Genomic DNA, 72,089 nt, shown 5'->3' with positions numbered 1-72,089 from the left:
TATCTGTTTCTTCCCTGCAGCTGCTCTGGTCTCAGAGTCTTCCCGGGGTCTTGTCTCATAAAAGGGTCTTCTTTACACTTTAGCTTCTCTGAGAGTGACTCTCAGCCATCTTGATCACTCTTGCAGGAGGGAGAGGGAGCAATCTAGTGGGTTTGGTCAGTTTCAGAGACTTCCTGAAGCTATGTGGACACGTTTATCTTCTGACTTAATGAGTTTTCTTGCAGGATGGAATGTTTCACTCACAGAGGAAACTGTCCCCACAACACAACAGACCAAAAATGTGGCAAATTAACGCACTTTCCAATACAGTGCTATGCACATTGTGGTATGAATGCTACAACAGAACAGGGCACCTTTGTTAGATTTCTCAGATGCTATCTCAAGTCATAATTGAATTGGGAGTTGGTGGAAGCTAGATAGTCTATTTATACATCCCAAGCAGTTTATCTACTAGTCATCAGTATGTTAAGTCACATACAGAGATAGTTACAAGTATGTGAAGTCACATACAAAGACAGGCAATAAACAATCAGCTAAGGGAGCTAAAGGTAACCCAAGATAATTGGCTATGGACTTACAAAATTTCACCCTCATCACAGTTATTCAAGTTCCAATCAATCAACCAACATTTGAAGAGTGTACAGTGTGAAGTGTGGCTTATTTCTGGAAGCATTTAGTCACAATATATACTGTTCATTTGAAATATGTTGTGGAAATTATATATTAAGCATTAATGCAATGACTTTTGTCATGGTATCCTAGGTGTTTGGGGAACCTGACACATCTCTGCCCTTTCCTGTGTTTTAATTATCAAATTGGGTTTTTACTTACATATTTTTTTTTGGTGGTGGTGGCGGGGGTTGAGACAGGGTTACTCTGTAGCTTTGGAGCCTGTCCTTGTACTAGCTCTTATAGACCAGGCTGATCTGAAACTCATTAAAATCTGCCTGCCTTTGTCTCCCAAGTGATGGGATTAAAGGTATGCACCAACATTGCCTGGTTTACAAAATTTTTATACAATCTATTCTTTTTCTCTCTATATCATCAGCATTATAAAATGGCCTTGTGCTCAAGTTTCCTTGTCTGGAAATAATCCTATACTACAGTGGTATTCCTAGTATAAGCATGCCAGTATAGGCTCCTTTACATTATATTTGTTGCCACCAAAATAAGTTTTATGAAGTCCTAGTGGTCTTTCAAACTGGATTATCAGTTTCGATGTAGGCCATCACTACCCATCACGTTCCAACTGCTTTTGCTTTTTTGTTTAGTGAAACATTGTGGAACCATTCTAAGCAGGTGCTTTAAGTTCCTATGCCAATATGCACTTTCTTTTATTTCTTCTTGAATAACCAGGAAAAAAAAAAAACACAAACAATATGCTTTCTTAAGGATAATCACATGACATGAGAAAACAATTTCCCATATGCTAATTTCAGCGAAGCTTCATTTCTCGCTGCCATCTTCCATCTAAAGTACTTACTCTCTGCTATAATAGTAACTTTGGCCACCAGCAGTACTAATAGTGATTTGGCTGCAAGCAGAAAATGAAAAGGGTCTTGTATCCCATGTTGCTGTAGAGCTACTGTCCTCTCTGCAAGTGGTCTGCCTTGTGTATCCTTGAGGGACAAGAGTAACAACAACAACAAATCCCTAAATTGGGTCACTACAGTGAAGTTTCTACCACCTGCATTTCTCCAACTCAAAACATGCTTCATTTCCCACTAGCCCTACTAACTCATCTTTTCGTAGCCCATTGTATTTTCAGTTATGTATTTTCATCTCTTCTTCAACTCTAAAATGTGAATTTCACAACTGACTTATACATCTTTCTTTAACTTTCATTAATATTAACTCTTTATTAATTATTAATGTTAATAGTTTATTAATATCAATTCTTTATTAATAATCATTAATAATCAATATTCTTGTTAATATTAATCTCTTTAACTTTCCTTAGTTATTAATGATAATAGATTGTTACTATTATTATTACTATTGTTATTATTATTTTGGAACCAGTCAGTATAAAACAAGTTGAGATTTTGCTAAAGATACTTTGATAGGCACCATTACGATAGCTCAGAAGGTAAGGCTTTTGCCACTCAAGCTTGTTATTTACTCTGTGCAACACACAGTGTGGAAAGAGAGAGTTGACTCCGAAAATTGTCCTCTGACCTCAACCTTCATGCCATAGTATGTACATACCCTATACAAATACATCGTATACATAATAATAATAAATAAACTAAATATTCTGCATATATATTTTAATATACGCTTGAACATAGGAGTTAAAAGAGAAAAATAAGTGCTTAGAAAGACATAGCAAGCAGAACCAAGGCTGATGTCTTTAAATTATAATTAGCTTGTTAAAAGATATGTGCAACATAAATTTTAATCATGTTGGAAAGGATGCTAAAGCACGGGTGTGGGCTTCTCTAAGAGAGTGGCGCTTCAGTTTCTTTGCATGACCCCTAGAAGCTATACACTAGCATGTGAGAAGCAGTGATAAACCTCATGGGTGGGCCAGTTTATCTTTATTTCACAGCAATTTCTATCTTACTGGTTTAGTGGCACCCCATTTCCGTAAGAGGTACCTGCTACCCAGGAACTCTCTTTCTTTCTTTCTTTCTTTCTTTCTTTCTTTCTTTCTTTCTTTCTTTCTTTCTTTCTTTCTTTCTTTGCTTCTTTCTTTGTTTCTCTCTCTCTCTATCTCTCTCTCTCTCTCTCTCTCTCTCTCTCTTTCTTTCTACCTATCTTTATCTCTTGCTTTCTTTCTTCTTCCCTCCTTCCCTTTTTCTTTCCCTCCCTCCCTCCCTCCCTCCCTCCCTCCTTCTCTCTCTCTCTCTCTCTCTTTCCATCTCTTTAGCTCTTCCTTATACTCTTAGGTGTCCTGAGCAATCACAGGAATGCAAAAAGGTATGATATTTCTCCTGGAACAAAGTTGATAATCATATATCAGTTTCTTGGGCTAGCAGGAAAAGGAAAGGGGAGGTTGCCCAGGGCCACATGTATTCCTTAGCTTGGTTCACTGTTCCTTTAACATAAAATATCTTCATATGCAAGGGATCCTATTTCTATATAGAGTTGTCTTGACAGAAATTAATTGAGCTGCAGTTGCTGCTTCTCAGCTGCTGAAAGCCGACAACAATAGGAGGGGCATCTTTTCCTTCTCAAGTCTACATAATTTTCTTTGTTCTTTTATAATGTCTCCATGGACACTAAACACTAACTCTTATTTTCTTGTAATTTTATTTTCTTTGGTTATGTTTCATACTTAACTACACTATGTATTCTCTAAAGAATAGGGAAATTCCTAAATTTATTGAAATATGAAAGAAACTCCCTGAAAGAAAAGACAAGTTTCAACTTTTAGTTTTATTTACCGTTGGTTGCCCTTGACCTTAAGCATCTCCATGTAGTTCATGCTCTGTGGACTAAATCTATGTGCAAAACTGCATTCATAACAATTGGAATGCCCTGGTAAGAATGATGGCACTATTCCTGTGATCTCCGCTAAGGGCTTTTAGCAGCAGACATGATTACTAGGGCTGAGGTTTCATGGCAGGAATCCATGTCCTTAATTACAATTAACCTAGACTGCTAGTAGACTTTCTTCTATGTGAGGACTCATCAAGAACATGACATCCAAGGCCAGAAAGTGGACCCTCACCAGACTCTATTCTTTTACAACTGTGAGAAACAGAATTGAATTTTCTACCTTTTTATTTTGGACGTTTTGTTTTTATACAGTTTTTGAGTCATGATTAGGTTCATTTTCTATGCTAATTAAGGCCGGGAAATCACAAGTCCAAAAAAATAACATCAGAGAAAGCAGAAAACTTAAAGCACTGCAGAGACAGTAGCAGGCAGATCCGGCAATTGAAGAAGCATGTTTATTGGGAGTAAAGAAACCCATGTATGTAGCAGGCAGAGAAAAAGATTGTCTGCCCAAAGGGGTAGGAATGGAGACTCAAGAATCTAAAAATACATTATCTTCTCGAGGGCTGAAATTTTTTATATCTCTGAAGAGCTTTCTTCCCCTAATTTAGGTTTTGTCAGTTTGAAGAAAGATAGAATGAGTGATTGGCCCATAACTGCTCTGTAATATGTCCTGACCTAGCCTAAACATTTTGAGCCTATACATCAGCAGGGGACCTACAAGCAGGAGCCAAACAAGGCCTTTGTTTTAAACTGCCAGTCTTTCCTCGCAAGTCAGGAGAGTGAGGAATAAGCTTAGCTACAGAAACCTGTTGCCTTCTTTTTAAACTTAAGCCTCATGGTAGCAAGCTAGAAAATAGATTGTGGAGTTGGGCACTGGACCTCATTTTCTTCCTCCCAACCTGGCTACACTAGATAAGTCTCCCTTTCCTGCTTTCCACCACAATATCTTTACTTGGCTCTTAAAAGATGGCTGACAGGACCTAGCTTGTTAGGACTGTCGGGGCTCAGGTTCAAACCCTCATAGCTCCAGATACAGCATCATTTCCTATTGGAGATCTTCTCCTGAAGTCTTTAGCAGATGATTAAAACAAAATTCACATGTTAAGTTCCTCACCCTGACTGTTGTAAGTGTCTAGGAATTTTGTTTGGAGCTAGTGAAGAGGTTAAACATGTTGACTTTTATGTCTCGTCATTTCTCCAAACCATGAAAAAATGCAAAAATAAAATGTGTTTCTTAACATATCTATTTATACTCAAATCTATTTAAATAAAGGGCTGTGCTGAGTGCGAACCTATGGAGAGTGAAATAGCTTCAGTTTAGACTCCCTGACTATCTTAAATCTTTCTAATAAAGAATCTTGTGTATTATTTAAAACTCTAATCACTCTTTCCCTCGGTCTGGGTGAATGGAACGTGTCACTATTAAAATCACAGCAGTCTTCCTAACAGAAAACCACCAAGGGAAAAATAAAGATATGAATGCAATAAGATTTTTTCACACTCTATAAAGTTTTTCCTCTTGTTAAGCTTTAAAGATTTTCTAGTGTTTGCCCAGATTAGCAATATTTCTAAAATATGTGATGGTTGTGAGACTGCCTCCAGTAAATGAAGTAGTGTCAGATACGCAGGAGGTAATCCACTAGCTATTTGAAATTCGATACTTTGGAAAGTAGAAATGAGGTCTGCATTTAAACTTAGTATTATTTGTGCTATGCAAGTTTGGAGAGAGTTCTTTCCTTGCTTTGTCTGTCAAGCACATCTACTCTCATTTCAGTAGAGATGTGTGAGACATTGCTAACATGAACCTTGTCATTGCAATTGCACCTCGTCTTCTCAGATGCCAGTTCATTACCCCTTCCTTACACTTACCAACTTCTCTGTTCTACCCTTCAAGTTATAGCCAGGATTAATCCACATAAAGTTCATGCCATTACCTACTTGATGTTTAACTCTTTATCAAAGCTTCTTCTTTTTGAAAAAAGAATGTGTGCGTGTGCACGCAAGCACATGTGTGTACATGTGTATGGTATAGTGTGCATGTTAGTGTATGAATGTGTGTGTCAGTACCCACAGAAGTCAGAAGAGGCTATAAGATCCCCTGAAGCTGTGTTATGCGCAGTTGTTGAGACAGGATAATACTGTGCAGAGGTTCCTCCATTTTGAGGTTCTCACTTAAGAAATGTTACGTCTGACTTTAATTTAATCTCCTTGATGCAGAATCCCATGGAAAATTACCAAATTCTGTTCTAGGAACCCAAGGTCAAGATGCCCCAGCTAGTTTACATTAGTTTCTGTTAAAAGGCCTGCTTGCACAGACGCCCCTCCAGCTAACTGCTCATCTTAGCTTCTGTTAAACTGTTTGCTTTTTTTAAGACCCCACCCCCACTCGAACATACTCACACTGTTGCTTCTGAGGCCAGAACTTGTTCTGAACACTTAGGGATATACCTGGACCCCTGAGTACATGCGTGTAGTCCCAGTTGGCTGCATAAAGGTTTTCAAATGAATAATGAATTCTGCCTGAGAGGTCATCTCTGGTGGGCTACTCATAATATGGTGAACCCCTTGGGTAAGGTGGTCAAAAGAGCATCAAGCATTCATAGTCCCAGAGCCATGTTTCCATCCCATCAAAATATCTTTCTAGTTTTGCAAGTCAGTGATGCACGAGAAAAATATATGAAGAGTTTCCAGAAAACAAAACAACAAAGCAAAGCAGAAGAAAATAAAACATATCTAAATAATGCCTGGATACAAATAAGATAGGAGACTTCAGATTTGTTTTCTAGCCCTGACTATCCTTGGCATTACAAGGCTTGTGGTCTGTCATGTCCAGGAGGCAGGACCTTGCAATTGGGTGACATCCCCCTGCACAGATGTTCTTGATTGACTGGAACTTCTCATTAAATTACTTTGCTTTGAAGATGGAAACAAAGCATTTGTTTTTTACTTTCTTGCCTTTTTTTTTTTTTTTCTTTCGAGACAGGGTTTCTCTGTAGTTTTGGAGCCTGTCCTGGAACTAGCTCTTGTAGATCAGGCTGGTCTCGAACTCTCAGATATCCGCCTGCCTCTGCCTCCCGAGTGCTGGGATTTGTCATTTACTTTCAAATTACCAACTGTACTCACTTTAAACATCCATCCACAACACTAAGAGGAAAGCATATCCAGGAAGTATGAAAACTTAGGAAACACCGTGATCTTCTTGTTATTAAAATTTTCTAAACCAAAAATGCTGAAAAGGCCACGAGACTCCATTTCTTTCCTTGTTTTCGAGGGATAAGTGAGACATAGTAGAGAATCTCCCATGAGAAAGGATTAGAAGAGTTCTATCAAGATGTAAGGTGGCACTCCTAAAAGTGGCCTTTTGTTCAGATAAAATTGGTATTTGTAATTACTAAACATTAGTTCAGATATTCAGGAACAAATACTTGAAACCAAAAAGTTGTCTTTTTGCTTTGTTTTGTTGGTTTGTTTTGTTTTTTGTTATTGAATGACCAAAACATATATTCAAGGTCAGGTTTAGAGCAAGGAGACTTCAGCTTTGTAAGAGAGTTAAAGCCACTCTCTATACAAACATGCTAATGGTTCTCAATTGGAGATAACCTTCAGCTAGTGATGCTGGCATTTGATCTCTTCCCTTAGCTCTAGGATGCCATCTTGTGCAGACCTCAGCAGGCCCTGTGCATGCTACCTCAGTCTCTCTGAGTTTAAACTGTGTCAGTCCTGCTGTGTTAGCAGGCTTTTGTTCCTTGGTATCTTCCAAACTCCAGGGCTTATACATTCTTTCTGTCTCCTCTTCCACAGAATTCTCTGTCCCCTAATTGAACAGATTTGATGGAGACATCTAATTTTGGCTTGAGTGCTCCAAGATTTCTCTCTCTCTACATATGGTCTGCTTATGGTTCTCTATATTTATTTACATTTTCTGCATGAGGAAGAATCTCCAATGATGCCTAAACAAGGCACTAATCTATGCGTTCAGCAGAATATCCTTAGGAGTCATTTATTGTATGTTCCCTTAGCAGGACAGCAGTATTTGGTTTGTGACTAAATTCCTGGATTATCTGGTCTTAGTTTCTTGATCACCCAAATGGTGTTGGATATAGTTTCAACTAGTGGAGTGGGCCAAAATTCAAATCAGATATCAGTTGGTTACTTCAACAAGCTTTGTGCCACAATTTTATTAGTATGTCTTACAGGCAGGCTACCATTGTATACTGAAAGCTTGGTAGCCGGATTGGTGTTATCTTGCTCTTTTTGTGGAGTACAAACTACCATCTGGTACCATGGCCATCTGACTGTAGAGGTGAAGCCATTATGCAGGCACCTGCTCAACTCCTCTGTGCTCAATGTGTTGAGCAGGTGCTGTTTTTAGCCATAGGCCTTTACTGTCTGTCTGTGGAGAACATGTAAGCAATAGCCTTGGTTTTTGGGGAGTTCCCATGGGTCCCTTTGTCCAACAATTTGATTCATTATAACCCATTCTCACTCAGTAAGGAAGCTTGCTTGGTTGGCAAGAGATGTCCAGTTGGAGATACCGTTTCTTCCATTATTTGGTGATTTTATTCATTTCTCTTTCATATATGTATACATTTTATGAAGCTTCTACTTCATTAGGTTCTCATACTAGCCTTCAGATCGCCTTTTATTTTAGCTGTTCCTCTTCATAGTTGCTTCTTTGCCCCTCTCCCCTCTCCATATTTGATCCTTTATTCCAGTGCCCTCTCTACCCTGACCATCCATAATTATTTCTCCTTCCTAGGGAGATACATCACCCCAGCCCACCCCTAGTTCTTGCTCTATAACTAGGCTGCATGTCTTTAACACCTATCTTTTATAGTCTTTGTCAGTTACTAATAAGGAGAAAGCATAATTACTTTGCTTTACCAGTTTCTATTTTTTATAGTAAACATTGCTTTCTTATACTTCCTAACAATAATTTTTATTTTTTTTATTATTATTATTATTTATTATGTACACAATATTCTGTCTGTATGCCTTCAGGCCAGAAGAGAGCACCAGACCTCATTATAGATGGTTGTGAGCCACCATGTGGTTGCTGGGAATTGAACTCAGAACCTTTGGAAGAGCAGGCAATGCTCTTAACCTCTGAGCCATCTCTCCAGCCCCCTAACAATAATTTTTAGTTCATGTACTGATACTGGAAGCATGCTCATACTTTCAGTAATTTCATTGATTACAGTGATGATCATGAGGGTGTCAAGGTTGTCTCTGCCATTTAAGGATAAAAATGAGTCCTTAGTGCTAAAGAGATGGCTCAACAATAAGAAACTTTTTCAGAGTGTAGTCCTCAAAACCCATATCAGTGACTTACAACCCCTTGTGAGCCTAGCTTCATGGGATCAGACATCCTTTTCTAAAGTCTGTAGGCACCTGCACTCACAGATGCACAGATCTCTACACATGCGCACACACTGAAAAAGAAACCTTAGCTCTCTTGATATGAAGTCTTATGCTGCTCCTTGACCTTTCCCCGCATTTCTTCTCTCATATTCATATTTACTATTCTCTGATATCCACACTGCTTTTAATAAATTAAATTTTATGTTTTGCATAAGATTCCTGCTTTGTGCCTTAAACTGTAAATGTCTCCAGATTTGGGCTATTTAATGGTAGTGAGTAGAAAGGAAGTTAGAGATTGCTCTTTAAAAGCACACCTCTAATCCCAGCACTCGGGAGGCAGAGGCAGGCGGATCTCCGTGAGTTCGAGACCAGCCTGGTCTACAGAGCTAGTTCCAGGACAGGCTCCAAAGCCACAGAGAAACCCTGTCTCAAAAAACCAAAAAAAAAAAAAAAAAAAAAAAAAAAGCAGAAGTCAAATAACTGATTTTGTTGCTCAAAACTGTGTATAGCCACACTGTTACTGACTTGCCCGAGAATAAATCTGTGTAAGGAAAATTCTGAATGCTTATGAGAAAATTCTAAGAAAATAAGACAAGAGCCATTACCTCTGTTCCTCCGAAATGTGCATTTGTTCTTGGCATGTGCTTTTGTACCCCTCACAGGTGCAGTAAATAGGAGTAGATTTACTTCAGATCAACCATTATTTACTTTATGTTGTTACTCAAAAAATGTTTTCAAGCACAGCCTGTTCTTGAGTTTGTATAAAATTTGAAGCTGTGTGAACTTTGCTCATGAGACCTTCCTTAACCCTCAGAATATAGCTTGTATGATGTTGTAAATCAAGTTGGTTAGTGCATGAGAATTTAATCTCCCTCATTTTTAGACATAATTATCGCCGGTTTATACTCTCAACTAGAGTGACGACAGATATATATGTAAATACATATGTAGATAGTGACTCACCTGCATAGTTTCTAGGGAGTGATCCTTACCGAATTCCATCTTGGTTGAAATATAAAATTTTAATAAAAACTTTCTCTAATTTGGCCCAAATGGTAGAACTTGTTTTTCTTCAACAAATAGGGATTAACATTTGGGGCTCTGCAAAATCTGAAGGTAGGCTCTTCACTCTGCATCTAGGGACAACAGACCCTACTGTATCTCAACCACGTTTACAATGAAAGGCCTTGATTGGAAAAGGAATAAAAGGAAGTAGCAAGCATTTTTACATAGGGTTCAGTTTTTGGTAAGCCATACATAGAATTTTTTTTTTTATTTTTCCCCTCTGAGCCAATTTTTGGCCTCACTTCTGGATGTTGATCTTCGGGAATACTACTAGTGAATAAGGGGGATCTGACATGGTCTAAACAAACTTGTTCAGGTGACAGGGAGATGCCCCATAGCCCTCTGATTATTTCTAGTTCATTGCAGAGTTCTGCTGGAACTACCAGATTTTCTCTCCTGACCTTGGAGTCCTGAGGACCCTCCCCCCTGCCCAGAGAAGGAGAGCTAAGAGGTAAAGTTTGAAGCTTGCCTGGAAATGTTTGGAACTTTTGTGTTTAGCAGACCTAAGAACTTTTATGGTAATTCCCCAAGACTGGGGGATGGGCTCAGTGTAGATTTTATACTCAGGAAATCCAGAATGTCCCCAGTCTGGTGGGCATCTAGTATTTGGATTTTACAGGAAGGACTGGTGGACCTCTGTGGTAGAAAACTCCAATATTTAAATGTCATTGTCCCATGTTTCCTGTTCTTGTAGACTCTGTGTTTTTCTGTTGTTGCTATGGCTCTATATCTTGTCTTATGTGTCTTGTTTGTCTTTGTGTATTACAACTTTGGGCTACTAGTCAGCTTTCTTCCATGAGGAAGCCAGCAGCCATTCCCACTTGAGCACCTCTAAGTTCACAAGAATTGAATGCAAGAGCACACAAGCTCTCCTCCCCCCAAATTCCAACACTAGAGGGGGTAAGTTTTATTTTTGTTTGTTTTATGTGTTTTGAGGGATCTATACCTGTAAGTTTTGTTGCAAACATAGAGTTAAATCAATAAATGTCTGTGACAGCTGTCATAATACCGTGTGAGACAGACCTTCGTGGGAAGCAGGCAAATACACCATGCAGGCAGAGTTTAAGTGAGGAGCTTATTGAGAGAATGGTAAAGAGGAGGGAAGTGGTAAAAAGAAATGCAGAGAGGAAGAGGAAGAGAGAGGAAGATGCAAGGACCAGCCTGCCTTGTCAAAAGAGCAGCTGGAAGAGCAGAAATGGGCAAGGCTTTTCCCCTAAAGGGACATTTGCACCTGCATAGTGACAAAGTAGCCTTAGGACCCTGGGCTGTCTAAGGTGCTGCTTGGGTTCATACTGCCAGGTGACAGGAGTCAACATAATGTCTGAATCCTAATAGCCACTGATGTTTGCTTCTGACTGCTCTTGAATGTGTGCATTTATTGTGTTCTGTGTGCCTTGTTTATAGATTATTGGCTTATAAATTATCAGGTATGATCGACAATTCTGAACATCTGTAAGGAAAGTTAATTTAAGGCTTGTAACTAAGGGTTGGAGTTGTTCTGTGAAACAGCATGTGACTTGCCACCATCTTGACTAAGGGCAGCCAAATGGCTGGTTGCCATTTTGGCTATAATTGGAGACAATGGGTGTCATGTCTTCCCCACAATCTTGACTGAGGACATTGACATGGTATGGACCAAGCAAGGAGGCAAGAGGTCTCCAATGATACTTTCAAAATGGCGTAAGATTTTTATATAAGGATTTTCTGTCCTTTATTGTGTGATATTTTGATTGTGTTCTGACGAATAATGTTTTCTTAGAGTTAAAGGACAGAGCTAGTCACTAGCTGACCGTGGAGGTTTGGAGGACTGTAGACGTAGAGGAGACTGATAATAGTAAGGCAGGGCTGGGAGGAGGTCTCTGCCCCAAATGGAGGAAGTAGGATGCAATAGGGACTATTTCATGCTCTCTTATCTTTCAGGATCTTACCCCAGTATTTGACTCCTGATTTTTTTATTAATAAAAATTAATTAGATTAATGCTTCATACCTGTCTTATAAACTAAACTTATAAAAGATAGGTTTTAAAACAATGTTTGTTTAATTATGTATTAAAGCTCCACCTCCATGCATTTATATTCAAGACTATATCTTGCTGGCAACCACATTTTCTAACATAAGAGTTATGCACTTGACTTTGATTTTACAGACACTTGTTTATACTGTAAAAACTTGGTTTGGCCTTCTACAAGTTCTGGTTGTGCTCTACATCTTCATTCTTGAAATATAAAAGGTACTTAATTGTGATATCACAAAAATGTATAGTTAAAAGATTTTAACTTCTTTAAAAGGGAATTTTAGAGTTTTACAGAAAAAATTTAAAAAACTGGATATTTTTAATAAATAGCTTTAAACATTTTTAGTTTGCATAAACAAGGCTAGGGAATATTTTAAAATGTATATGATGTTTTATTAAAATGTCTTTGTTAATATGAATAAAGAAACTGCTTTGGACCTATAGCAGGGCAGAATTCAGGTAAGCAGGGAAGATGGAGATGAATGCTGGGAGAAAGAAGGGCAGAGTCAGAGAAAAGCCAAGGAGCAACCAGAGATAGATGCTGGGAACTTTACCCAGTAAGCCATAGCCACATAGCAATATACAGATTAATAGGAATGGGTTAAATTAATATAAGAGTTAGCCAATAAGAAGCTAGAGCTAATGGGCCAAGAATTTATTTAATTAATACAGTTTCTGTGTGATCAGTTCGGGTCTAAGCTAGCCGGGTGGCTGGGAACCAACAAGCGGGCTTTCTTCAATATTATTCCTTCTCAAAATTCCCATCACATTAACAACTAAACGAACTATAGCATTGCCAGTTAGATAAAAACAGGCAATTAACTCAAAATATGATTTAAGATACATAAATACCATGAATGGAGTTCCCATAGCCTAGTAGAGACTGACTACTTACTATTTAGTCGCAGGCTCCAGATTTTGAATTTCCTTTGGCTATCTTCTAAATACAGACTTAAAGATGCTTTTCAACAAGCTAAAAACATCTATCTGTAATGTGTATGCCTGGCTCTCTGGACAGAGCAATAAAAATGTTCATACTTTTTAACCCAAAGTCATAGCTTTTGCTATGGCTCCAAAATGTCAATCTTTTCCATTTGTTTTTATAGCACCTGTTGGCTGCTTTGTTCTACAATATAAATTTCAATGCAATGTTAAAACTTATATATTTAGAACCTTTATCTCCTTTGGTAAACTAAAATTCCCATAAACTTCAGGGAATCAAAAAAGATCATAAGTGGATATAGTTGTCACAGGTCAAATAAGACAATTCCAAATGTAAGGTTTGTCTTTAAGTTTCTGATTTTTTTAATTTTATTTTATTCTTGTTTTTGAGACAAAGTTTCTCTGTGTAACAGTGCTGGCTGTCCTGGATGTAGCTTTTGTAAACTAGGCTGGTCTTGAACTCACAGAGATGTGCCTGTATCTGCCTACCAAGTACTGGGATTAAAGGAGTGTAGCACCACTGCCCGACAAGTTCTTGACTTTTAACTTCTGCCCTTAGTCTCTACTTGCCTCAGCAGATTTCCACTTGGCTGACAGACACAATTCAAGTAGCACCTGCAAACTTTAGCCTGCTGTGCCCTTGACTTGTTGAAGACTGATATGGACCAGTCCAGTTGACATCATTGTGCCCTGTACGTACACCTGGATCAGCTAATCAGATTCTTCTGATAAATGCCCCATTGGCCAGCTTTTGACTAACCTGTCGGTCTTCTAGGGCCCTGTCCCTGACAACTGAAGCACAAGTTTCAGCTGGAACTAAAGAAGAGAGTTCATTGCCCCTGCTCCCCTTAAGAGGCTGAAATGTTAAGAAAAAAGGAAACTACTGAAGTAGGGGACAAGGTGGCTGCCTATAATACCAATTGATATGCCAGAAAAATGGGTTCAGATTTATTGATTAAAACAGCGGTACAATATGATAGAACACGTGGCTTGCTCTATGCAGAACAAAAAGATATCCATCACAGGGCCTTTGACCCTTCCAATTTCTGTTAAATACACTGTCTCTTACATTATCAATAGAAGACTAAATAATAATTCCTATCTGGATATGATTAAATTGATGGTTATTAGATCCAAAGACAAACCCATACCCATCATAGAGTCAAAGATTTGATGCAGAATTGCTGAAGGGGCTCCTTCCGCTCCTTCAGCCAATAGCTTTTAAGATACCAGCCTACTGGGGCGTGGTCTCTTATACTTTAAAAAGCAGTGGGAACCAGCACCCTCTCTCTTTCTTCCTGGCCCCTTTCTGGCAACTAGACTCTCTGTTACCTGTTTGCAATGAGAGGACTGTTGTTTGGGACTGGTGATCTGTAAGTTTTTCCACTCAAATAAATAACTCTTTTTATTATCCCTAATTCTTAACTGGTGTGGGATTGTTTCGCAACTTCACAGAATATAGCTAGTTAACCTTCAAACCCCACTTGCCACAAACAAGGTAAATGCCTAGAATTCTGGGAGTTATAGTTCTTCAAAATTTCAATTAAGCCTCATGCATGGAGACCTGTGGGTTTGTCTTTATAAGCCTTGATAATATATGTCTTGGGTCCACTCACTGGAGATTTTCCAGGGTGTGGTCCTAACCAAATTCCAGCTTGGTAGGTATATGAAGGTTTAATAAAAAAAATCTTGGTTTAATTTGAAAAAAGTATTTAGATGTACTTATTTATAATTATGTAAGAAATATAAATTTAAGACAAAAATATGGAGAAAGGTAGTATATATATATATATATATATATATATATATCAAAACATATCAAAAGCAAAAATGTTTTTTATTGTTGGAGAAATACTAGAGAAAATTTCATTAACTTCTCTTATTTATAATTCACAATTTTCATAACTGAGGGAAATGTGTAACGGTAACCTTTTAATAGCAATAATGTTAAAAATAATAATAATTATGATGAATGTTTTCTATAATTTTGTTTCACATAAAATTCAACTTTGGAAAGCTATAATTTAATTATTTATATATGCAAACAAATTAAATATAAAAACGAAAATTACATATTTATCTTTAAATTCACAAAGCCCACAAATCAGCTAACTCTCTCTCTCTGTGCCCCATGCCTATGGATGAGGAGGTAAGCTCTCAAAAACTGCCCCAGCATCATGCTTACCTGCCTCCTACTGTGCCCCTGCCTTGATAATGAACTCCTTGAAACTGCAAACCCAGCAAACTCATCTCTAAGTTGCCTTTATCATGGATTCTTATTGCAGTAATAGTTAATACACGTGTAAATCTTTATCAGAGAGAGGATGCTGTAGAATAAGAGCAAAATTAAAATATTTCAAAAGATTTCAATAACAGAGAATAAACATAAGGTTCTTGCACTTGAAAATTATAATTTCTCATTGAAAATATGCCATATCTAACTTTATTGTAGTAAAGAGTTGGAGAATTCTATTTTCATTTACATAGAAATACCCTAGTTTATTTACATATGTTTAAAATTGTTTTACTATTCTTATGAACCAGATTTTAAACATTTTTGTCATAGAGCCAGCTTAGATATTTTTATTTGGATAATTGAAATTGTTTACTGTTTATTTTAAATGTTCTGAAACATATATCTTCCACACTGTGTACCTAGATTAGCACATAGTTGCCATAGTTAATTACACAGATGATTGACAGAATACAGACAATTCTCCCGCAACTCTTCAAGTGAACTTTGGGAGCTCAGTCCAGTACTCTGTTGCTGGTCTCTGCTCCTGTCTCCATCAGTTGCTGAATGAAAGTTCTGTGGTGACGTGTAAGATAGTCATGAGTCTGACTACAAGGCAAGGCCAGTTCAGACATTGCCTCCAATATGCTTAGGGTCTTATCTGGGGTCATCCTGGGATTTCTCTAGTGCAGTTTTCTTGTTAACTCCATAATGGCTCGAATATGAACAAAGAAATCAAGACCAAGATGGGGATACCCACTGAAACAGCTTAAAAGAGTTAATGGGAAGTCACCAGCTCCAGCTGGACAGGGAAGGAAACAGCATAGGACCAAGCTAGACTCTCTGAATGGGGGAATTAATTATATGGCTGGGACAGATTGTGAGGTCGCTGGCAGTTGCACCAGGATTTGTCCCTACTGTTGTATTGGCTTTTTGTAACTCATTCTCTTTGTTGGATACCTTGCTCAGCCTACTTATAGTGGGGAGGACATTGGTTCTTCTTCAGAGCAATGTGTTTTGCCCTTTCTGGGGAAGGATGAGGGGTTGGGTGGAGGAGAATGGAAGGAGGGGAGGGAATGGGAACTGGGATTGGTATGTAAAATTAAGAAGTTGTTTTCTTTTTTAAAAAAAATAAAATAAAGATTTGTAACTATAAGTAAAATTTCTAAGAGAATATAAACTCCATTGAGATGAAATTATTGATCTTTCCCAAGGATGTGATTTTTTTTTCAACTTGTAGAAATGTATTTTTAAGTTTCATCACCAGTAGGGCTTAAGTTTCATAATACAAAATATAATGTCTGTCTTTTTCAACATTTTGGTCTTTGCACTTAACATAGTTCTAGTAATCCAATCCATAGCTTTTTGTATAAACACACATACACATAATATATATATAATATGTATAATATAATAAATATATAATAAACACACATATATAATAAAATTTTTATGAGTACTCAAGAAAACTAATTTTGAGTTCATTCATTAAATCTATCATGAAGATGACTGTCCTGCATGGTTCTCTGATTACTGCAGGTAGTCAAGGTCTCTACTAGATCCCAAAGTATTGCTGACCTAAGTATGTGTGAAAGTTATTGATAAATTATGCCAGGAAACCTGAATATTTTTCTATCAAATTATTAGTAGGCTCACCTATCTAAAGTCTCTTTTAGACAAAAAACATAGCATATAATTTTATTTCCCTTTTGTCCCCTTATTTATATATTCTACCCAGAAAAAATGACATAATATAATAAATATTCTTTTTAAAGGGAAACAATTTAGTAATATTCATAATTAATAACACATTTTAACTTTTAAACATTTAATTTTATATTTTCCGAGTGTATATGTTTGTGGGTGTGTGTACACACGTGCAGAGATTTATATACAAGTGTGTGTGTATGGAGGTGAGAGATCAACATTTGATGTTCTTCAGTCATGCTCTGTCTTGTTTTCTGAGACAGAACCTTTTACTAAACCAGTTCTTACTGAATCAGATAAAATGGCAATCTAGCAAACTCCATGTAGTTTCTGGTCCCTCACTACCTGCCAAGTGCTGGAAATTCAGGGAATTACCTCTATACTTGACATTTTGCATACAAGTGTTAGAGCCCAAACTCAATTCCTCACACTTATTCCCTCCCTAGCGCAACATACGCATTAAAAATAATAACCTTGAGAACTTTTGTTGTTCCGTTTATCTTTTTTAAGATAATAAGCTAGGTGTATTTTTGTTGTAATTATAGAATAGACTGATTTTGCCTTGACTGAAATGTAGTACGTGTTTGTAAAACAAACCTGCAAATATATAGTTTTGACACATTTTACATAACTTTCATATTTCCATTTTCCCCAGAAGATTCAGATTTAAATGAAAAATGGTTGCCTACCAACTAATGCAAGAACAAAACCTTAAGCATATATTTTATGTGATAATCATTTTTCTTTCACATTTAGGAACTACAGGAAAAAGTAAAAATAATGAAGCTGTTTCCTAGTACCAAGAAGAAGAGCAATCACCATGTCTGTCAGGTCTGTGAACATTTCTTCTGTCCTGGGAATTTTTGAAAAATTAAAAAAAAAAAAAAACCTGTTGGTGACAACCTGCACTGTATTCAATTTAAGGAGAGTTGCTTCATTGTTTCTTAAAAATTTCAGCCATTACCATTACCAGTTATCTGGCCAGGTCACACAGACACTGTGCTGTCTGCATTTAAGGGACTGACCTATGTAAAAAGACTGATGTGTATCCCAAGGACATTCATTCTCATTTAGCTTGGGAAGGTTATATTGACCTTGTAAATTCTTTGACACAACCCTTTCCTCTGCTATTTCATCTTCCACTGAAATTAAGAACAGTATAGAATTTCACATTTTAAAATTCCAGGTTAGATTCAATTGGTTTTTGCAAAATAGACTGCATAGAACAAAGAAATCTATCTTTATCAAAGATTATTGGAGAAAAGATACAGTTAGTCATGTCCTGGTCTATCAAGCTTATCACAGATGCTCTTATCAGAATTACTATCAAGAAGGGAGTGGAAAAGAAGAGAGAAAGAGTCCACATGATGATAACTGCATTTCTTGTATGGCTCTATTTGGAAGTTGCTATGTTTTAGGATGGATTCAAAGAAGACAGTGTGAGTATTGAAAGGGCAAATTGATTCATCAGTCTCCAGTACCATCTTCAACTGCTCAAATATCTCTCCAATACTGAGCTAAGCATAGAACAAGAGCCAAAATTTATTTACAGGACATATAAGGAATAATAGTATATCTAATTTTTTAGAGCATAGGAAAATATAAAAGGATTTCTCACTATCTGTGCTCAGAATAAGATTCTTAAGGTGCTTTTAAAAATACTAATTTTTACTTTGAGTGTTACCTATAATTTTATCTAACTGGATATATCATTTTTCTAGTTATTTTAAATAGGTAAGAAGTAGTGAGGGTTATCTGATTATTTTTATATGCCATTTGACTTTACCTGCAAACCTGTTAAGTGTAATGTAACCCAGCAAGCCTGCTGTAATATAAGGGTTATGTTTTTACACAGAATTTTTTTTTTTTAATTTGAGGCCTGTTGTTGATGGTAGCCCTTTGCCAAAGATTCCTTTTTTTTTTTTTTTTCTTTTTTCTTTTTCGGTTTTTCGAGACAGGGTTTCTCTGTGGTTTTGGAGCCTGTCCTGGAACTAGCTCTTGTAGACCAGGCTGGTCTTGAACTCAGAGAGATCCGCCTGCCTCTGCCTCCCAAGTGCTGGGATTAAAGGCGTGCGCCACCACCGCCCGGCCTAAGATTCCTTGTTCTTTGAGAGGAGCAAGTCTGATTGATTTATCTATGATTTATCTATAATCACTTTAGACATGCTGTTTCTATCATAAGTACTCATCTCTAAAAAACATATCTACCATTGCTTTATTCATGCATATAGTCAAAGAACTCCAAGTTCCGAGATTGTCTGACACAGTGTTCTGATTATTCTGGATGTATTTTCATATTTAAGTTCTTTGTTTTTAATTTATATTATTTCTAGAAATGTTCTATATATCAGAGATAGTAAAATATATTAAAAGCAAAATTTGTGTGTGAATCCTTTTCTAATGTATCTTGTTTTGCATATATTGTGTAACAGAGAAAAATAGTGACCAAAAAGCATGACTTAAACAAGAAAACACCCTTCATTATTCCCATTTCCCTTCAAATGAATAAGTCCATTTGGATTAATTTTTGATTTGCCTTTGATATATTTTAAAATTACATCTGTGAATATAAACTACATATAGAACTAGCATTTTCATTGTGTCTGAAAATAATAAAAGGAACTAGGAGCATCGATGATATTAAGGTGTAGCAACAGAGTGTTACAGAAACGGCATGGCTGGCACAGGAGTCTGAGCAATAAAGACACTCAAATGACTTGTTTAAGTAAGTGTAGAATTTATTTATCTCAGAAGTTTCCCCACTAGAAACATTGAGTAAAATCAATAAAAGTATTTGTGAAAAGAAAGGGAATACAAATGATAAGTGAGAACATTGCTCAGTGAAGCTCAATTTCTTGACACTAATGACTGAAACTAACAGCATGCTATCAGCAGGTGAAACGGAGAGTTGTGGGGGCTGGAGACTACGGCTCAGCAGTTAAGAGCTCTTGTGATTCCTGAAGAAGCCTGCCTTTGCATCTCCAGCACCCACGTAACACCACACAAGTCTCTCTAACTCAGATTCCAGCGATCTGAACACCTTCTGAGCTCTGCGTCCATCGGGTACATGTGCAGTGAATGTGCATACCTGGGAGCAAAGCACTCACGCGCTTTGGAACAATTAAAATACCAAGTTGAACTACATCTGAAACTCAGTATTAAAAGATTAACTGCAGATTATACAGCAATTTTAGAATCTACTCATCATCTTTTGTTTAACTTCCTGAAAATATGTAATGAAGATCTGGTGGAACCTCTAAGCTGAAATTGTGCTGAGCTATCTACCCACTCCCATGTATTTGTTCAGAGGCAAACATTGATCTTTCACCCATGTTTACTTTAGCTCTACAAATGTCAACTCTGATCTCACCATTTTTCAAATGTATATTTATTCTCCCATTAAATACGTATAATCCTATTACAAACGTGCTTTGCACACATCTCCTGACAACGTGGTAGTTTTAGTGATTTGTTCTATCCCAAATACCTCCATTTCCTTGATTAAATAGAAATCTGATTCGTACATAATGATAGACAACTTGGGTTTCTTCTCTCAATAGTAGATATATTTTAACTTTCAGATTATACGTTGAGCTTATATCTTTTCATAATGGTTTGTTGGTCCATCATACAGAATAAGTCTTTTTATAAAACTCCCCAAAATACAAGGAGCAATTTAAATTGCTATCTATGTGCCATGTCCACTTGAGTATGGGCCATGCAGACAACTAGCTATAGACAACCATGAGAACTTGAGATAATATTTTATTCTTGCTGAGCATTTATTTCAGGGTTGATCTACACAAAAGAAAAAATAATGGTACACAGAAGCACCTAAATTACATCATCATGGATGTTTATCTCTTCCCCATCTTTTTGGTGATACTATATATACAAAAAAAAGTCAGTCTGTATTTCTTAGCTGCATTGCTCAAATGGCATTCCATTTTTTGATGATAAATTTGTATCAAGGCAAAACACTACATGGCAGCAAGGATTAAATTATTTAACTCCAAACCCGTGGTGCTTTCCGAGGATAGTGGAAACTAACAGTGAATGTAGTTATTTTCTGTCAAGAGACAAGCAAGCTGAACTTTATCTGTTTAAATACATTCCAGTCCTCAGTGATTTCTTAGCAGACATCCTGCTCTTCTTTAGATGAACCCTTTCATCACTCTGAAATAGTTCTCTGACCCATTTTATCTTTTTGCTTTTATTCTATAAAATTTCCCAGTTTCTTTCCTATGAAAATTGAGTTAGTGTACAGCTATTCAAAAACATGAGTTCAGACACAAAGATCTTCAACTTACTACTACTATTACTATAACTTCAATGAAAACATATATTTTCTTCTATATGTTTACACAGTTGATCACTAACTTTTTATATTTTAGATAATAGTGTAGAGACTAAGAATTCAATGTGGATGAAAAATGAATTGAGTCACCCCTTCACTGATTCAGAAAGTGATGGAACAAACCTTTAGGTCTTAGGAAGAAGAATGCTAATTCAAAAATCTTTCATTTTAATGGCTCTTCCAGAGTTGTATTTGTGTATAAAATGAACTTCTATAGAATATTTTAAAAATGGAAACATTTCTGTTGTTTTGGTTATTAATTATTACTCAAAAGGTTTTGTGCTGAAGATTTGACCCATAGTGTGTATTATATCATTGAGAAATGATTGGATTATAATTAAAAAATTAATTCATGGATATTATTTGATGGCGTTATTGGAAGGTGGTACAATCTTCTACATGCAGGGCCTAAAAAGGTCAGAGGGGACATGACTTTAAAAATAAATCTTGCCAAATGACCCCTTTTCTTATATTTTATTAATATTTTGTTTTCTTCTTGCCAGGCAGAATGAAACATAGCTCGCTATCCTACTCAATTCACCATGATGCTTTGCTCACTACAGGTGCATATTAATGGAAGCAAATGAAACCTTTAAAATAGTGACCCCTATTAGATAAATATTTCATTCAGTCTTTAAAATATTTCACTCAAGTACTTGCCACAACAGTAGAGTTGACTAGTACAGAGTTAATGAAAAACTTTGTTTTTTTTAAGCCTGAGTGTAGGTATAAAACAAATAATAAGGAACTACAAGTATAAATGCATATTTCCATGGATCTACATTCAAGACTTAAATAGAATCCTATGATTAGGCGTAGCTGTGTCTATTTATTTTAAATAAATATCAAGAGAAATGCATAGACAAAGTCTTAAACATTTCACATCCAAATAATTTTAATCCGTATAAAGACAGGCATACATTTTAGAAAAGGCTTACATGTGGAAACATATATAGACACTAGTCCTTTGCAGACTAGAGCTGTGTCAGAATGGCCAGGAGTAATTTCAGTCTTCCCATGTTCATAGTAGTGGAAATTGTGCATCATCACAGGTTTCTAGTTTTTGCATTTGAAAGAAGGTGAATACATTTTTAATATCATTTTTTATTACATGAGCATCCCTTAAACTGATGAAAATGAAACTTTACAGGAAAAAAATGAAAATTTTCATATAATTTGCCACATTGAAGAGATTCAATGCCTATTTGTAAACAGACCCACTCTCCTGGGGCTTTTCTTTGCAATGCTGACTCAAATATTCTAGAAATTTCTAAAGGTTATAGCATTGAAACATAATTTATTTAGTGTAATTCTGGTGCTTCAGCCGATGTATTTAGAAAGACAGATCACATTCATTTTAAAAAGGAAGAATTGACAAGAACATGAACAGGATTCGAGTTAGTATGTGTTGTCATAGTTGTCTTCCTGATGGACTGAAATAGGCGAACACTAAAATGAACTGGGGGGGGGGGCTGGAGAGATGGCTCAGTGGTTAAGAGCACTGCCTGCTCTTCCAAAGGTCCTGAGTTCAATTCCCGGCAACCACATGGTGGCTCACAACCATCTATCTGTAATGAGGTCTGGTGCCCTCTTCTGGCCTGCAGACATACACACAGACAGAATACTGTATACATAATAAATAAATATATAAAAAAAATAAAGTGAACTAGAAAGAGATTATACAACTCACTGTAACTTAAATTATAACACAACTGCTATTGATGACAATGTAGTTTTAAATTTCCTGGCTCTTGATTTCCTAACTCTAATATTTAATGCTATAACTTACCACACATATTTTTATACAAAATATATGGTATTTTGCATTATGAATTGTAAATATTGGCTAAGAGAAATAAGAAGAATCAAGGGCAACATTAGAATGTGGCCTCTGAATACCTGGTCTCATGGAAATAGGCGAGTGATATCAGCGTTGCTCCTCCAACTTTTCCTACTGGTGCTGATGGTGGCTACACCGAAATCCTTTCCTTCTTCCACTGCATGCTATCATCAGTAAGGTAGGAAGACCTCCCCAAACTGAAACAAAATTCTGTACCTAGACTTTGCTGGTTTGAAAGAAAGTAATTTTGAAATCTAATGCAGAGGCACACAATCATTTGCAAAATTACTACAAAATTATTAGTAAAGGTAATAAATCTGCAAAGAAATAATTTTAGAAAAAAATAAGTACAATTAGAATACCTAAAACCACAGTTAGGATGATACAGATTTCAATATGAAGGGATGTAATCAACTGTCCTGCAAACAGTGTGTTGCTGTCAGCATTGAAGAACAGTATGATCGTTTATTCTTTTTTTTATTATTTTTATTGTTTTTTAATTAAAATTTCCACCTGTCCCCATTTCCCATTTCCCTCCCCCTCCTCCGAAACATTGCCCCCTCCCCCCACTCCCCTTTCCCTATCCCCACTCCTCTTCTCCTCCCCCCACTCCATTCCCCCTCCCTCTCCATACTGAAGCGCAGTACAAATTCCCTGCCCTGCGGGGTTTATTCTTATTCCTTCACATCACAAAGCTCTTTGTCACTTTCTTTAAAATAAAAGCAGCATTAGTATCAGGAAATGTGCAAAGATTCTATTTTTACCAGTAACTACTTTGTTGAATGAAACATGGCTACTCTCTAAATTTGTAGAGATGATATATGGGTTATAGATCTCTCTCTAGACTGACCTAAATCACTATCCAGAGGAATGGAAAAGGATAGCAACGAAGAAAATAATAAATCATGATAGGATGCTGTACCCATGGGAAAGTGTATGAAAAACAAGAGAGGATGTGCTTGCGTGGTTAACAACTTTGAGACCCTAAAAGGAAGAGAAGTTTGGGTAAAAATCCAATACAGCTGTGGGATAGCCACATCTCTTGAGAGTCCCGGGAAAGCTCGGTGGTAGAGACAGAGGGATAAATGTAGATAATTGTTCTAACTATTGAGAGAGTATGGCTGATTTCAAGAAAAGATAAGGTTACATGTGTATGGGGTCTGTAGAAACATGGAGAAAAAACATTCAAGAACACTAAAGACAAACACTCAGCAACAGGAATTAAAGCATTGGTGCCCTAGGAAGCAAAAGGAAAAACAATTTAAACAAAAGAGCAATTTACCTAGTGTGCCATGTACAGCATTCACAGAAAATGATAAGAAAACAATTGAAGAGCAAAGTCAAAATATTTTAGCAGAGAAATAGCAACAGAACAAACAATTTCAGAGGAATGCTAGGCTATTTGCATGAAGAGGTGACTACACGGATAACAGATACATGATCTCGTTATGTCAGGCATGGAACTCCATGCAAGGACACCAAAAAATACAGTCAAACAAGTTCTTCATTGCAATGGCAGGAAAGGCAGGCTTCCCTGTTTTCATTTCTGTCTGAGGCCTCATCAATTAGGGAGGTTTTGTGAACAAACATTAGTCATACAAACTTTGTAGTCAAATGTAAATGTTTGAAGTAAAGCTACTTAAATATATTCTAGTTCTTTTATTGGTTGCTGAATGTAATTTAAAACAGAAACTGGGTAGACTGTTATAAAAAAAGAATGCTAATTACCAGGGAAGTGACAACTGGCTATGTTTTGTTGAGAAAATATTGAAACAAAGATGTCAAGGTACAGAGCATATTTCTTGCTTGATATGAGAAATTACTAGCATCCAAAAGAATTAGCAGCTCACATGCTGATGGAATTATAACGTGATGTATAAGCATGTGAAAGCCGACCAAATCCTGTTGTAACCTCGGGGGGGAGGGGGGGACAGCCCAAAGGAAGACGGAGGCAGGCGCTTGCAGGAGTAAATAAATGCTAGACACACGAGACCATGTACTAGCCTGTCAGTCTTATTTAGATCATTTGTTTATTAGGTTTGATGTTCATCAGTTATATTTACATTACATAGAAAAGTTACAGCCATTTTTCCAGAGTTTATTTTAAAGCAAACGCCTCATTATAACTGATCCCCAATGATATTTGTCTGTTTTCTATTTTAAAAATCTCAAAACCTTGGAAAATTGGCCTGTTATTACAATTCTTCGATAGTTTTTAAACAAATTATGTTTTAGTTCTATGAAAAGTAAGATGTCGGTCCCTTCCCAGGAATATATTCTTACCCTTTTCTTGTATACTTACTGGGTTTTCAGCATTGACAATCATAATAAAAATGTCTAAAAGCTCCTTTTAAATTTTTTAGGTGCTGCTTTTTAAAGGAGCTTGCTCTTATTTTTATGATTACATCATCTTTCCTTATGTTTCTGGTAAACCTTATTTTCTTGTTGTAGCTTTTCAATATACAGTGGATTTTTCACAAGTTCTGCTTTTCTTTATTAGTGTTGATATAGGTTGTTATATTTCACATTGCTATTTTTATAGTAGCAAGGAAATAAATACATGCATTCCTAATGCTCAGCTCAGTTTCTTGACTCTTAATCCAGGGCCCCTACCAGGGTATGTTGCTGCCCACTTTCAGTCTGAGTCTTCTCACATCAATTAAGGCCATCAAGAAAATTCCCCTCAGGCAATCCCACAGGCCAGCCTAATCCAGACAATCTAGACTTGCTTGAGATTGTTCTCAGGTGATTCTAGGCTCATTCGCATTGGCAGTTAAATTGAGCATCACAGACATCACCTAAGGTAACCTAAGAAAAAGGTTCCAGGGATGCTTCATGCCCATATGTTCAAGTCCACACATGTGCTTCCGTTTGCCTGTTGCTATTCAGCACTTATATAGTAAATCTTCAATAGTTTTAAAAAACAGAATGAGAGATCATCTATTGAATGAAGCCAACTGTGGGATTCAGACACTGCAACTATTCTCCAATGTGTTTGCTTCTTTCCTCTTCAGTGAGTTCTCATCATAGCCTCAGGATTGCCTACTCATTGCAATGATTGTAATGTGAAAAATAAATTGATTCAGAATCGACACTTTTCAATTTATACCCTAGGTTTCTCACCTACAATATTTACTTTTAGTCATTAAATGAGTTTCAGCTTTGTAATATGTTATTTTAAAGATTTTCTGGGTTAATGACTAAAAAGTTACTTTGCTATTGATTTGAGAAATAACTTATTATTAGAAAACAAAGTTAGTATTTATATTAAAGAAATCATCTTAATTTTTATTCACCTTTACTTTTAAAAATACTTTGTAAAAATTATGCTAGCCACGTTGCAATATCTTGCAAAAGTTATTACTAAATGTACATTTTCTAAACTAAGACATGAAGAACAAAGGAATAAATAGATGCTGTAAATTTGACTACCTATTGGTAGTAATTGACTAATTAGTGAAGAGGAGCTTGAGAAAAGAATTTGGGAGCATATGTGGAATGTCTCCACTTGAAATTACACGTTGAGACTTGAGAGAACACATATTTATAAAACATGAACAGATGGCTGTGGGGTGCATGAAAAATAGGATTTACAAAATTGCACTGTTTGAACACATTGGCCCTTTAAGTACTCAGAATAACATAGTTAGCAAATCATTTCTGCATGATCAAAACAATTTTGAACTGAAATTTAAAAGGAGAAAATTATCAAACAAAGTGCAAACCATGCTACATCCCCAGCTCTTGTCTGTAGCTTTCATGAATCAAATGCAGTCAACTAATTGAATATAGGGATTTCTACCTTTCCCACTCTAATACTGTGCTCTATATCTAGTGTCTGTGATTCTGCGCATCATGGCTTGCTTATCATTGACTTTTAACAATGACAGTTAACATCTTCATATAAATTAATCATATAATATTTGTTCGTCTGTGTTTATGTTACCTCACTCAGAATGATTTTTCTAGTTATTTACATTTACCTGCAAATTTATTTTGTTTTAATGGCTGAGTAATATTTTTTGTATAAATGTACCACATTTTCTTTATCCATTCATCTGCTGAAGAACATCTAGGTGTTTCCAATTTATAGCTACTATGAGTAGAACATCAATGAATATAGTTAAACAAGTGTCTACGTGGTAGAATCAACTGTCCTTTGGGACCAATATTGGTATAGCTGATTCTTGAGGTAGATTGGTTTCCATCATCCTGACAAACCACCACACTAATTTCCTTAACGACATTTTCGTTGACGCATCAAAGTACAAAACTTATATGCATATGTTAATTGAATGTGACATTATACTTTGTTGTATGAATGCAGTTTATAACACGGAAGTTAGGGTAAACATTTCTCTTTTCTCAGTTTTTTTGTCTCTTAATGATAAAAACTAATAATACAAAAATCCAGATAAGATGAATTTAATGCTGAGAGGCTGGAAGAAACTATACAAACCTTCAAATATTTCATTAGTTGTTATTCAGTAAATCCATGGCACTATTCTGCTTAATGATGAAATAACCTGTTGGTATAGGTAGAAGAGGTCAGTATCAACAATTACACTCAGTTTATGGATGTTTCTCAGCAGCAGCGGCAGCAGAGAGAACATCTGGAGTGCTTGGAGCCCTATTTTCTCCTGATCAAAGAGGTCAGGTTCATACCCTGAGTAGGGTGGAGGTGGATATGGGGTGGGAGGATCTTGATCAGCTGTAGAAGGTGTTGCCTGACTTTCTGATACCATGGTCCTTCTTGTTCTTAAAAGGATTCTACAGTAGTGTTACTCTTGGAACACACGTACTGAATCACATAGGATAGAGGTTTTCCTTGTTTTATAAACATGGATTTAGTGCTGAAGGAAAACTGAATTACAGCATAGAGGAAATCTTGAGGAACTGGTGTTTAAATTATTAAACATCAGTTAAAGTTGGCATGGGTGTATAACACTGAGCCAAGATTGTTGAATTATTGTTGTTGTTTTGTTGGGCTTTTTTTTTTTCCTTTTGTAAGCTGAGCTTTTAAAGAAGGATACATGAATTAGACCAGACTCATGGTGCAGTTTTCAGTTCATATACTCTTCTCAAGAAAAGTCAGTTTGTCTAAATAAGAGTCTGTAGGGACATGAATAAGTAGCCTCTGTTAGTTAAGAAAGAAATTTGCCATCAGATGAGAGTTAGATATCTGATTTTGATTCCCTGCAGGAGAGAAAAGCTGATATCATTAGTATTAAGAACCCATCAACACCCAGCATGTTATTGAGCTCATGACTGGAAATGCTAAGTGATACTGACTCACAAATATTTTCAGGGTCATTTATTGAGAGAATGTAGTCAGAGGTAGACAGTTTTAAACTTGCTGAACAGAAAATGAATGTTAAAACCAAAACACTTTGGTTTGCAGAGATCGAGTTATATATTAATGTCACTGTTAGTTAATCAGTTTTAAAGCTACATCATTCTTCATATACAAGGAGTACAGAAAATAAATGGGGTAGGTTAGCTGTTTGCGTTTTTAAAGTATGCCCAATTGATTCCATACAAACTCTGGATAATAATGTTAGAGGAAATTTGGTCCTCCATTTTTTAATCTGCTAGAGTGACAACTAGAATATTAGGGTGAAAAGTTAAAATAACTGAGAGCCAGTGAGTTAAGCCACCTGCTGCCAAGCCTGACACCTGCATTTTAATTTCCCAAATCCACACAATAGAAGGGGAAACAAGTTCCCCCAAGTTTTCCCTCTCACATACACTAAATAAATAAATAAATGAATAAATAAATAAATAACGTTACAACATATTGCATAAGGAAAAATAAATATTGAAACAGAGATCAGAGAAACCCCAAGCTAAAATAATTTAATAAAGCAATATATTTGCTTATATGAAGCAATGTAATCTGTATTTGAAATGCAATAAAATGGGATAGTAAAAGTCACTGTATAAAGATTATAAGTTTTTAAGTTAATAATTTTAATTTTATTTTCCTCACAAATGTGATTACCTAATTCACTTGCAGATCTTTTGCATCAAGGTTTTTCAGTTAGTGTTGTGGAATGACTTTGAATGTTAGTGTGTTACTTCTCTACTTCTTTCCCTGTTATCCAGATACCAAACTGCTGTTATTGCTCTTTCTTGTCTGTCATTTGTGAAAAGAACTGACATTTTAATGGAGCACATGTATGAAACTGCCAGCTACCAGACTCACTGTTACCGTGAAATGCGTGATACTTTAACTACTTTTTTGTTAGCCTGTTATCCGCATGGTGATAAGAACAGCACGTGCTTGTCAAATAATTTAATACACTTCTGAAATTTGAAATCGAAGATTTATTATGGTTTCAGCCACAAAATACTATTCATTCTGACAATCATATACACAGCAGAAAGCGGAAGAAAATGAAGACTCAGGACATCTCAGATTTAAATCAATGTGCTTGCTTTTTCATTTTTTTGTTTGTTTATTTTTCTCAGCTTAAGCAGTAGTACTGTGGACATCATATTCTAACAGAAAACAGTACACTTTGAGAAGCCAAGAACATCATTCCCATATTCACATTTCTGTTGTTTATTTTTTTAATCAATAATGTGTATAGAGTTACCTGGGGAGTCCATTATAATGGAGATTGTTTCAGGACTTTGGGTTAGGGACTGAAGCCTGGTGTTTCTATTTAGCTCAAACATATCTTGAGGTTGTTGCGCTCAGGACAAAAGCAGAATCTAGAGTTTTCAATCTCCAGTTTTGTACTCCTCTTGACACTCTATTGCAATTGAATATTGCCTTATGAATCTTTCTAACTTGGCTAGTAACCTGGGTATTTTTACAGTAACTTTTAAAATTATTCCCTTAATTTTAAAGCACCTGTTTTGGTACTGACTACTTAAAAATGAATACCTAAGAGTAATGATGATCATAGTCTTAAAGCACAACTCTAAACACCACAATTTCAAATGCCAATGTGAGGAAATTCCAAATCTATAAATTTTAATATTTCTGAAGTCTGAAATACCTAGTAGCTATAATCTCAAAATCACCATCTTGAATGGTTAAAATTTAGACTATTGAAACATAAAACATTCAACTCTTAAACTTAATGTTTCTTGGGATGGGTGGAAAACAGATTTAGTTGGTCCATTTCTGCAGTACCAGCAGTCTTCAAGTTGAAACAAGAAGTTAATGAGTTTGTGGTCAGCCAGGTTTCAAAATGAGCCCTTGTAGATGGAGATGGGAAAGGGAATTAGAGAATAGGACCAGTGGCCACTTCTAAGGTTTTACTGCTTCTCACCCAAGCACACGTGGAGAAATGATTGTTCTTTGAAAGAATTCAAACGTTCAGTGAGATTGCACACCAGAGTTTTGCTATTGCAGTCATTCCCTCTGAATCCCAAAACACATTAAACAGTGTTTTGGGAGCTGCTTGTTGATAATGACAAGCCAATAGCACCTAACCTCAAAACAGAACCAAGCTCCTGACACAGGCCTCACTCTACTGTAGATAGCAATTCAAATCTGTCACTACTGCTTTGTTAATCATATATGCAGAATCTGTTTTCCTGCTCTATCTGAAAATATTAGAATGTCTTTATTTAATGACCAGGAAGAGGGAATTATTTATTAAATGCCTATTGAAGATGCTGTAGTCTTTAGTTGAGAAAGGGGATTGTAATGAAATTCCATGCTACGGTTGGAGATTTGGAATTAGCTAGGCACAATTGCTTCTAATTATAAAATTGAAGGTGTTCTCTAAACTTAGTTTTCTTTTGCTATTCAATGCACTAGCAGAAAATCTAGATGAGTTTCTTGACCACATGACAAAGTGAAAACAAAAAATTTCAGTTTAAAAATATGTTATTTGCTTCTAACAACATTTTTTTTCAGTTCATGAACAGTTTAGAAACTTTTAATCAACTAAGGCTCATCTTCTTAATGAAGCCAGGAAAGCAACTGACTCTTTGGAAATCAGTTATGCACATGATAGGAAAAGCCAGACAATGAGTTGGCTGGTGGATCACCAGTCCTGGATTCTGTTAAAAGTATAGTCTCTGGCCTTTAATCCCAGCACTTGGGAGGCAGAGGCAGGCGGATCTCTGTGGGTTCGAGACCAGCCTGGTCTACAAGAGCGAGTTCCAGGAGAGGCTTCAAAACCACAGAGAAACCCTGTCTCGAAAAACAAAAACAAAACAAAACAAAACAAAAAAAAACCAAACAAACAAAAAAGTATAGTCTCTGTATATGTCCATGTGTAATGGATTTCTTCACACCCACAACATCAGAGCCCAGGGTGCAAGGGATGGTTGTACCAAGTTGTAAGGTTGATGGCTGTATCAAATCAAAGTAGAATTTTTAAAAGAACAGCACAATGTAGAAATAAATGTGCATATATTCTCTATTCAAAGAAATGCCCGAAAGGAAAGAAGGATAAAATATCTGTTACTGTGAAGATAGTACTTCAACTGAAGTTCTCCTTTCTCTATTTCTATTCCTATTATATTTAGGTTTGAACTTTTTATACTGTCCCAACTTTCCTGGATGCTTTATATCAGAATTTTTCTATAATTAACATTCTCTTTAAATGTTGTATCCATTTATTCTATCCTATCTTCCATGCCTGAGATCCTCTCTTTCATCTATCATATTCTGTTGGAGAAACCTGATTCTGTAGTTTCTGTTCAAATTCCTAGATGTTTTACTTCCAGAATTCCCTCATTTTTTTGTTTTTTATTGCTTCTATTTCCATTTCAGATCTTGAATAATTTTATTTATTTCCTCAACTATTCATTTGGTTTTTCTTGGGTTTCTTTAAGGAATTTATTTACTTCCTATAATTTTTGTTTTTTCTTGGTTTGTTTGAGGTGATTTTTCATCTTTTCCAGTTGTGTTTGTGTTTCCTAGATTTCATTAGAGGATCTATTCATTTCCTCTTTAAAAACTTCCTATCATCTTCATATAGTTTCTTTTAAGGTCTTCTGCTGCTGCTTCTGTTGGAGGAAGGCTGCTTGTTTTCCAGACACCCAGCAGCTTAGACCCAAAATTAATCACATAGAAACTGTATTAATTAAATCACTGCTTGGTCTATTAGCTTTAACTTCTTATTGGCTAACTCTTACATTTTATTTTTTTATTTTTTTTTCATTTTTTTTATATTTATTTATTTATTATGTATACAATATTCTGTCTGTGTGTCTGCAGCCAGAAGAGGGCATCAGATCTCATTTCAGATGGTTGTGAGCCACCATGTGGTTGCTGGGAATTGAACTCAGGACCTTTGGAAGAGCAGGCAGTGCTCTTAACCTCTGAGCCATCTCTCCAGCCCTAACTCTTACATTTTAATTTAACCCATTTCTAGTAACCTGTGTATTGCCCCATGGCTGTGGCTTACCAGGTAAAGTTCCATCTGGCTCCAGAGGGGCTACATGGCTTCTCTCTGACTCTGCCTTTTTTTCTCCCACTATTCATTTTGTTTTCCCTGCCTAGTTCTGTTCCTCTATAGCTCTGCTATAGGCCCAAAGCAGTTTCTTTAATAACCAATGATATTCATAGCATACAGAGGGGAATGCCTGTGCTGGGATATTCACAGTCTGCTGTGATAGGATAACTATGCTCTGGTGGAGACACATTTTCCTGGATGTGATTGACACTGGCATCTTGGCCTCAGGGTTTGGAGTGATTAAAGATCTAGGTGCTAATTTCTGTATCTGCCTTTTTAAGGTAGGTGTTTTGCTCCTTAGTTGCTGTTTCCTTTCTGAATTTCCAGAGAGTGCGTTGGCTCCATGTTGCCTGTTTTACTGCCCTGCTTAGCTGGATTCTTCACCAGGAAGGTTCGAAGGTGCTGGAAACTGCTGAAAGGGGAGGCGAGAAAGAGACAGTATGCTGTAGTGCTAGGGTCTTCCCTGACAACTGCGTCTGGGGAAAAATAAAGAGTGGAAACACTCTGAGGGCAGTCTTCCGACCATCTTAGCCTGTGGTTGAGGAAGAAGTTTCTGCCCAAACTAAGAGTTGGGAAACAGTAAAAAGTAAAGGCCTTGGGGTTGGGATGGAGTGAGAATGGGGATGAGTCGGTCTTCTGGCAGGCAAGTCCTCTACATAAACAGAGAGTAAAGACCCCTTTTGGTGGCTGTGACAGAGCAATGAGGTGGGGAGGGAAGGTCCGTGGGTATGATCCATGGAATCCAGAAGAGATATGGGCAGGGGAGAGGGGAAGCTGAGGCTATTGTTCTGGTGCATCACTAGAGGTGACCCTGATAATTGAGTCTGGGATAAGAGAGAAAATGGAGATGTCTGATGACAACCTACCTGATCTTTCAGCAGGCTTGGCCTACGGTTGAGCCACTCTTGACTATCTTTTAACCTTTCCTATTTAAAACTGTTACATAAGTTATTGCAGTGTATTATGCACTGTACTGCATTTTGTGACATTTCTAATTATTTTGGACTTAAAAATTGTGTGAAGACCCTTAAAGAGACAGTGTATACCTACTCTCATGACTAATATTTGAAGAAATAATGATACTATCAAATGCTGTTGAGAGCAAAGATAATGTTAATCATTCACGGTGTGATAGATAAAATGTAAAATGTTAGAATCAAGTTTTCCAGAGTCTTTTAAAATTAAAATTAGAATTAAAATAAAATTCAAAAATTGTACTATTTTTGATTGTACTCAGCAAATGAAAATTGCAGCCATTCAGAGATTTTACATTATTACTTTACTTTATTGGTACAATAGGACCAATCTAGGAACTATCCAGATGTACTTTAAAGAGTGAATGATTTGAAAATCTGTGGTATGTCAATGCCATGGAATACTACTCAGCCATAAAACGGAATACAGTATTAACATACTCAAGAGCATGAATAAATTTAAGAGAAATTATGTTAAATGAAGAAGCCAAGTCATAAAAGACTAAATACTGTATAATTCCAATAGTTTCAAAATGATAAAGGCGATGTCGACAGATTAGTGATTGCCAGGGAGGAAGAAGGAGTGAAAGCGTGTGATTACAGAGGGGTCAAGTCTGTGAGCACTGTGCTGATATTACAGTGGAGATAATCTGTGTCTTGACTGTGATGGTGCGTCCACAAACATTTCTATGTCATGAAATTTCATTGAAATTGATAGAAATATTCAATAGAATGAATGTCTTTATATTGGTGAAATAAAAATAAACTCTGACTTATACAAACTATTAATTACCAGTTTTTTTTATTATTATTCTGTGAATCAGAAAGAGAGAAACATTGGAGGAAGAGGAGTAAATGGAAAACTACATTTTTCTCTGCAATTTCATATGAGCCTGTGGTTATCTAAAATATCTTTTAAAAGCCAAGCCTTTGTTCAATGTTTTGCATAGCTCAACGAGAATGATGCTAATTATCCATAATGGACTTGGACCTTTCAATATCTGAGCTACAGTCCAACCTCTTGCCAGATGTAAGGGTTTCCAACACTTCAATCAAGCTCCATCCTCTTGATTTCTAGCAAAATCTATGGAGGTAAGATTAGGAAGAGACTGCTGAGGTACCAAATCTCAAAAAGAGAGTACATAACTTCAGTATACCCTAGTGTACTGCTTGAAAAGTTCTACCTCATTAGAAACCGTATGTTCATTATCAGGAAAATATATTCCTCTTCTCTTTTCACATTTTCATTCCTCAGCAAATAACAGTTGTTTTTAAAATGGCGGGGCCATTGCATCTGCTTATATGATGTCTTCATGTGTATTCCATGCTTGTTTTCTGGAAGGCTTGCTGATGATCACCATTATTTTTTTCTATCTAGTTTTAACTGTTACAAATGATTGATACTAGTATATTTCTGTGACTCGGTCTGAATAATTTTATAGATATGTTGAAGTTGGTTACCTCTTTCTAATGGCAAGCACAGTGTTTTCCATCTGTCTCTTTCCCTTCTTCTGTCTGACATCTACTTAACTCAGATAATGCTCAGATTCCTTGAATATCTGGACAGTAAAAAGCTTGTCAATAAGATAATTTTTATCCTCATTTCAGATGCCTCTGGTGTACATTCTGATACTTCTTCCTACATTTTATTTATTTATTTATTTATTTATTTTTGGTTTTTCGAGACAGGGTTTCTCTGTGGTTTTGGAGCCTGTCTTGGAACTAGCTCTTGTAGACCAGGCTGGTCTCGAACTCACAGAGATTCTCCTGCCTCTGCCTCCCGAGTGCTGGGATTAAAGGCGTGCGCCACCACTGCCCGGCCTTCCTACATTTTATACATAAATTTCTTCTCAGGCTAATTGGAAGATAAGGAAGGCAATGGATTAAATTCTAGGTTTTTAGAATATACAACTATGTGTCCACTTGAAAAACAGGACTTTGGAAGCAGTGTTCTTTTTCCTTTTTGCTCAACAGGTAGTAGACTGGTAGGGTAGATTTGGAGACAGATTATATATTCTTCCTGATTTCTACAGGTCAAGCAATAAACTCTTAAATTTGAGAGCACAGGAAAAATAAATAACAGGTTTGTAAAAAACTAATGCTGCAGTTTTGTTTGAGAAATATTATATTCTAGTTGAAATAGAGTATTAGTTTAGGATATTTTTTCTAGATGAAAATTTAGTTGTCCATCATTAGTGTGACAGATTACTATATATTCAATTTAAACCCAACTTCTGGCGTCTTTGGCACAACAATGTTAAGGTTACAAACTATATCCTTTATTTTTCTGGGATAAATAAAGACAGTTTCATCTAATGAGATGGCACTGAGATTATTAAAAAATGGAATAGGCTCTCTAGAGGCCTCTACTCTGCCTTACGTCATCTTCCACAGTTCTGTCCAGTGTGAGTTTTACGAAATGGCTCAGGAGGAGAAAGACTGACTTCCAGAGGAAATCGTGTCTGCACAAACAGTTATCTGAGTCACCTGAAAGTCAAAGGTTTTATGAAACATAAATGACTCAGTTAATTCTAGGATTATTCATGTTCAGTAATCTCATTTTGTGCCATTTCTTCAGGTTAACAGTTTAGAAGTAAATCATCCCATGAATTAAGTTTCTTTCCTAATTATTCAAATGCAACATATAATACTATTTCCACAATAAACCTTTCAAATGCATGTTACCTGACTGTACTAACTGCCCACAAGCCACTCATAGGAGTTCCATATCAATAATCTACCCAAATCATAACAAGTATGTCTCCTCTAGAAACATATTTAGTAAGGAGATAAACATACATAAAAATATGTTTACCCTGGAAATCATTAAATGAAATATTAATTTTGTAGTTAAATATACAACCTCAGAGAAACATGCCTATAAGATTAAACACTGAGCTTTGAGTCTGGACTCTTCTTTGTAGTATGGAGGTCTCTTCACAACTGGACAGCATACATGATTGTGTTTCATGGTACCTCAATATTTGTATTTTTATTTCTGCTGGATCATAACTCCATACCCCAAACTAATCATGTTTTTTATGTACCTCTGATGTGTTTGCACTCCTTTGTCTAGAACACCATTTATCAGCTTCTTTGAATTGTTTCTTCCTAATGACTGTTAAAGTCTACCAAATCCTGAAAGTGACATTTAAATTACTTGTACCTGAAACATCACTAATAAATCAATTGTAGTGATTTTTATATTATCAGGCTCATTTATAGATGTGTTGCTTTATACTTATGAGAGCCTTGAAGTAAAAGGATAAGCATTATTAATAGCTTGCTCCTCCAGTGTTTTATAATATGCTCACAAATTAAATATATTGATACTATTCTCTCCAAGAGTGAGATTTCCCTCCCTTCAATGTGCCTATATATACAACTTTCTTCTAACAAATGGAATGTAACCAAAATGACAATTGTAATTTGTAAGTCTCATACATAAATAATAAATACCTTGCCACCCAGAAGTAGTTTCAGCACTAGTTTGATATGAAGAAAGTGAAAAATCTGGAAGTCACTTTGGCACTGAGCTGTAGTTATGAATTAGCTTGACAGAAAATAATAAGAAGATGTTAAAAGCCTTGAAGAAAGCCTATGTAAAATATGATAGAGGAGTTTGGGAGTAGAAAACAGACATCACAATCCTACTAGAAATGGGGTAAAAAGGTAACTTTTATGTATTATCACAAAGTTTAGCAGGAATTATAAATCAAAAAGACATTAGGGGATAGAAAATGTACTCAACAAGTTTGGATATTCAGCTCCACAGCTTTTCAAATCAAATATTGAAGAAGCCACTTGGATTCTTCTTACAATGTTACAAGAAAAAGATAAAGTACTCTTAAAGCATTCTATTGTTCTGAATTTATTAGTGTCTGCAGATGGAAACAGCATCAAGAAACAACTTCTAAAAAGAACATCAAATCAGTGCTGTAGAATCCTTTTTAAGACAAAGGAGTTCTAAAAATTTTAGGGGAACAGTTCCCACATCTCTACATCAAAGTATGGAATGACTGAGAAGTTTTTAAGAAGGAGTCCTTGGTAAACAGGTAACAAATAAAATGTTCTAAACACATCAAAGAGACATGGTGGTGGGACTTTTGGCATGATAAAGCCAATAGGCAGCCACAAAATTTTATAATAATTATACTTGCAAAAGCAATACCAGCTTTATCTGAAAGAGACAAGTGTTACTAGCAGTGGAACACATATTTTCATAACTCTCATTGGCTTTGATGAGCTACCTGTATGTTTTAAGTTCACACTGTACACCATGGAGCCCACATTTTGAGGAACAGATTTGCCTGTTAAGAGCTAGTGAGGGATTGGAGTCTCATGTTAAAACATTTGTGGTTAAAATAATTCAACTATAGCACTTTGACCAGGTATATCTGACAGTGGTGACCTATCTCCACACGCCCTCACAAGACACTCAGGTTTGAAACTCTTAGGAAGTTTTTCAATTTGTCAGATAGATTTGATAACAAAACTATTAATTGGATAATGCCACTAAGTTTTTGTTAATTTATTGCACAAGAAGAGGAAAATCACAATTGCTGTCTAGTAACCACATTATTTGGCACATTGTTTTGATTTGCTAATGCTTGTTGGAAGAAAAAATTGTGATAGTCATTTGAAGGCAAAGAATAAAAGAAGATGAAATCATAGAGATACTATTCCAACTACCTCTAAACTTTGAAATAAATTTTATTTCATACTTTAAGTGGCATTACAGGTAGCTTTGGGACACCCAACATGGGTGCTGGGAACTGAACTCTATTATTCTGGAAGAGCAGCAAGAACTCTATGCTGCTGAGCCATTTTTCCAGCACCTCTGTTATTTGTTTTTATTCTGTCTGGGCCTAAGCCTTATTGAAAAATGTCCCTCATATTCAAGACAGGTCTTCCTACCTGGTTAATCTCTCCATGAATGCTCCGACAGACACATGGCGGGTACAATTACTAATGTTATGTGTCGCAGTTCAATCAAGGAAACTTGAATGGATACAATGGTCCATAAAAGTAAGCCACTTATTCCTCTGCATTGAACATCCCTTTGTTGAGCCATTAGGTTGGGTTGAGCCACTGAGACCTGGGACTTGTCTGTGAATGCAGTTATTATTAATGCTTCTTTTAAGTTTATTCATCTGAATTTCGTATCCACTATTATCTCAATTGTTAGAATCCTTTGAAGGCCATAGACATAGTCCTCCACTTCCTTAGTATTCACCTACTGGGCCAAAGTTGCTCCTCACAGAGGCTGCTCGGTCAGAAGATGTTGGGGAAATGATATCCAGTGTCCCACTAGGATACACAAGACTTCTGCACTAGACCTCTGTCAGCCAAGTCAGCAGGGAAAACCAACCCAACCCTTACTCTGGCTTGAGCATTTCAGAAGTTACCCTGAGGTTTTGGAAACAACAGTCTGACCAGGCTTCTTCATAAAATTCCCTGCAAGTAACAGAGAAAAGGCTAAGAAGTCAGGGCCAGGTTACATCTCATGTTGGCAATAAGTCATGCAGATTCAACAATGAGAGACATGGGACAAGGATGGTAGCAGTGAATCTTGATGAGTACATGCTGACTCACTGAAGACATCAGGTTAGCACTTCACAAACACTGGAACATAGATGCCTTGTAATTATTAAATGAATTGGGTCATACACTAAAAATAGTAAGCCATTATATATTTGAGATTGACTATTTATTTACTCCTATTCCCTTTTAGCAATTTTCTTACATTTAGTCCTTTGATATAGGCCAAAAGAATGCATTTTTCTTCAATCCTATTTGTTATCAGAATTCCTGAACATATAAAGACTTTCTTTTTATGATATCTAAGTTTGTCCTGATGTCTTAGCTTTGGGACTATTGCATAAATGTACTCATTTACTCTTAAAGCACAGCCATTTCTCATTCTGGACAGCTGTCATTATTTGGTATGTATTTTTGTTCCTGGTGAGGATATTTTATAATATTTTATTTATATATTTATAATATTTTATAAATGTATTTCATAAATTTAAAAAGTATTTTTTAAGTCCCTTCCTCATGTGACTTCTAACTACATGAGTGTGACCTGGGCAGTCATAAAAACACATCTATAATATTAAAACAAGAACAGTCAGAGCTGTCCCAAGACTCTGAGAACACCCTTCATTCTTCTCCTGGATTTCTCTATGACCCCCTAGACTCACAGTTTGTACTCGAGCATTCTCATGACTACCTGGATTCACAGTTTGCACTTTCAATGTGGGAACAGTCCTGGATTCTTTTAACCCTGTTAATGTCCAATTAGACAGTTAATTTCTTTACTGCCCTAAGGACACATGCCAATGATGAGTTTAAAGTAGTTCTATTACAGGCTTAAGATTCCAGACACCTTACTACTGGTTTTAAAAATGAGTGATAATTGGTTATATCTTAGTGTTCCTATTTAAAAGCCCTGGAACATCAGAGAACTTTAGGAACTTCACCAAGGTTACCAAGAAAGTGACATTCACAACTCTTAGATTCTGAGCAAATCAAATAATTAAATAACAAAATAAGACCTAATTTATCACAATCCATGTTATTCACATACATATATATGAAGAGGAAGAGTGTGCTTATAACAAATGGAATATGCATCAAAATTAGGGATTTAATACTATGGCTTGTAGTTTTGAAGACACTTAAGTAAAAGGTTGGACTTTGTAACTATTTCGACTTGCAGTTCTTGCAATAGAGAAAGAGTGATACTATGTTGTTATCATCACTCATTTCTTGGAAATAGCATCTCTCTACTGTTTGTACATTTGACACCTCACACCCTTCACTCACACCCTGCCTCTAAGGGACCTGATCCGTTTGCAATGGCATGTAAATGACCCTGACACCGCAAGAGCTCCCCACTTCTGGGACCCCCTGAACAAATTCCCACTAGGAAAATTTTGTTTTGACTTAGGAAAAAAGTCTTGATTTTTACATTTTTTTACACTTTAAATCATTGGCTTATATAAGGATTCAATAAACAAATATAAAAGTATTTAAGCATTGACATTTTGTCAAATATATAATCTCATATTATTGGGAAACAAGAATATTAAAAGTGCATATAGCAAAACTATTAAAATATGTGCACTTTTTTTATTTGAAACACGCAGAGTCAGCTGCATTCTTATTACTGACATAAGGGAATCTCTTAAATAACAGCAGAAGGAATAAAACAGCATAAGGAATACTGCTATTTTGGTGTAAAAATCTCAAAAGCATATGTCTGATAATATGTTGTTTGAAGGAGAAAATTTTCAATGTCTCAAAGTTTAGTTCAAAACATTTCATAGTAAATACTAAAACAGTTTATCAAAAATGAAAAACAAATGGTAACTAAAAATGCATACATTCACATCCACACCCACCCATAACAATGCCCCCCCACATACATATAAATGTGTCCATTTTGAACACATATGTGGTATAAACTAAATCACACAACAGTTTATGAATTTATACATTTAAAAGTTTCTAAAACTCATATTTTGTTTCTCAGTGTTAATGATGAGGTAGCATAATACATTTTGTTTTTATTCCTGGTGATTGAGTCCAAGGTTTACCTTCTAGGCCATTGCTCCATTCCTTTCTATACACATTTTAGTTGCAGTTCAGGGTCGCACTAAATTGCTAAATCTGGCCTTTTTGCCATTCTGTAGACTCAACAAGCATACCTATGATCTTCTTGCCTCAGCTTTTTGAGCAAAGTATTACAGTCCTGTGACACAAAGATCAACAATGATGATTCCAAAGCTAATCAACAGTTACCAAAATGTTGTTATGGATTTTCACTGAATGGTCTTCACTTTGAAGTCATAGTTACAAATCACAGATATAAGATTTCCAAGATATGTATCTTAACAGTTTGGATGAGGGTACTGTGGATGGAGCTCGGTTAGTTGAATGATGGCCTACCATGCACGAAACTCTGGATTTGATCCCCAGCATTGCCTACACTGGATGTAGTGTCAATAACCTGCTATTTCAGCACTTGAATAGAGGAAAGAGGAAGGTAGGGTATTCAAGTATAGTCTGAAATAGTGAATTTGAGGCCAGTCTAGGCTACTTGACATCCTTTATGACAAAAAGTTAACCAAAAAAATCTCAACAATTTTGTTAAGGAGAAGAGTTTGGCTATTTCCCTATTTTGTTCACAAAGTATATAGAACAGGTCTAATACAACTATGATTAGCCAATGTCATTTAAACTCATTCCACATTTATATATTCCTTCAATATTGTCTCCTTTATTCCTAATGCTATCCTACAAGACAATTGCATTTCATTACAAGTCATGTGGTTGATAATTAAGCATAGTTAAGAAGTCATAACAGGGTTTCTATTTCTGTGAAGAGACACCATGACCACGACAACTTTTCTAAATAAAACATTTAATTGTGGTAGCTCACTTACAGTTCAGAAGTTTAGTTCATAATTTTCTAGGTGAGAAGCAAGGTGGCAAGTAGGTAGACATGGTGTTAGAGAATGGCCTTAAGGTTCTTACATCTTGATCCCTCAGGCAACAGGAAGTGATATGACTCACTGGGCATGGCTTGAACATATAGATACCTCAAAGCCTGCCTGCCTCCACAGTGACATACTTCCTCCACCAAGACCACATGTACTCCAACAAGATCACACCTCCTAATAGTGCCACTCCCTTTGAGTGCTTGTTTTATTTATTTTTTTCATAACACCCAGAAGAATAGTAATTAAGGCCTTAACTGTTTCTTACACATGTTAATCATGAACCAATTTTCATTTTTCCCCATGAACATGTATTATATAATAGTAAGTAGAGCTGAAACTCGGACTTAGCAGTTCCATCAAAAGTTCTGAAATTTCAAATTATTCCTCTGTTTCACAACTATATCAGGCATACATATGACTCAATGTGAATTTAACTCCTCCATTTGGTGATTTTAAATATGCCTATTAAATTTATAAGAGAAATCTATAGGAAAGAAACTTCATAACAAATGCCTTACATATTTTATCAAAAAGAGTTAATATTTGGATCAATATTTAATAGTTGGATAATATTTGGATAAATTGTTGAAACTTCCTTTGCTCAATTATTTTAGACAATATTTCCTAACATGCTGAAGTTTATTTACAGGTTTCTCAATTATTAGACAGTTGTTAAAATAGGAAATATGGCTAATTTCTTTTATATTTTTATCTTGTAAATTACTGTGTTGATGATCATACTTTTAATAGTTAATTTCTACTTTTTAAACAAACTAATATTGTCACATTTTTATGGTTGATTTTTTGACATTGTAATAGAAAATCTTCTATTTTCTATAGGTAAAAATGTCTATAATTCCTTTTGTCCAACTGGGAATCTTTGGAACTTTCCACAGTTTATCGGTTAAGATGAACATGTGAGGACCAGCATAGAGGGTGGGTACCAATGCTCATGTTTATTCATTCATATAAATATGTAAAATTCTGTTTATGATGAAGGCAACTTAAAGTGAGTACTCTGACATCGTGGAGGAACTGAACAAGTCTTTCTGTCAAGAACTACAGAGAAAGCAGGTGTGACTAAGGGTTGAATTGATATTTTAAAATAAAGAAACAGAACAGGTATGGCTTTCTTCTTCTGATTCTACTCTAGGCTGTGGATTGTTCTCTGTTTTTTTTTTTCTTTGCAATGTTGGCCCCAGTAGTCCATGACAACATAGATGTGTTTAACTCTTAACTCTTTCTACTCTGTTAAGACGTGAAGGCTTCAGAAAAATCAATGAATATGGCATTTTTGTGGTGATCATTATTGTCTAACATAACTAGTCAAAGTTAAGCATGACTTTAATCCTTATTGGAATTCTTAAAATAAAATCCATGCCTCACAGAAAGAAATTCATTATCCATAAATTTGTATGCTTATATCAAACAACTATATATCCTTTATATATTTTATTATTTGGTGCAGGCGATTTACAATGTTTTTAACCATAGAAAGGTCAATTTCAATAGTTAGTATGAGATAAAGAAAGTTTGAAGATTTAGTAATCACAAGAATTCCCCCAAGGTCATTTTCTACATACACACCTCTTTCCCTGGTATTTTTTGTAACTGACAATGTTATAACTGAATCATTCTTTGATCTCTCTATTCTCTTGAGTGTGAGTCACAGTACAACAGAACAAATGATCACATAACTTTTATTAAAGAATTGAAAATATTTCTGATAAGCCTCAACTTATCCGTATGACTCTCCTTCCCTTCTCTACTAAAGATATAATATACCAATTGGAAGGAATATTTTGTCTCCTTAGAAAGAGAGGACACACAAGGATACCAACTGTCATGTATTACCAAATATGTTTTTTTTTCCTGAAGAAGTCAATCTGTTTCCAAACTTATTCTGTTTAGTTACAACAGCATTCAGAGAAATGTCAAAATATGCCATTATTTGCACCACACTTCCTGTTAAGAAAGCAAGTACCAATGGATAAGAGTTCACTTAATACTGTGCTGCATTGACAATGACAAAAGTTAAATGTTTTGTATGTTCCACCATATTGTTGAGGTTCTAGACTAATTACTTTATCATTAATGTATACTTTAGCCCAACCTGTAAAAACAAGCCATATCTCCAGAAATCTACTAAGTTAAGGAGCTAACAAAGGTCTAAAGAAGTTAAGTTTTATACTTGACAGAGAAGAGAACATATAACTTAAATTTTAGGATTTTCTCAAAGGCAGAGGCATGGTTTATAAACTGGACTAATAGTATGTACAAAGAAAATTGACTTTTCTATTTCTAACTGCACATACAAATAGAATATGATCATAGATAAAATCTGTATTTATTCTTTATTTATAAACTCAACCTTTAAAACTTTTAAATTATTTTATAGCAAGACCTTTATTTATATAAAGGTCATGCTGCTGTTACCTGGAGTGTCGTGTAGGTGTTAGAACAAGGTCAATGATTCTCTTCTGTCTTTTCTGAGTATAGCATGAATATATACATACACTATTTAGGATAAAATGGGTACAAACATGATGATGAGATATCTTTGTTGTTCAGAGTTGAGTTTTTATCTTACAGTGAATCTAAGTTCTATTCCAAGAATAGCTGCTGGTCCATCCTGCATGGAACACTAGCTTCAGAGGAGCTCATAATTTCTTCTGATTGTGATGGATACTGTACACATATGTGCTCTCTCTCTCTCTCTCTCTCTCACACACACACACACACACACACACACACACACACACACAGAAAGAGAGAAGAGAAAGACAAAAATAGAGTTTCAAACATTTGATTACTGAACAAAAATTAATGTTTGAAATTATAACATTATAAAAATACAATCAATGGTGGTTAGACAATTTCCCATTCAATACTATTTTAGTAGTTTTAGTATATTTAATATATTAAAAAGTTGTTCTTGTTTAATTTTTGTTTACATGTTTTGTGAATACTACATTAGAATTTGTGAGTGTTTGTGTGTGTGTGTGCACTTGTGTGTATGTATGCCTGTGGAGGCCCAAAGAGGACATAAGAGCTCCTGCACGTGGAGTTATAGCTGCTTATGAATTATGGGATATGGGTGCTGAGAACAAAACAGAAGCCCCCAGAAGAGTGGGAAACAATGTTGAGATAGTCCTCCACAGTGACTGGGAATGACTGAACCACTTTTGACTTGGGGCCCCCCAAGGAGTTTCCTGATGGTATTGAGTTGCCTTGTCTGTCTTTTGTTGATCTGCATGCATTAGTCCAGTGTCAGCCGTTTCCACATTCTACATATACCTGAAGGCTGAGTCCTCCTATTCTTGCCATTCCCATAGTAGATATTATTCCAAGGAATTTCCTGTCTCCAGTCCCTTTTCGGATGTTCTATTCTACTACAATGAAAACATTTGACATTTTGATGTCTCCTCATTCACTTGGAATGCAGGATCCATTCATCCATTGGTCCTGATCTAGCCTTTAAAGGTCCAAGTATCTTTTTGTATTCCAAGTTGTTGTTTTCAAAAGCCAGAAATTCAATAAATGCTCATCTAGTATCTAGGTCTGTTACTCCTATTTGTACAGCCTTAGTAAGTCTTTGTAAAAAGTCACTAAAGGGTTCTCTCTGACCCTGTTTAACCCTGGTATATGATTCAATTCATTTTCCTAGTTCTAGAATCCTTTCCAAAGCATTTAAAGCTGCTTTGTGGCTTAGGGACAAGATTTGTTCATTATATAGAGCTTGAGCCTGTGGGTCATTATAAGTGCACTCTCCAAGAATTTGATCTTGGGAAGTCTCAAGTTCTTTTTGCTTTTCCCCATTTTTCTAAAATGTTAGCCTCTTCTCTGAAATAACGTTTAAACATCAGTTAAAGCCCATCATCCAGGACTGCTGAAACTTAACTGAAGCCAATTGTGAGATGTTGCTTTAATGCTAGAAGCCCATGTCTTTACCATCTCCCTAACAAATGCAAAATACAAGCTGTAAATTACTATTGCTTGCTTAATTCATTCCTATAGGTATCCATCTACCTTTTTTTTTTATCCTTTTGGGCCTTTACAACTTGATACTTTGTCAGAGTACATTACAGTGTAGGAAGCTAAAATCCTGGGTAGTCATCTCTGACAAATACTGACAATGTTAAATCCTGCTATTGTACCTTCTTTCTCTGTTCATTAGATCCATTAATTTCCTCAATCTTTTTAAATTTTCTTACTACTGTCTTTTGTAAAGCCTGAATCTCATGGCCTGTATATATTTCTAATGATTTTATTCAGGCATCTAGTCTCTGGTACTCATTCTGCACATGTGATTCCAGGGTCTGAAGGTTTCCTTTTAAAGATAACACCTCATTCTTGGACATTATTTGGATTGCATGCAGATCGCCTTTCTGGAAAATACTCTATCTGCTAACCTATTCTTAACAAATTTTGATTGTCAAATTCAACAGTATGAATTCTTTCAGACAATTTCTCAGTATCCTTCAACATGGATTCAATTTTGTTTGTCAAATTAATGTTATCCCTTTCAATAGTATTACTTTTCAGGTAACTTTTGGTTTTTGAGGATATTTATCCTGTCAGCTAGTTGTTTATTATTAGTCTGTAAAGACAGTATCATCTCTAAAAGTGCCCCATTCTTTGCTCTATTAACAAACATGAAGAAAAAAAACTGAGTCCCAATATTCAATAAATGGATGTATGACAATAATCATATAAGTCTTGTAGAATACAATCCATAGTATTAGCAAAGAAGTTAATAAGATTTTCCATAGTAATGTTGACTGCCATTATATAACTTTCAAGTTTATTGATTTATTAATTACCTGTTATGAGGTCTGGAAAAATTGTTTTAGGTCTAATAATTTTTATTGTCCAGCAGGTGTCGTGGTTGCAGAGTTGTGACTAGAGGCACAACTTGGTGCGATCACCAGTCCTGAGCAGCTTTGGTTTCCCTGCCTTGGTGCTGGTTAAATACTGAGAAATATGCTTTGCTTGACAAATAAAAACAATGAAATCAATTCTGCACACAGAGAAAACCCAGAACTCAGGAACAGGGAGTACAAAGCAGAAGTTGCACAAGTCACTATGGGACAGGGAACATGGTAGTGGGGGGTAGGTATGCATGAGCTTGGGAAATTTCCAAGTCATCACATGCAGTTAGCTTCACTGTGGCAGGGATTTTACAAAAATACCGCTTAGGTAAAAGCAAGCAAGGTGGGTGGGGGTGAGAGACTTTCTGGGCTGTGGACCTGTTAGGCTTTACGCCAGTCCACTTGGTAGGTGTGGAATTCAGATTCACGTGGAGTGCCAGATGAAGACAGATGCTTAAAAGAAATCCAACACTAGTTCAGAATTGGGTATACTAGAGGGTTATTTATTTAGGGTTAGACTCACAGATTACAGTCCTCTGCACAAACAGGGAACAGAAACTGAATCATACCACCAGAAGTGAGGCAAGATATATGTATCGGCATATATAGTATATGAGGCCATGCCCAAGTGGGCAGGTAACTTAGAGGCTACAGGCTGTAGGAATTCCTACAGCATGTGTGTGTGTGTCTGCACTTGTGTGTATGTGTGCCTGTGGAGGCCCAGAAAGGACACAAGAGCTTCTGGACCTGGAATTATATATAGGTGTTTATTTGTCACTGGTTATGGGTGCTAGGAACCAAACAGAAGAGTAGAAAACAAAGTTTTCTGCCAAGTCATCTAGAACCTTATTTTAATTTTTTATAATGAAATGTTTTCCTTATCTTTGCATAGAAATTGGAACTTTTATGCTCTTTTTATATCTCAGAGTGTGTATAAATATATCCATATATATAATAAGTATATGAATGTTTTTGTATAGACATAGCATATGTAAGATTCTTAGAGAATATAGAAGTGCTGTTCTGAAAGAGTAAGCACTTTAATTTTGAGAGTACAAAAATAAATTGAAGTAGAAGAACAAAAAGAACTGGAGACATCAGCCATAGAAACACACACACACACACACACACACACGAGAGAGAGACTGTGGGTTCAGTTAGGCATTCTAAACAAAGATTATTCTTGTAAATCAGAAATATTCAAAGACACCAAGATTGAAGAGGTAGTTTATGAAGTGATGATGAAGGTCTTTCAGAAGAAATCATTGACTTGCAATTGGGGTATTAATATCTTAAGCAGGAGTGTTATATTACATTTTAAATAAATATTTTATTTATTTTTTTGCAGCAGAAGGTAGGGACACCTGAGTAAAGCATGGAAAATGGGACACTGACAATAGGAGTCTCAAATGAGAGTTACTATAATGATCTGGTCCAGATATGTAAATGTGACTGAATCAATTACAGTGGATAGAGACACAGTTCTGAAATAAGAAATTTGTCAATAGTTGAATGAGCCAGTGAAATATGTTCTGTTATGAATATGGAGGATCTGAAGAAGGTAGAGTGGAAAGTGAATGAAGACACTGAACTATTACAGATTTCATGTATTAAGGTTGGATTACAAGAGGTTAAATTGTTTAGAGACATCAGATGATAACTTGCATTAGAGACCTAGGAGAGAGAAAAGAAGAGATAAAAATCTAAGGGTCACAAGCCAGTGTGTTGACAGGAACAGAGTTTTGTTTGTTAAAAATCATTTTAAAATATTTTTAGATTATAAAATAATTACAGTTCATCCTTTCCTGCCTCCAAATAGTCTACTTGTTTTCTTTCAAATTCATGGCATCTTTTCCATTAATTGTTATTCATGTATATATGTATGTGTGTATGTATACATATGTTTGCTATGCTTAAATATTCTTGAATACAGCCTATTGTGTCAATCTAATGCTCTTTATATGCATGTTTTCAGGAAAATTTGGCACTGGATAACCAATTGATGTGCTCATCCCTGAGAAAGGCATTTATCCTGTTATTAGCATTCTCTAGTTTGTTTTTGTCTCTGTAGGGTTGAACCCTCAAGAACTGTTCCTTGTCCACGTTCACATGTTACCTGTTGTCTTCATTGTTTGTTTCATGTTTAGGCAGTCAAGTTAGTGATACTTTATGGATAAAACTTCTAACATTGCTAAGAGTCAAAATATTCCAGAAAACTCTCTGATTTCTGGCTTTTCCAATCTTTCTGCCTTCTTTGCTCTAATGTTCCCTCATCCTTAGAATGGGAATGTTTTACAGATGGAGCTGGGTTTCACCACTGTGTTTTGACTGTTGTTTTCTGTAGTGAATTGTTTGTTACAAAGACAAATTTTCTGATTAGGGTTAAATGTACAGTTATCTGAGGGTAAAAGAACAATTGCCTTTGTTGTTAGCAATAATGTTGGTTTAGTGAAGAAGTGGTTATAGGTTCTTATCTAATATCTGGGATTTCCCTAGCAGCAATTAGGCAGGTTTAGCATCATCCACTCTTGGAACACAGCTTCCATGAGCTACCTCAGGGACGTGCTCTCCCAGTATCTCAATGAAGCACTGCAGTTTTTATTGAAGTATTTTCTGTTATAGGATATTTAATAACTAGGAGATCGACTAATAACTGTGATTTCCAGGAGTTTGTGAAGGAGTTTTGACAACTTAGAATGTCCCAAATTTAATCATATTCATTTGTACTACACCTAATTTTGAAGGTGGTGTAGGAGGTTTCCTTGAGCCCACAAATATCACGGGACCTTGAACTGTCTATTGAGACAGAGCTCCCAAATATAAAATGTTTGAAAAATTCAATATGGAAAATTGTGATTACAATAATTAAACCAATTGTGATTGAAAGTACACCGTCTCAGCTGCCAAACCTGAAATCATTATAATTTAATAAATCATTTTAGAAAAATAGAATAAAAAACTATTGTATAGTAAAAAATATAACCTCAGATTGTTTTCGTTTAAAATATAACTTATGAAGATGTGACTAACAACATTAATGGTTTACAAACTAACTAGTGTGCAAAAACTGGAAGAGACCATCAAAGTTATAAAGAAAATCAGCTGAAAGTTTTCTTTAGGAAAAAGGCGATAATTGTTTCTAGCAGTCTGTAAATAAAGTGTCACCTCCATAGAAATATCATAAAAGCAATCTTCTCAACGCACTCAGTCCTTTTGTATTTCTTTGAGGTCCATGTGTTTCTTCTTGTGATATGAAAATGAGGTGACTTGAGTTTCTTATCTTATATCAGTTTTGGCATTAAAGGGTAGTCAGAGAATAATATCTCTCTTAGAACACATAGCACCACAGAGAAAACTAGAAAGGCTTAGGAAATATGCACTCTAGTCCCAACGCTGTTAAAAATTAGAATGGTGTATGATTCATTTAAAGTTTTTAGTACTTAGATGTTATTTTTACATGAAAAATCTAGGATAAAATAATATAGAAGGATCTCTCCAACTCTACTCTTTAATAAGTTACACAAGCTAAGCCAGGAGTTGTTTGACAAAGGATGGTGTTGGACTATGTTGCTTAGTAAGTGTCGGAGTTTTGTGGAGTGTTAAAGATAAAAGAAGTGTTAAATTTTCAAAACACAATGTTGTGAGTTTGGGAAAATGTAATCATCACCTGATCAAGAAAACAAAATATTCCCAACAATTCAATGATTTATTTATCCCTTTTGATAGTTAGAAACTCTGAGTTACTTCTGGTTATCCCATCAAAGACAATGTTCTGTATACATAAAATTATCTAAAAGTTAAAAGCTGAGAAATAGATCTAAGGTCATGAAGTCCCTCTTCAGTGCATGAGAAAGAATTTCAAATTTTCTCACAGTACTTGTTCTCTGATGACCTTTGCATGTCTCTTGATCTCAATGAATTACCATCTACTTCATGGATATAGCTTTATAGTTTGACTTTGTTTTATTGCCTGGCATGTTTGCATATTTCTCCATATGCAGGTTGCAGGTGTATGTGCATAGATATACATGCATATGTGTGCATGTGTTTGTGGTTGCCAGATGAATGTGTCTGGTGCCATTCCTCATAAGTTATTAAGGTATCTAGCTTGCTGTTTTTGTTTGTTTGTTCATCGACTTTTCGAGACAGGGTTTCTTTGTGGCTCCGGAGCCTGTCCTGGAACTAGCTCTTTTAGACCAGGCTGGCCTCGAACTTACAGAGATCCGCCTGCCTCTGCCTCCAGACTGCTGAGATTAAAGGCATGTGCCACCACTGCCCGACTTTAGCTTGCCATTTGAGATAGCCTAAGTTTTCAGCCTGAGAATCTCACTTTGGTCATATAGCTTGGTCCACAGCCATGATTTTTCAGACTTTTTCAAAAGGATTTCTAGTATAGATAAAGTCCTGTACATAAAAATGCCTAGAATCACAGTCTTCTTATTTATAAATGGATCAAAAATTACTTTTAAATTCAACTAAATAAGCTACCTTGCATGCAAGATATTATTCTTTCAGTGATTATCTGTGGGATCAAAATTTGATAGATGATAAATCAAGAATATTTAGAATTTAACTGTGCAATCCTAAAATTGAGCCTAAACTGTAAAATATGTAAGAGATAATAAAATTAATATTTTATAAACATTTCACAATCTTCTCAAATGCATGGATTTATTTTGCAATAGTAATAATGTTTCAAGAAGTTATAATAATATTAAGAAAGTTAAAGGGAAGCACCCCCTATTCAACAAAATTTCTATGAAGTTCTATGACAGCGCTGGCAGAAACTGCATTTTCATATGACTCATCGCACCAGCACAAAAGAAGTTCCATAAACAAAAAGTACCTTTCTTGTTCTTCTGGGAGGAATTAGTAGAGATTTGTAGGAAAATTATTAGTTTGCTCTGACAGTCTAAATACATATTTCTCTGGGAAAAAATTGGCTTAACCAGTGATTTTCTTAAATAAATTTATTTCAATTAAAATTACTTGGGATCATTAAATTTTTGTTTCAAAGTTACAAGATCAAAAGTACAACAAAAACTCTCCTCAGATTAAAAAAATTTCAAATCCTTGCAAAGTATAAAGGGTAAAGGTTTCTTATCTCCCTGGATTTCTTTTTTTTTTTTTTTTGTGGTGATTATTTATTTATTTATTTATTAAAGATTTCTGCCTTCTCCCCCCCACCACCTCCCATTTCCCTCCCCCTCCCCCATCAAGTTCTCCTCCCTCATCATCCCTAAGAGTAATCTGGGTTCCCTGCCCTGTGGGAAGTCCAAGGACCACCCACCTCCATCCAGGTCTAGTAAGGTGAGCATCCAAACTGCCTAGGCTCCCACAAAGCCAGTACGTGCAATAGGATCAAAAACCCATTGCCATTGTTCTTGAGTTCTCAGTAGTCCTCATTGTCCATTATGTTCAGCAAGTCCAGTTTTATCCCATGCTTTTTCAGACCCAGGCCAGCTGGCCTTGGTGAGTTCCTGATAGAACATCCCCATTGTCTCAGTGTGTGGGTGCACCCCTGGCGGTCCTGAGTTCCTTGCTCGTGCTCTGTCTCCTGCTCTTGATTTGGACCTTGAGATTTCAGTCCGGTGCTCCAATGTGGGTCTTTGTCTCTGTCTCCTTTCATCGACTAATTGTTTTTTTTGGGTTCACAATTGTCGATTATCCATTCTGAGCCAGCAGTATCAGCCATGCTGATCACACCTCTTTATGTAATCTTTTTATGTATTATAGGTTTAGCTATTTAGAGAATATAATGCTGCAGTTAAAACCTTCCTTTTTAGTTAGACAAAAGGGGGAGGTTATGTGGGATTCTTCTCTGTATACTGTGAATATGTTTTCTTATAATTGGTTAATGAAGCCACTGTGGCCTGTGGCAGGGAAGAATAGAACTAGTCAGAAAAAATTAAACTGAATGCTGGGAGAAAGAAGGCAGAGTCAGAGAGACAAACAGAGCTGCTGAAGGATACAGATACTGTAATTTTATCCAGTAAGGCACAGCCTTGTAGTGATATACAGAATAATAGAAATGGATTAATTTAAGATGTAAGAGCTAGTTAATAAGAATCCTACACTAATAGGCTAATCAGTGTTTTAATTAATATAGTTTCTGTGTGATTATTTCAGGTCTGGGAAGCTAGAAAATGAACAAGCAGCCTCTGTCTACACAGCTGAGACTTGAAGGATGCATAGTCTTAGTTTTTTCAATATCTTCCTTCATATAATTAGTTTATTTTTTTAAGATCCTTTATCTTATAGACCAACCAGCTAGCCTTGTTTTTAAAAAGAATATTCTGGAAGTCCCCTTCTAAAATTAATTTCACCTCTTCAGTTTTCTTTAATTTATATATCTATTTATTGAATTCCCCAAATTTCCCATTTCAGTTGTAAATGAGTTTTAAATATCTCTTAGGTCATCTTTTGAAATAATGATTTTGCTATAAAAAAATCTTGACGTGGTTTAAAAAAAGTCACATCACATAGTGTTCTAAGAATTATTTTTTATTTGAATTTCCACTGTCTAGAACATTTTAGTTAGTAACTTCAGCCACATGCTTTTCTTCCTGTGTTTGTGTGATTAATACACACAATTCTTACTCATTTTCCAACTTTATCCTTCTATATAATCAATACATAGTGGAACTCATGTTTTTTTCTTTCTCATATTTTATATAAATCTGTCATCTCAAGATGAACACATTTTCTAGCTTTAGTTTCTTTTATTTGTAGATATAACATGTAGCTGCAGTTTCAGGAATAAAATATATTGAGTTTCAAATATCCAATCTTACCTGTTTACCTTAGGGACATTTATTTCTGTAGGACATTTATTCCTGTAGTTATCAATCCGCTTATATTTAGCCACCAACATTTTGCCTTACCTAATTTATAGGAGTCCAGAACTGTCATTTCATCTTTAGTTTCTTAAAGAATGTACCACAAAACGCACTCACCTGCTCCTGTTCAAACAGCTATAGCTCTCTCCTAGTAAATCAGTACTTCATAATACAACTTCTGGTATATGGCTCTGCATATTGACGGCCACTTATTGTAATTAGTCCCTACTAGTCCTTCAGATGAAATGACAGTTTTGAACTCCTAGGTTGAGTTATAAATGCTAGTTTTCTTTGACTATGATATATCATTTACAAAAGAGAATGTCTCTAGGAGATATGCTTGATTATTTATGTTTTATAAACAAAGTGATGGAATAAGATCTCACACTCTGCCCCTGAAACATAAGCAATTCAAAGGTCAACTTAGGTGACCCACATGAGTTTAACTGAGATATTACCTGTGCAAGCAAAGCTGAAACTCTGAGATTAAGATTGTTTGAAATGATCTGGCTGAGGAAAGGTCAGTTGTGAAGTGCTCTTTGAACAGCCAAAAAGACTTTTCCAGTCTATGCCCAATCCGTTTAAACAATCAACACCCTTGTCAATGTTTTATTTGTTTTTTTTTTCCTTTGAGTATTTTTATTTGTTTGCTTTTTTGTTTGTTGTTTGGCCCTAATCTGGAAGGCAACAAAGCACTCCTACACTGAGAATCTCCATGCCACAAGCTGAACTCACAGTTTTTCCTTACTTCTAGTTCAGATTAGGAGATCAGCTAGGGGAAAAATCTTGCCATATTTATATATTTTTTGTTCATTTGCTGAAAGATGATAGACATAAATTGTTTAGCAGATGATTTTGTTCCTGTCTGTTTTTACACCTTTATGTATCACGTCTTTATCTCTGAACTCTCAGTCATCACTGTGTTGTAGCATGAAAGCTGATTTGAATGTCTCAGCAATCTTCTCCAGTATTTCTCCTATAGAAGATGTACATGCTATACGAAATCTGAACCATCACTTCTTAATTCCAATATTATATCTTGAGAAGACCTGCCCTATGTAAAGGGGGGCAGACTCTCTCCCAGCCTAAGAAGGAACCAACACATCTATTCCTGTGTAAATTCCCGAGGTGTTACCAACTCTTTCTGAGGTGGACTTCTCTTCTGAGCATGAGTGCATTTGCACATTTCTTCATGGTCATCACTCTCTACAGACTTCAAAAAAATGTTTCACTTTATTTTATTATTTCCTGAGCTTCAGCTTGGTAAATGTACAAGTATCATTGTGCCATATTAAATGTGTTTTGATAGTTAAACGCTATACATACACATGTGTCATTGACAAAATAAATTTTGTGTATTTTCTTAATAGTAGGACGCTAAATTACAAAAATTGAGACAAATTCCAACTACATCAATTCTTTAATACATCTAGGCTGTTTTTAAATATTTATCAAATTATTATTTCTGAATAAACTCAATTAGTGAAAAACTTAAGCTGAGAATATTTTAACAAAATAAGCGTTGAGAATATCTAATTTATCAAATAAGAAACTGTAGAAATTGTGACAGCAAATAGATTCTGAATTTTCAGCAAATATTTTGCTGAAAATTCGCTGATATTTTTTCAATGAAGAAAATTATTCTGCATGTAACTTATTTTTCTTCCTTAATTACATTTTACACTCAAAGTTACAAAAATTATCAGTGCACATTATGAGCAAATTACTTTCCAACTTCATCTTAATTAATGGGGTTATTTTTGGAGACAGCAGAGCAGCGGTACACATAGCTCAAAAGCTTTGATATTTATATTTCTATCACTCCTCTTTTAACTAAAAATGAAGATTTTATTTCCTCTGAATTTATCAAAATCAGGCCTCGCCTGGGCTCCAACTTAGTATTCTAAGCTTTATGGTAGAGTAAAATTTTTGTAGCTGAGAACATTAGAGGTTCATAATGGCTAAGTCAGCAGACCTTTAACTGTCGTTATAATGAAGGGCACGTGGAGCAGAGAGATCATGCTCACAGAAAATCCTCCACAGAGATATCTTCAAGCTAAAGAGGAACAAGAGCTGCTGATTGGCACTTTGTTACATGAATGGTCACCCACTGATGAAGCAGAAAGAACATTGAGGATGATTTTAGCACAGTCTAAAATCTTGCCATTGCCAAACTTAAAGCAGAGAAAGGCGTAATGTCATTTGTAAAATATGCTCAGAATCATGAACGCTTGCTTTCTCAGATGCTAGGACATATTCTTCTTTCTACTTATTACAGACAAAATACCCTCTTTATCACAGTGGCTCCTGCCTTGCCCTGCTCAAGACAAACGAAGGGATAATCTTCATTTATATTCAGCACATTTTTTTCCCTGGCCTTGGTACAAGAATGTAAATGTGTTTTATTAAAAATTAAAAACATTGGTTTTACTTTCCATCAGAATGAAAAGTGAAGTTTCATTCTCATCTTCAGCCTCGTGTTCTGCGTACCATCCTTCTTGTATTGTCCCCCAGACACCACTATTAACAGATAGACTGCAATTCCCGGAGCCTTTAAATTATGTCTGCCCTTGGTGAACTCTCAGTCATGAGACGGTAACAGAAGGCAAAGGACTTTCAAAGGACAGCAGAGGAGAGGCTGTAGTCCCCTAGGAATAAACCTTTTCTCCATCTTGTGTCAGAATGAGTCTGTGGAAAATATAGGTGGTGTCTTATCATCCCACAGCACATGGCTCGTAGAAGTCAAGGAGGCCACTGCACATGGAGGAAAGCTCACAGCCCCAAGAATAACACCACAGAATCCAACACGCTGTTAAAAATAAAAGTGACAGTGTCTACTTTCCATGGAATACCTATAAAACTGTATACTGGCTTACAACAGGCTTGCCACAGCCGCTAAATTTCTGGCACCCATAGGATTTTGCAAAGCAGAGCACGTGGACGCGTGGTTGCCAGAACTGGCTTCTCGGGGATGCATGGTTTGCAATTTGAAGGTTAAATTACTTTCAAAGAGACTTGTTGAAGCTGTTCTTCTCACTGCTATGAACTGGTGGAACTGTCTGACCTTTGTAAGTGCAAGTCAATATTCACATTGTCAGAGGGGTATTGGAGGAGACAGCTTCAGTTCTATGGAGAAACAGTTTGCCACAGGCACATTGTGACTGGAGAAGGGGAGTTGGTGAACATGAAACACTTCTATGTTGAACCACACAATGTCTTTTACACAGCTTGGAATTTTATCTAGTTTTAGTTGTAACAGTGTCTACTGGTCACACTAAACGTCAAAAGTGTCATTTTGAGGTAAATAAGAGAGACTGCGAATGAAGCCTGTTCAGTTAATTCTTCCCCTTTTATCCACTCAGTTAGCCTTTCCTCTTAAATATTACATCTCTCAAGGCAGTCACAAATGGGCATAATTATTTTTAAGGTTACCAGTAACTCTTTTCCTCTAGGTAGAAGTGAACACTGGATTGAAATTTTAATCAGTTTGGGAGAGATGATTATAGATTTCATTTTTCTTTTTGTGCTTCAGTTCCTATAAAATTTAAATGGAGAATAATTTTTAATGAAGGAATTATCAATACCATATTCATAAAATGCAAATAAGAAGAGAGGCTGTAGGGATTGCCTCGTAAATCAGTATGTAAAATTGTTTGTTATGAAGCCTAGCAAACAGAGCTACATTTCTGGAACCCACATTTGATATAAGAAGAGAACTCTCTTCGGAAAGTCCTAGCTGGAAGACCCACCCCACTACTCTTCAAAAAAATTCCTAATGTAATAAAAAAATTACAGCAAAACCAAACCAGACAAATAACTCTTCACAATTGGTTTCAGTTTTGTTGGCTTTCTCAAGTTAGTGAAATATCACTAAAATTTACAGTCGTAATTAATGGCATCACAGGGATTACTTAATTAAAAATATACTAGTAGCCTTACTGATTGAAGGTTAAGTATACTCCTATTAATTTTAAGGAGTACATGAGATATCTTGTTATTTTGACTATCAGTATATGGTGAGTAATGGATTTCCTGAAACATTTCCATACATAATTCTGTATTCTCTGCTTTGATCAAATTCATTTCTCCTCCCTTATATTCCTCTTATTTCTTGATGTTTTTCTTCCTCCATAATCTTTTTTTCCTGCTTGAAGATGCAATATATTTGAAGAACAAAAGTAAACTTGATAATTATTTCAGTGCTGTGGGTACTGCTAGTACTTCATTAACTCTAACACATTTGTATTGTATTTGATGGAACGGAGCAAACAATGTAATATACTGATATTGGTTTCTCATGGTGAAAATGTGGTAGGGAATAAAATTATCGAATCTGATTTAATATTACATACAAACATACACTTTATTTTGAGAGAGAAATAGCAGAGGAAAAGTAAAAACATATATACACTTTGATTCACAGTAAAATAGAGGAATTTGGTAAAGTTGCTATTCCAGGATTCTGGATGGAGGACTAAATTGAGGCTTACATTAGGTAAAAAGAAAAGAATTTTTATTTGGGGGGTTTATTTGTATGTGTACATGTTTTCTATAAACCTTCTTTGAGGGTTCAGTCCTACTTGATGGTTTTTTCATTGTGGTGACCATCTTGTTTTTTGAGACAGAGTTTCTCTGTAGTTTTAGAGCCTGTCCTGGAACTTGCTCTTTAGACAAGACTGGCCTTGCGCCCACAGAGATCCACCTGCCACTGCCTCCTGAGTGCTGTGGTGGCCATCTTGCTCAACAACTCTCACTTACTCTTGACAGATATGTGTACCTATACATTTTTCTTCATGAACTTGAACACACACTTGTCCTTAGAAACCTTGCACAGCTCCTTGTATGGCCAAAGCTAAACATCTTCTGGATCATGACTGCATGAAGAGGATCTGTTGATAAGAGCCATAGCTGTCCCCAGTGAACTTCTCTTGCTCATGGAATTCTCTGTATATTCACTGAAGCTTGTAGACATAGGGTAGTGCAAAGTCAGGGTTGTTACTCTTCAATTTAGAGTCAATGACAGGATGTAAGAAATGAGTATTTATTGATTAACACATTATAAATATATAAACATTAGGTACAGTTGTATATAACATACATACACACATATGTGTATATACCACATGAAATTGAAATTGTCAAAGTGACCAAAAAGTGGCATTAGTAAAGTAGTAGAGTAATTTATAAGGACTTTTTATTTATTTATTATTTTGTTTTTTGAGTCAGAGTTTCTTTGTGTAGCTTTGAAGCCTGTCCTGACATTAGCTCTGTAGACCAGGCTGGCCTCAAACTCACAGAAATCCACTGGTCTCTGCCTCCCAAGCTCTGGGATTAAGGCATGCACAACCACTGCCCAACTAAAAGTACTTTCATGGCCCAATTTAGAGCACATTATTGTAATTAATAAGCAATGGCATAAATAACATCATTCCAAACAGTTAATTTATAGAAGCAATTTAGGTTTCGGAAGTGCATGAACGCATATGCTATGTATGTATGTGTGAAAGTGTGTGTTTATATGTGTGTGGATGAATGTGTGTGTGTGTGAGAGAGAGAGTAAAAGAGATAGAGATTTGGTCCCAGGAAAGGAACAATTCTACCATTTATAAAACTGTGAACTGAATCACACTTGCAAATTGAAACTAGATGGAAACAAAAGGATAAATATGCATGTAATCCTTAATAGCAACACATGCAAAAATTAACAATAGAACAAACGGTCATGATCAGGGAATGGAGAGCATGGGGGAAGTGGCAGACATTATTTAAAAAATGACAACGGGCTTATAAACCTGTACCAACTCTCGGTTAGAGAATGCACATGGTGTGGATATCTATTTGGTTACACAGATTTGTATACTTGGAGTTTGCTAAGAAAGTACATTTTAGTACTTTCACTAGAAAGCAGTGATCATAATGCATGATAGAAGCACTATATTGATTGTGGAGATAATATAAAGTAATGCAAATTAAAATACTGTGTTTGTGGGTAATCAGGAGTATTGACATTAGCCTGTAATTCTTGTGGGTGGCTCTATGTGGCCCCATTGGCCAACTGCTCAACACACATAACAAGTTCCAGGTACTGGGGTTTATATTTTCTAGAATGTCATGTCTACTTGTAGTATTCCACCCCAGTTGTAAGATAACACCACTAAACATTTCTTTTTATATGTGTATATTTTATGGGATCATATTGTGGAAGATACAACATACTTTGGGTGTGACACAGAGGCATTAAGCTAGTACTCACCTGGATGCTTCATTCTTCCTGGCCACTGTTCATCATGCTAGAAGACAAAAGTGAGATAGAGCCGGCAGCCAACCATAATTAGCAGAGCTGTACAGAAGGTTCCTTCAGTCTCTTCCACAAGCTGCCATGAAGAGGCTTCCATAGCTGCTGCCCATGGGCTTGAAAGCTCAGTGCTGGGCTAGCAAGCACAACACAACTGTGGGCTACATGGTGGATTTAGGGATTTGGCTCCCACAAAAAGGGTTAGAGATACACAATAAAGACAGATTCAGACAGAAAAATAAATCTCTGAATGGGTCACAGTGTGCTTAAAAAAATGTAAGTATGCTTAAAGAAAAAAAATGGGTATAGGCAGTTATAAAAAAATAGTTTCAAAAAGTAAAACAAAATATTTAATGAGACAGTAAAAGAAATATGAAAAAAGTCATGTAAAGATGGGAAATTAACAGGGTGTCTGGATCCAACAAATTATTGTGTTGATTTTGAATTTTCTGATTGACAAGAGGCAACTGCTGGAAAATATGGGACTGAAAGATAGTCTGGTAAAAATATCAATCTAAATATTTTTAAGATGCCTTAACTTTAAAACATCAGTCAAAAAATATTTGTAAAATGGAACTTAAACAATGCCTGGTCTACAGAGTGAGTTCCAGAACAGCCAGAGATACACAGGAAAACCCTGTCTCAAAAAAACAAAACAAAACAAAAAACAAAACAAAAGATGCATTGCTTTGTGGAATCAGTTTTACTTTTGTTTCCACAGGAAACAAGAGGCTATGGATTCATTCCAGGTTAAGGTGGACCAGCTTTAATCAATAGAGACCTTCTGAACCTTGAAAGGTGGTATCTATTAACAAAGATTATAACAAAGATTGATCCTCCCAGAACTTGGCCATTAACTTAAATTTTCTCAGAAACCCTAAAGATACTTCATCCACAAACAGCAGAATTCAGTTTGGAGAAAATAATGTCTGTGTTCCCAAGAACTGGGGGATATGGATGGTCTTTGTTTATTTGGCAGGATATAGGTGTTTGTTATAATAAGGGAAATATAGGAATATAGAATAAAAATAACTATTAAATTCCAAATACAAATTTAAAGTTAATTTTGTTACACTGTATGTTTGTTTCTGTACTTATTTAAAGGATTTTTGTATATTGATACAAATTTAAGGTTTTTTGCTATGCTGTAAATATGTTTCTTCTTCTGACTTAAATATTTTTGTATATTGATACATATTTAAGGTTGTTTTTCTTACACTGCACAACTGTTCCTATTTTTGCTTTAGTTACTACCTATACAGCTCATACCGATAGCTTGTTTCATTACGAAATAATGAAGTTTTAGTCCTTAACAACTATTCAAGATAATAAAAAATACAAGTTAATAGTCACCCATATCTACCAAACTTATAGTCATCTTATTTATTTTTTGAAGGTAATACAGAGCTACATTTCAGATAATCTTCCAACACTTCAAAACCTATAAAATATGACACTTAAAATGTATCAACAATTTACACTTTTCTTGACATGAAATGCAGCTGCTCCTGATAGCACCTTACTTCAAAGAAGACGGCGAACATCAAAGAAACTCTTAAAATTTGCTTTCAATGTGGTAAAGTCCAGAAACTGCTCTTGCCTGGAATGCTTGACAGTATGATGGACATGCAAGACCCACAGAAATGTGACTGCTTGTCATTGCCGAAACAAGGCAGGATGGTTCTTCCAGTTCTTCTTCACAGAAGAAACTTCGAGACATTCTGCAATACACAGAGGAAAGCGAATGACAAATGGCCAGTATACATGGGACAGTCTTTCACATTTCATGCTTCATTGAAAAGTCTTCCAGATAATATGGGCTTGTAGCCTGAAAATGAGTAACTGTCTATGAACCCAGCTATTTCTTTCATTTCTAGAGTCTTGATAGTTGTTTGCAATGGTACTTCCTATCTACTCAGGTAATATTACATCCTCCTGGAGTCATGATGGAAGTGAAGACTAGATAGTTATAATTATAGTTTTCCTTAGTTATGATAAAAATAAGGTAGATATGAAACATTAGGTTCACAAAGATAGGATAAATGATAGAACATTTTCTTTAATTTTGTCAAATACAAATAAATGTAATATTGTTATTGTAATTCTTGCTTGACAACTATTTTATTATATGCAATTTTACCATTGACGTTATAACCTTTCTTTTTGATTAGACAAAAAGGGGAAATTATGTGAGATATCTCTCTATATGCTGTCAATATGTTTTGTTACCATTGGTTAATAAAGAAGCTGATCTGACCTCTAGACAGCAGAATAGATTCAGGCAAGAAATCCAAACATAGACATAGGGAGTAAAAGAGTGGAATTAGATAGATGCCAGCAGTTGCTGGAGAAGCAAGATGTGAGGTAACGAGTCTTGAGCCTTGTGGTGAAATATAGAATAATAGAAATGGCTTATTTTAAGTTGTAAGGGCTAGTTAATAATAAGTCTTAGCTAATAGTCCAAATAGTTTGTAATTAATATTAAGCCTCGAAGTGGTTATTTGGGAACTGTAGACGGCCAAAAAACTCCAGTTACAGCCTATTGAATGTGAAAGTATTTTTACCAATATCTGATAAAGGAACAAGTCCAAAATTCAAGTTACTAGGTACATTTTCTTTTTCAAAGTACATATAGATATATGTGTCAAACTACCAAATGTGTTTTTAAAAAGGGCTTATGTACATAGTCCCAACCAAAAGGATTCGCAAGTTGCTAAACAATTTCCTTTGATTACCTGCCTTCATTATGTAAATGCAGCCCTATGACTAAGCTATTTCCTAATTGTCCCATCTTTGTGAGCAATCATACAGAGTATTAGATTCCAAAGGATGAAATTTGAGGGAATCGCAGCATTTAGAACATAGTGAGCTAAGTGTGAATCCACTGGTGTGTGTGAGTAGTTACAAAAAAAAAAAAAAAATTTGGAAAAAAAGTTGTTTTCCTTTTGAAAATACATGAGTTCAAAAAGACAATTATATATAAAAGAAAATATAGATTGAAAGTCAGTATTTTGCAACTGCCATAGCAATAACAATCACAAAAAATTCCTGAATATAATATTAAAACATCAAAGAAAATGTCTTTGAGGCATTGGTATTCATGCAGCCTTTAAAAGAGCACTTAATAAATTATTAATTATAGAAAATGTGTTTTTTAAAGATAAAGTTAGAAAACTTTTTAACAAATGTACTAAAATTAACTTCAGCCACAGTGTAATAGATTTACATTAATTGTTCTGTAAATAGGTAAATTTGTCACTCAAATGTTGTTTTGTCTTAAATTCCTTAATCGTATTCACTGAAGACCAACAAGGCAATCCAAATAGTCATCTTGTAAAATAGTCTACAGTAAACTTTTTAAAATGTCAATATTATTGTGATTTTTTTAAATAGAGCAAAACATCTTAGAGAGTTTGTAGTTCAAGGAATCAAAACATATGACAGCTGACTGAAATGAATAGATTTTCTTTGCCTTTTAAATTCTAGTTTATGAAAGATATTATTGGCATATTTTTCACTCAGTAGAGTTTAACATACACCGTTTATTATGTAAAATATTGTATCAGTGGTAATTGTGGCTTGTATGGCAAATTCACTGTGACTATGTAAGATGATATTTCTGTTCCCAGATAATTAATGTTTCTTGCTGAATTAATTAGAAAGAAAAGTGTCACAATACTGGCAGCCAATTCTAAAATGGTTTGGGAGGGAGCATGTGCAGCTGAAAAAAAATTACTCAGAGTTGATATATAGGTGTAAAGTTGTGTCTTCAAACATTAAAGGGGCTCCAGCTGTAGATGAAGAGAAACAGGAGAAGAGAATCCTGGGAAAATGACAAAAATCCATTACAGAATGGTATCAAATGGTCAAACAAAAAAACCCTCAGAATATAAATATTAAAGATAAAACAATAATCTAAGAAAAGAGTTGTCAAAATTTGGGAAAAATATAAAAGTTAAGGTTTTTTGTCTTTTCTAAACACCAACCCCATAAACGATGAAAAAGTTCTTTATCAGTTTTAATGTATTGCATTAAACAAGATTTTCTGTGATAATATATTTATTTGTGAAGGACTGATAAAACATAGGTCTGTTCATGCACAATTCCAGTTGTACTAGAAGGATGAGGTTTTCTAGTTGCAAGAACTCTGTTAGTCTGTTAAGCAGAAGAAAGAACATCTTAAATTTTTAGTTTTTTTGTCTAATACTTTGGTTATCCTTCCCCTTCACTGTATTTTCAACCTCCATACATCCCTATCAGTGTGTTGCACATTTTAGATTTTTCAACAATGGCATAAAGAATAAAATTAAAAGTAACCCTACCCTGCCTCCAGAGACATTTACTTTTTGGGCTTTTCTTGATATGTAGCAGTAAAGTTGTATCTTCTTCAAAAATTTAAAGAACTAGCTGGAGATGAAGGAAAACAAGAGGATCATTCTTTAGCATCCTGTCCTCCCTAGAAATTCCTTTCACACAAGATACACACCACCCTACTGCAGCAACTTTTATCAAGACATTCAAGACCGATAGCTCATCTAGAACATTCAGTCGGCAGAAACATTCCCTTTTCTTCCTTACCCTGTAAGGATCTGTTAGCAGATCAATTATTTTTTTCTTAAAATGAAAGAAAAAGCAAACTGAGTGGCAATTTCCCTTTATTTCCCCATTTTATCATTTCTTTTGCTTCTATTAGGTCTTGCCTTTTTAGTCTCTGCTATAGATTCTGTCCTGTCTGACTACTTAAATATGTGTCTAAATTGTCTGGTATTTACTAAATCTGCTTTGGATAGTTTCTGAATTTTTGGTGAATACTAAATCATCACCAAGTAGCTTCCCTAATGATTTCAGTTCACTGTAAGACAGCATACAGATGCCTAAAACTAAAGATTCTAAAATTGTGTATGCCCTTTAGTGTCTCCTATGCTACTGGGATTATTCTACTTCCCTGCAAGAAATCTTCAAGGTTAATTAACAGAAGGAATTTGCTTATTGACCTCTGCATACATGGTTTAATTGTGTCATATACATTGGCCTAGAACTTGCTGACACACAGTTTGGAGTTACAGCTACCATTTTCCTATCTCAGCCTAAAAAGTGGGGGAGGGAATATAGATTGGGTCACAATGCCTAATTTATTTTCCTCTTATTTACCAATAAGATCAACATTCCTTAAATTTACTTTTCTTTGCTCATTCTTTTTATGCTTTTTAAGAATTTTATATATGACGCTATGTTTACATTATTTTCTTCTTCTGTTCCCTCCCTGTAGCTCTTCCCATTTCTCCACGCACTTCTTGTCAAATTATTTGCCTCATATTATTTAATTATTATTGTTCCATATATACCTATTCATATAAATTTAGAGATACAACACACTGAGCTCATTTAGTTTTGCTCATATACATGTGTTTAGGGTTGACTGCTTGGGACTGAATAAGAGGATTATCATTTAATATGAAAATAACTCTCCATCTCAGCAGCCATTGATTTATTATAGCTCTTCACCTGGAGGTGCAGCCTTGTGTGAGACCTGCTCCCCATTCTCGTTGGCTTGTCAATGGCTATTATCATTGTTCACGTCCTGTTCAGGCAACTGTGCTACTGAGATTTCATGGATACAGCTTCTCTGTTATGTAAAGGAAAGTTGACAATAGATGTCATTGACCTCTGGCTCTTACAATCTTTCTGCCTCCTTTTCTGCAATGTTTACTGAGCCTTAGATGTAGGGGTTGTTTTGTAAATGAGTTCGTTTTGGGTGGGTAACCATGATTAGTAGTTTTCAGTATTTTAATCAGTTGTGTCTTTCTGTAATAATCTCAATTAACTGCAAGATAAACGTCTTTGATAAGTGGTCATATCTATACTTTTTTTCCCTAGAGATTCAGAGATAGGATCCACAGATATAATCCCATCAAAGGATGCCAAAGTAGCATATTTGTCACCAAGCCTGACATTAGTTCAATCCTCAGGACGTACATGGTATAAAGAGCTAATGGGCTTTGTGATGTTCTCTGAACTCCACGTGAGTGCCATAATACACACAGACACACATACACACACACACGTACACATGTGCACACACAGGTACACATACTACACACACTTGCAGAACTAGATAAATAAGTAATAAATACTTCTCAGCAAAATAAAAGCATGAAAAGTCTTAAAATTCTACCCTTTAAAATGAAATATATTACAAGAACAATGGTTGATTTAGCATATTAAAGTTATTCACTGTAACTGAAGTTAACAGAATATAGGAAATTTTAATATGATCATTTCAATTAATTTTTAAAAGAGCATTTTAAAAATCAATAAGTGTTTCTTATGTCCCCTTTATGACTAAAAAAACAGAAAGCATAAAATATTAGAAAAACAATATAGCTTCTTCAACAATATATAGGAAACTGTAAAAACCCACTCTAAACCAACTCAGATAAATGAACAAACACCTAGCTAGATCAGAGGCCCTTTGCCATAATCCTAGAAATAGGAAAAAGGAACAAGAGAATCAAGAGTTAAATGCCAGTTTTAGCTAAATAGTGAGATTCTAAGCCAGTCTTGAAACAATTTTGAATTGAGATTTTGTCCCAAAAATATGTAATTAACAGCCACAACAAAAGCAAATAGAATAATAACCAGAATCAAACAAAAAGAAAAAATGATACCTTTAAGGTCAGGAACAAGATAATAATATTATTTATAAAACATTGTGTTTAAGACTGTATTTAGTTTTGGCCAGGTCAATTAGTCAAGGAGAAAAAGAATGAAAGAAAGGAAGGAAGGAAGGAAGGAAGGAAGGAAGGAAGGAAGGAAGGAAGGAAGGAAAGAAAAAAGAAAAAAGGAAGAAATTATATCAACACTGAAAGAAAAGAACAAAGTGTGTCTGCACGTGTGCTGTGATTGGCATGATTAGCATTTGAGATTTTGAAAACAATCAAATCTTCAAAACCAAAAATTCTCAATTGCTGAATTAGCCCATTAAGTTTCTAATTAAAAGGCAAATACTGAACAATCAATTGTATTTTCTCACACTAGGAATGAGCAGTTACAGTACTATAATAATAAAATTATCCCATTAAGATGGCTTTCTAAATGATAAAAATGTGAGAGCTAATTTAGAAAAATTATTGTAATGCTTGTATAATCAAAACTGCAAAGCCTGTGGGGCTACAGACATTTCTCAACTGCTAAGAGTGCTTGCTACACTTGCAGAACACTGGAGTTCGAGTCCCAGCATCCATGTTGAGTTGTTCCTAGATGTCTGTAATTCCAGCTCCAGAGCATCTAAAGCCATCTTCTGGTACCTGCAGGCACCCACATGAAGATACATATATACACATGGATACACACACATACACACACAAATCAAAAATAAAAAGAAATTAAAACATTACAAAAAGAAAAACTTCTATAAAAAAACATTTAAGAAAATAAAAGAAAGTACACGTATCAAATGGTTCAAGTTCTTTCTCTAAGATGCACTGGAGTAGTTGTCTAGGTTTCCAGTACTAAGCATGATTTCCTTTCTTTTGAGCTGAGCCGATATTTAGTCCAATTAGAAAGTTGGTGCCTACTACCAGCATTTGAGTGCTACTATCACATCCTTAGGGTTAATGTGCTATGTTGTTGTGGTTCATAGACATCACAGAAGTATAGGACTTTTGGTTTCTTTCCGCCATCATAGGTTTGCATAGCACTTTCCAGTGCCATGAAAACTAGCCTGAAGGGAGGAGGTTGGCAGGTCAAATCTATCTCATGGGCCTCAGGGAGGTCTCGTTGACTCCCCTGATTCCCTGACCAACTCAAAAAGAGATTTACCATGTTTATTACTGGAATTTTTAGGCATTCTGTGGCTTTTGTGAGGAGTCAAAAGATAAACCCAAGAGATTATCTATCTATTCTATCTATCTATCTATCTATCTATCTATCTATCTATCTATCTATCTATCTATCTATCTATCATCTATCATCTATCTATCTATATATCTATCTATTGAGACATATAAATATATTATATGTAATTATAAATAAATAGGAAATAATATGATTCTCTGTGATCTTATTCATTCCTCTTCCCCACTACCTTGAAATATATTCCCCTTTCTTCCACAATTAATAGCCTCAGCCATTTTATCCCCAGATTTCCACTTCTTGTCAACCTGTATCCTGTCATTACCCTCTCTAGTTCTAACCACCCATAATCCTTTCTTGCCTGTTTTCTGATGTTATTACAACCCATATAATTTCAAAAGAAAATTTGGAACTAGGAACCATAGGTTTGAGAGAACATGAGGTGCTTGTGTTTCTTAGTCTCCCCTCAATATAATATTTCTAGTTTTTACAGGTGAATGTTCTTCCATTGTGTGTATGTACCACATTATCATCTACATTTAATAAGTTAAGGACATTTAGATTGTTAACTTTTAGCTATTTTCTCTTTTATGTTTTAATGAGAACAAATCTTATGAATCACATTGTTTTATTTTAACCCTTTACAATGCCTTGTCCCCTTCTTTGAGGTAAACTTCTGCTGTGGGTTTTACAAATGTTAGCTGATGATATCCATGTGACCATTGTTTTGTGTTTGAATTTGCATCATGTGATCTCTACAAATACAACCCCCTACACATGCATCATCCGTGCACTTGTTTGCATCAATTCCAGGCGACTTCAGTTCTTCAAGCTTGTTCCCCTCCAACAGCCTTTTGCTCTTACCTGCAGCATTTTCTAACTTCAGCTGACATGTGGATATTTTCTATAAAACCTATGTTCTACTGTGACAGCTTTTCCATAAGATGCCCATACACTATAGATAGGTAGTTGCAAATATGATACTTAGCTAAATTTGGCTGCATATAAATTACTTTAATCCCTTAAGTCTTCATGGGTAAAATATATATTCACTGTCAAAAATGTTTCTCGGAAAGAATAATTTTTGCTTAGTAGAACTACTGGTGATGCTAATAAAACTTTTACCATACAAGGGACTGGAAAGACTGCTCAGTGGTTACACGTGTCTATCTCTCTTGTCGAGGACCTGAAGTTAAATCTCTGCACCTTCATTGTCAGTTTGCAACTATTTATAAATCCAGCTCCAAGAAAGATCTGATGCTTTTGGCCTCTGATGACACCTACACTCACAGGTACCAACCCAAAGACATGTGCACATCCACATAACTAAAATATGAAATAAGAAAATTTCTCAAGATCTTATATCTCAATGGGAACTTGAGTTTGCTTTCAGGAATGTTTATATTTCCATGATAATGCAATAATTTTAAAACTTTCTTGTATATTTGATTATTTCTCCACCATATAGCTTTAATTTCTCTTTATCCACTGAAGGACGAATATATTTTAACCACCTTGTTTGAGACCATTTAAGCAGTATATTTTGTTCCATATTGTTAGCAATACTACATTCTTCATAAATAATCATAATTCCAATCAATATTTCTTTTCCGGTCACCATTTTGTAGCATTTCAATATATTTTGTATCTCAGAAATTAAAAAATACTATATTTATATACATTGTAGTATCATAGATGAAGGAAGATGATGCAGAAATATCAATTGTAAAGTTCCAGATTACTTTGACATCTAAAAGAAATACCTTCTGGTACAGGAGTTAATTCATTTAAGGGGCTGTCAGCAACTGCTGTGGCTCAGCTAGCTGAAAGATTTCTTCAAATTATGTCTTAGGATATTTAATATTATACATGATAATTTTGGTTTTTAAAATCAAAATTACAAGGCATGGGTACTTTATATTCAGCATATTTAATGTATATGTCAGTTATATCAATATCCATCAGCATCAGTTTCTTCTAAATTGTAAGTAAAGAAGGCCAACACTCAACCACTAATTCATTGTCTAAAGGATTTTTATTTTTATTTTGTTGAAAGATGTCAACATTCATAATATGTCCTATCTTTTAGTGGATTAAAGTTAGAAAAACATAAAGAATCATATTAAGTGCATAAATAGTTTTCTTGATATTTCTCATTTTCATAAATGTTCAAATGAAATTTGCATTTTACTTAATATAAATGAAATATAGCACTTAGTATTTAGTCACTTATTTAAGAGTGTATTATGTTTTTCCCACCATGTGACATCTTATAGCAGACAGAAGTTTTCAATTTGCTTCTTACTAAATAGAAATAAAGGAGATGGTACTTGGTGCTGGAGAGATGATTTAGTAGTTGAGAGAACTGCCACCTTTTATAGAGGATATGGGTTCAGTTCCCAGTACCTCCGAGGCAGCTAACAACTTCTAACTCTAGTTCCAGGAGGTCCATCACCCTCATCTAGCTTTCACGGACACATAGTGTGCGCACACACACATGAACATGTGAATATGAAAGAACATATAAAACATATAAAAACAGATAAAACTGTACCAAACACATAAACTAAAATAGAAATTTAAAAATAGGTAGCAATCATGAAAATATTCATGTAGGTTACACAGAAAAGCATAAGAGCATAGGATTCCTTAACAAATTAAACAAATGACTATCTCTTCTGCATATATGATTTCAGTGAAGAAAATGAGTGCTTATATGTGTGTCTATAATGTTGCTGGTATTGTGAGATCCAGATTCATTACGTACATACATATAAATTTTCCCAGACTACACACTCTTCATACTCTAAGAGGCAAAACATGATTTATTTTTTTTTTTCTAAGCACTTGCTGGAATTGCATCACTGAGAATTCCAGATGGAAAAGGACTACTTCCAGAATTGCTCATAAATGGAATTCCACCAACCTTTGAACTAATTTTTGAGTAGGGAGTAGGGCTGAGCAGGAGTCAGGAAGTCGCCTGGGGGATCTGAGAAATATTTACACCTCCTGCTTCACCAACAGTAACAGCAAAACAAATCACTGATACATTCAGAAGGCATGATAGAAACACTTTAGAATGAGACGAAGTTAAAAACAACTGTTCGGATTGCCACAGAACAAATTATTTTAAGAAAACTTTCCATTTGTCTTATTCTTATTTTTTCAGAGAAAAAAACATTTTCCATCAGAATTTTTACCTTTCCACCATATCATCTACAGAAATTCAATGACTCAAAAATGAGGTTTTGCTGATATAACCATTCTATTTTTTTAAAATTAAAATCTAGAGGTTCTGATTTACAAAATATGTATTATTGTCAAAGACCTGAAGATAGGAACTTGGCTTTAGCGATGGGCTTCTTGTTTACCCATCTCATTCCTTGTCCTTGTTTTATTCATTCAACTCTTTGGTATAGGAAGATTTTTTTTAAAAAAAGTGCTGAGATTTAAGAAAAATATTTTCTGTGTTTTATCTTTCTCTCCACCCATTCAAGCTATTTAATATTTCAAGTTTCATTTAAATTTTCTAATGTGGGCTCCGTTCTTGAAAACCACTTATCATGTTATGTTTCTGACTCTATGAATGTATGTCAGGTTGTATGCAAGGTAAGAAAACACAATATTTGAGTTTGGAGAAGTGAAAATTTCAACACCAGTTATAGAAAGGTTCCTTATTTATTTGTATCATAAAATGATGCCAGCAGGAATTATCCCATCTTCAGAACCAAAGAGCTCACTTTGTCTCCAAGCTTTTTCAAAAGACATAGGATTTGTAAGTTTTTCAATCCTTTGACTAGTTGGTGTTGATCACTATAATTAGGTTTCCTATCTTTTAAGGAAAATCTTGTCTGCCATTATCATTATTTTGTACATGTTTGCTTTGTAGCTATTATATTTATGACTTACCAGGAGTGAGTGATCTCAATTTAGAAGTATTCTCATTCCTAGTTGTTAAAGCATTAAAAAATGCTTATAATATACAGAATAAATTCTGAATGGTGATGGCATACTAATAAGTAGATCTTAATTGGACTTAGTTTTTTCTGTCAATTGTGAGAAAAAAGGAACATATGAATTAATAAAGGGAAAAGACTGCAAGATAGGTAAATCAAAGAATTTAGTGGGCTGCAGCCTTAATTCCAGCACACAGGAGGAAGAACAGGCGAATTCTGTGAGTTTGAGGCAAGCCTGGTCTACAGAACAAGTTCCAAGACAACCAGAGCTACACAAAGAAACGCTGTCTCCAAAAAAAAAAAAAAAAAAAAAATCAAAACAGAACAAAAAAAGCACAAACAACTTTATGGTATGGTGATGTTTCAGTGGGCTGAGTGATTGTTTGACTTGTGCTGGGCAC

The sequence above is a fragment of the Chionomys nivalis genome, chromosome 10, assembly GCF_950005125.1.
Source record: "Chionomys nivalis chromosome 10, mChiNiv1.1, whole genome shotgun sequence".
Lineage (NCBI taxonomy): Eukaryota > Metazoa > Chordata > Mammalia > Rodentia > Cricetidae > Chionomys > Chionomys nivalis.
This window is presented reverse-complemented; position numbering follows the sequence as displayed.